This window comes from Arachis ipaensis, chromosome B3, assembly GCF_059453495.1.
Source record: "Arachis ipaensis isolate K30076 ecotype BB chromosome B3, ASM5945349v1, whole genome shotgun sequence".
NCBI classification, from domain to species: Eukaryota; Viridiplantae; Streptophyta; class Magnoliopsida; order Fabales; family Fabaceae; genus Arachis; species Arachis ipaensis.
This window is the reverse complement of record NC_142438.1, coordinates 138,567,108-138,628,055: the sequence shown is the minus strand read 5'-3', so window position 1 is coordinate 138,628,055 and position 60,948 is coordinate 138,567,108. Positions and strand designations below refer to the sequence as shown.

At 33.1% G+C, this 60,948-nt stretch overlaps 5 protein-coding genes across 8 annotated transcripts; 3 read left to right on the top strand and 2 right to left on the bottom strand.

Annotated features, from left to right (window-relative positions):
- The first annotated feature begins 1,183 nt into the window (after window positions 1–1,183).
- On the top strand, window positions 1,184–10,062 carry LOC107631936 (paired amphipathic helix protein Sin3-like 4). The gene is made up of 26 exons (XM_016335529.3): window positions 1,184–1,399; window positions 1,524–1,580; window positions 1,707–1,791; window positions 1,912–1,987; window positions 2,309–2,464; window positions 2,610–2,796; window positions 3,037–3,135; window positions 3,283–3,447; window positions 3,530–3,857; window positions 4,001–4,137; window positions 4,293–4,368; window positions 4,460–4,489; window positions 4,620–4,891; window positions 4,997–5,151; window positions 5,314–5,441; window positions 5,524–5,778; window positions 5,873–6,553; window positions 6,779–6,849; window positions 7,451–8,080; window positions 8,202–8,302; window positions 8,395–8,533; window positions 8,619–8,771; window positions 8,896–9,059; window positions 9,150–9,255; window positions 9,364–9,543; window positions 9,672–10,062. Exons 4-25 carry the CDS (start codon window positions 1,914–1,916, stop codon window positions 9,517–9,519), a joined length of 4,263 nt encoding a protein of 1,420 aa, XP_016191015.1. The 5' UTR covers window positions 1,184–1,399; window positions 1,524–1,580; window positions 1,707–1,791; window positions 1,912–1,913; the 3' UTR covers window positions 9,520–9,543; window positions 9,672–10,062.
- A 12,554-nt stretch (window positions 10,063–22,616) lies between these two features.
- LOC107631937 (pyruvate dehydrogenase E1 component subunit alpha, mitochondrial) lies at window positions 22,617–27,125 on the top strand. Its single transcript, XM_016335532.3, has 8 exons — window positions 22,617–23,731; window positions 23,833–23,912; window positions 24,732–24,809; window positions 25,454–25,549; window positions 25,668–25,739; window positions 26,286–26,339; window positions 26,472–26,537; window positions 26,713–27,125. Exons 1-8 carry the CDS (start codon window positions 23,041–23,043, stop codon window positions 26,755–26,757), a joined length of 1,182 nt encoding a protein of 393 aa, XP_016191018.1. The 5' UTR covers window positions 22,617–23,040; the 3' UTR covers window positions 26,758–27,125.
- Window positions 27,126–37,291: 10,166 nt separating this feature from the next.
- Window positions 37,292–42,528, top strand: LOC107631938 (uncharacterized). Of its 4 annotated transcripts, none has more exons than XM_016335534.3 (10): window positions 37,292–37,431; window positions 37,842–37,938; window positions 38,165–38,217; window positions 38,461–39,129; window positions 39,214–39,741; window positions 39,842–39,906; window positions 40,596–40,692; window positions 40,806–40,877; window positions 41,139–41,225; window positions 42,143–42,528. In XM_016335534.3, exons 4-10 carry the CDS (start codon window positions 38,461–38,463, stop codon window positions 42,170–42,172), a joined length of 1,548 nt encoding a protein of 515 aa, XP_016191020.1. In that variant the 5' UTR covers window positions 37,292–37,431; window positions 37,842–37,938; window positions 38,165–38,217; the 3' UTR covers window positions 42,173–42,528. The 4 variants fall into 4 exon arrangements, with proteins under 4 accessions (XP_016191020.1, XP_016191019.1, XP_088364558.1 ...); XM_016335533.3 differs by having other exon boundaries at window positions 37,292–37,755; XM_088508432.1 differs by having other exon boundaries at window positions 37,373–37,477.
- A 598-nt stretch (window positions 42,529–43,126) lies between these two features.
- Window positions 43,127–45,823, bottom strand: LOC107631939 (formin-like protein 8). The gene is made up of 2 exons (XM_016335538.3): window positions 44,699–45,823; window positions 43,127–44,623 (listed from the first exon to the last, which is right to left on the bottom strand). Exons 1-2 carry the CDS (start codon window positions 45,622–45,624, stop codon window positions 43,474–43,476), a joined length of 2,076 nt encoding a protein of 691 aa, XP_016191024.1. The 5' UTR covers window positions 45,625–45,823; the 3' UTR covers window positions 43,127–43,473.
- An 8,052-nt stretch (window positions 45,824–53,875) lies between these two features.
- LOC107634800 (proteasome assembly chaperone-like protein) lies at window positions 53,876–55,748 on the bottom strand. Its single transcript, XM_021117446.2, has 7 exons — window positions 55,641–55,748; window positions 55,476–55,523; window positions 55,349–55,395; window positions 54,574–54,637; window positions 54,445–54,488; window positions 54,200–54,257; window positions 53,876–54,106 (listed from the first exon to the last, which is right to left on the bottom strand). Exons 1-7 carry the CDS (start codon window positions 55,713–55,715, stop codon window positions 54,056–54,058), a joined length of 387 nt encoding a protein of 128 aa, XP_020973105.2. The 5' UTR covers window positions 55,716–55,748; the 3' UTR covers window positions 53,876–54,055.
- Between the last annotated feature and the right edge of the window lie 5,200 nt (window positions 55,749–60,948).

Genomic DNA, 60,948 nt, shown 5'->3' with positions numbered 1-60,948 from the left:
AATGCTTTGGAACAAATGTCTCGTAATAGAAGTGAATCACTATTCACGTATAATTAAGTTTGATTCAAACAATGTTATTTGTAGCAAAAAAGAAAAAAAAATAATTTAAGTTTAACCACTCAGTTAAGACTATTCACTATTGTAAAAATTTATATACAATATTACAATTATTTAAATTGTCAAATAATTGAATAGTTTAAATAATTTGATTAAATTATAATATAATTATTTTTAAATATCAATTTTATATAAAAACAGTGTAATTTTCATTTTAAGGCAACTCATCAGTCATCATCTTGAATCTCACGAGAATTTGATCCTCAATTTTTAAGTAAAACAATGGGTGCTAAAGTGACCTAATTTTTTTTTTTCCTATAAACGTATTCAAGTATTTATTTATTTATTTATTTTAAAAAAGCAACTAACGCAGCACAATCTAGCGGAGAAGAAAAACTCGGAATTGGTCCGAACCCTAATTTCTTAAAAAGTGTTAAAACCAATCCCCAATTCGAATCAAGCACTCCTCACAATGTTTCCTGCTAATTGACTAATGTGCCCTTTATTATCCTAACCATCATGTAAACTTGAATCCCATGATGCCACTCACATGTATCTAATTCTGATTTTGATTAGCCCTAATATCAATTTACCAAAAACATTAATTAAATTTGAATGCTAAACAAGGCAAGTTAGGGTTATTTTTGACATTATTTAACATTAATTAATTATCGCAACAATTAATAAATGCTAAATAAGATAAATTATAACTATTTTTAGCTGATTTTCTTTAATTACCAAACATTTCCAAATTTAAAAATGATAAGAATCAGTTAATTTTTTTACAATACGGATTTATATAATATAAAGATATAAAGATATAAAGATATATTATATAAATTTGAAGCATAAAAGATATATTGAAGTAGTAGTAGAAGATACATATAAATTTGAAATTTAAAAGATATAGATGTAGAAATTAATCTTTATGAAAAAGATTAGATAGAGTGAAAAACATTTACGATCAAATTTTCTTAATTCCTTGGTCCAATTACTTTTGTATGTCCTTTGCATTATTTTTTTCATCATAATATAATATATGTGCTAATATATAATTTTAATTTTAATTATAATTATTATATTATTTTTATTTTTATTTATACCCATGATATAAATACACATACACATATCACATTGTGAACTCTCTAATCTCAACCTTCACCCTCTCTAGTTTTTGTACATTTTTTTTCCTCTCTATTCCTTCTTCCTGTTCCTTTTTTCCTGCCAGAGAGAAAAAGAATTAGACAAGAGAAGAAAGAAAATTCAATTTTTTGTTTTTTGTAGCTTCGAAAGTGATAACTTTGCTGCAACAGTGGTGTGTTTCTCTTTGGTACAATCAAAGGTTCTGATTGTGTTAAAATAATCACAGATGAAAAAACTGTTACACAAAGCTTCAATTTTTTTTTCTTCGTTTTTGTTTTGTTTTGTTTTGTTTTTCACATATCTATCTGTTTTTCTTTGTGCAGAGAAAAGACTTTGTTGTGGAAGGGTACTCTGCAGTTCGTGCACTTCACAATCACTCTGTAATTTTTTTTTTTCGTTTTCATTTTTTTCTTTTTTATTTTATTTTATTATGTGCTGCAAATTCTTACCACGTTGCTTTACATTGAAGTAATGCAAATTATGCTTTTTGATTGTGTTTTTGTTAGGATTTGTTTGGCTCTTTGTTGTGGGTGGTGATCTGTTTGCAATTCGGGTCTGGAATTGTTGCTCGTGGTTTGATGACTCTTTGAGGTTAGATCTGCTTCTTGGTTGTTACTTTTGTGTTCAAATGTGCAAGTCCGGTTTCTGGGGATTCTTCTATTGTGTTCTAAGTTTCAAAGCGTGGGTTTGTTTCTTCTGATTTTTGTTTAGGGATGAAGAGGTCCAGAGAGGATGTTTACATGAGTTCTCAGCTCAAACGACCTATGGTATCTTCTAGAGGAGAACCGTAAGTTCAATTTGCTTTTTGGCTTGTCTTGTTTCATGGCTTTCTTTTTTTTTCTTTTTTATTTTGGTGTGATGGGGTACATTTTTGCTTGATGATGCAGTTGAATCTTAATTGTTTTTGTTACAGAACTATTTAGTCTCTTCTGGAGGTTCAATTTTATTGCTTTTACTTTTAAGTCCCTTATGTTGATGTTTTGACTTAGTGTGATAAGATCAGATGTTTCTTTTACTAAAATGTGCTTGAATAGGGTTGATAATGTGCCGAAATCTTCTTGTTGATTTCTCAAATTGTCTAACTAAAGTTTTTTTTTTTGGACTGAAGCTCCGGGCAACCCCAGGTTACGATTGGTAATGCTGGTCAGAAACTGACCACAGATGATGCCTTACAATACCTGAAGGCCGTGAAGGATATGTTTCATGATAAGAAGGAAAAGTATGATGACTTTTTAGAAGTAATGAAAGATTTCAAGGCCCAAAGGTTTGATCATTTTGGACCTCATTATTACATCTTGCAGTTCCTCCAAGCTTTTCTTTTATGGACGTGGAAATATTCTGTATTATTAGGAGTAGAGATATTGGTTCTATTAGCAAAATTGATTTGTCTATCTTTTGTTCATACGTAGAATTGATACAGCGGGTGTCATAGCAAGAGTGAAGGAGCTATTTAAAGGGCATAGAAATCTAATTTTAGGGTTTAATACCTTCTTGCCTAAGGGATATGAAATTACACTTCCGTTGGAGGATGAACAACCTCAGCAGAAGAAGCCTGTTGAATTTGTTGAAGCTATAAATTTTGTGGGCAAGATCAAGGTTAGTTTTTGTTGAATTTGACTGTAAGGCTTTCAAGTTGCATTTCTGCACAAGAAACCCAAAAACAAAAAAAGGAGTTTTGGCCAACGATAAATTTCAGGCTGCCAATCATATTGTGGGCAATTGATATTGGTATTGTTAAACAATCAATTGTTGCATCTTGCTTAAAGCTCTTATACTTTTTTCAAATTCAACACAAAATGGACAGTTTTTAACTGTGATTGAATTTTTTTCATGCAGAGTCGGTTTCAAGGCGATGACCGTGTGTATAAGTCGTTTCTTGATATATTGAATATGTACAGAAAGGAAACCAAGACTATCTCTGAGGTTTACTTAGAGGTTTGTGTTGTATATGTCCGGTGTTGCCATCAGGCAAATTTGTATTGGCCTCTATTTCTCTCTCTTTTTTGTGGTTTGTTTTCTTGGAGTATTGATAGGTTATGAATTTAGATACTAATTTTAATCATATATCGGGTATTTACATAGGTTGCTGCACTTTTCCGTGACCATGAAGATCTTCTTGAGGAGTTTACTCATTTTCTTCCTGATAATTCAGTATCAGCTTCAACTCATTATACTTCTGCCCGAAATTCTATACTTCGTGATAAGAGCTCTGCAATGCCAACTATTAGACCAGTGCATGTTGAAAAGGTAATCTTTCAGCTTTAATTGTGTGTCCCTTTGATTTTTAGTTAATTATTAAGCAGCTAATATTTCCCTTTCTCTATGACAGAAAGAAAGGACCATGGCTTCTCATGGTGAATGTGATCTCAGCGTTGAGCATCCTGATCAAGAACTCGATAAAAGTTTGGTGAGGGCTGATAAGGACCAGAAAAGGCGTGCTGAAAAGGAAAAGGACCGTCGAGAAGAGAGAGATAGGAGAGAAAGGGAAAGGGATGATAGAGATTATGATGTTGATTGTAATAGAGACAGTTTATCCCACAAGCGAAAATCTGGTCGTAGGACTGATGACTCTGGTGCTGAACCATTCCATGATGAAGATGAAAATTTTGACCTGCGCCCTATGTCATCTACTTGTGAAGATAAAAGCTCTTTGAAAAGTGAGTTTGTTAATACTTTGATCACGGATGTATGTTCTAACATTTTCAGAATTTCTTTTACCCTGCCAAACATATGCTTTGAACTTCTTATATGAATGTTTTAAATGTTTGAAGTTATAGACTCCAATTTCTTATCATCACAGGTATGTGTAGTCAAGTCGTTGCTTTCCTTGAAAAAGTCAAGGAGAAATTACGAACTCCTGAGGTTTACCAAGAATTTTTGAAGTGTCTACATATATACAGCAGGGAAATAATTACCCGACAAGAATTGCAGTCATTGGTATGGTTGATAGAGTTATATATATTGATTTTCTTAGCTACATTACTTGTTTTGTTGCCATATCCTGTCAATAGTTATTACTTATTAGTGAATCTGGTGTGAAGAAAGCTGAGGCTAGGATTATCTTGATCTGATGTCACTATTTGTTCTTCCAGGTGGGTGATTTGCTGGGGAAATTTCCAGATCTTATGGAGGGATTTAATGAATTTTTGGCACAATGCGAGAAGAATGGTAATATTCAACCTATTATTTTTTCTTTTTCCTTGAATTCATTTTTTTATTTTAAATTCTTTCTTCTCATTAATCAAGTTCTGTCGTGCAGAAGGATTTCTTGCTGGCGTCATGAACAAAAGTACGTAACATGGTTATCTCCTTTCTGCTATCTTATAATAGATGCACCCCATTTTTTTTTTATTATTATTATTCAAATAACAATTTTAGCTTCACCTTGTGGCTAAACTGTCTGATTGTTGTATATCCAGAGTCCTTGCGGAATGAAGGACATGGATTGAAAGCATTGAAGGTAGAGGAGAGGGATAGAGATCGAGACCGTGATAAGGTTGAAGGGGTGAAAGAAAGGGATAGAGAGTGCCGAGAAAGGGACAAATCCACTGCAGCTGCAAATAAAGATGTTTTCGTTCCTAAGATGTCTCCATATGCCACCAAGGATAAGTATTTGGCAAAACCTATAAATGAGCTAGACCTTTCTAATTGTGAACAATGCACTCCCAGTTACCGTCTTCTTCCAAAAAATGTATACTTGCTTTACCTATCTCGTCATTATTTTTCATGTCCTAATGGAATCTCTGTGATGCTCCTGCTGATTGTGTTCTTTATGTGTTACTTTTTGCTCCCACAGTACCCAATACAAATACCTAGCCAGAGAACAGAACTTGGTGCAGAAGTATTGAATGACCACTGGGTGTCTGTCACTTCAGGAAGTGAAGATTATTCCTTTAAACACATGCGAAAAAATCAGTTTGAAGATATTCTGTTTAGATGTGAAGATGACAGGTTAGAGCTTATCATTGATTTCTGTTTCCCCTTTGGAAACTAATTCTTTTAGTCATTTAATGCTGCAGCTATTTATTGTGCTTTTGACATAATTGGATTGATTCATGTATGCAATTTCTCTATTATCAATTGTTGCTGATTTTTTTAAACTTATGCTGGCAGGTATGAACTTGATATGCTGATCGAGTCTGTAAATGTAGCAATCAAGCGAGTTGAAGAGCTCTTGGAAAAGATTAATACTAATATTATAAAGGGAGACAGTCCAATTCGAATTGAGGAACACTTCACAGGTTTGATCAATGGAATATCTTAAGGTATGAGCTAATTCTTGTTGTTTTTCCTATTCTAATATGATTTCTTTTGTTCTTTTAGCTTTAAATCTTAGATTGATTGAACGATTATATGGTGACCATGGGCTTGATGCAATGGATTGGCTAAGAAAGGATGCATCTCGCTTTTTGCCTGTCATATTAAACCGCTTGAGGCAGAAACATGTAGAATGCGTAAGGATGAGTGTTGCTTGTAAACCAGAGTGGGCTAAAGTACATGCTGCGAATCATCATAAATCACTTGATCACCGTAGCTTCTACTTTAAGCAGCAGGATAAGAAAAGCTTGAGTAATAAAGGTAATAAATGGGTTGTTTCACACTTAAAGAACATGCTATTGTTAAGTTACTTTTCTGCACTTCTGATTCCTTGCTATTGCTGTACATTCTACAGCCTTACTGACAGAAATAAAAGAAATTAGTGAGAAGAAATGGAAAGATGATGTTCTTCTTGCAATTGCTGCTGGAAATAGACGGCCTCTTCTTCCAAACTTGGAATTTGAGTATCCTGATCCAGAGATCCATGAAGATTTGTATCAGCTAATAAAATACTCCTGTGGAGAACTTTGTACAACTGAACAGATGGATGAAGTTTTAAAGATTTGGACTACTTTTTTAGAGCCCATGCTTGGTGTTCCTTCTCGACCCCAGAGTTGTGAAGATACAGATGATATTGTTAAGGCTAAGAGCAATTCTTCTAGAAGTGGCACTTCAAATGATTCTAATGGTAATGATAGTCATGGTTTTGGTGCGACTCCTAATAATTTAAACACTAACGAAAACAGGGATGAGAGTATTCCATTAGCACAGTCAAATTCTTTTAAAGAATGGTTAGCAAATGGGGATAGTGGAGTTAAAGAGAGTAGTCATCTTGATTCAGACCGCACTTCATACAAGATTGAAACTTTGGGCAGTAATACACAGCAGGGTAAAATACATATGATTGCATCCATCCCTGATGAAGTATCAAGAATCAATAAACAAGACCATCCGATTGAAAAGTTGGCGAGTGCTAATATCTCAGTGGCCTCTGGAATGGAGCAAAATGGAAGAACTAACATAGATAACACATCAGGTTTGTTACATGAATCAAGAACGAGGACACTGCAGTTCTATCTTAAATACTTTGTTGCATATTGGCATTAATAGGCATATTAATTTAGTGCTTATTACATCTCTTATTGTCACATAATCATAATCATTTTTAGTCCTATCTCATTCCCATAGTTTGTACATTTACTATACCATTCATTTATTACTCTAATATCAATGGAATTCTGAGATATTTTCCCCCTTAAAGGACTTACTTCACCTCCATCTGGTCCTGGTAATGTTTCTGGCGAGGGAGGGCTTGGTTTACCTCCATCAAAGGTATGGCTTAAGTCTTTCAACTTATTTCAGTTAATTTTCAAGTTAAGACGGTAACATGCAAATGATGCAATGGAATGAAAAATATATAGTGTGAATTATGTTAGAGGACAATGGATGCTTTTTGGAAAGAGATTTTGTTTCATCTTTTACAGGCATTCTCCTGATTGTTGATTGACACCTTCATGTGAAACAAACTTTCAAATAATGTTAACTATCAGAGATCTGGAGCCTCATATTGCTTGATGTTACTTTTTTCCCCTTGCATTAGTAAAGATGATTTCCTGAAAAGACTATCAAAAGCACTATATGATTTTTGCATTTGGGTTTAGAGGTCCATCTCACTTGCACATTTCTGTAAATTTGAACTGTCATTTCATGATGCCAAGATACATGTTGAGCCTAAGTGCTAGCAGTATGTATAGAAAGTATTCATTTGATGGTTAAATTTTAGTGTGCCTGTCTCATTTAATAGTTGTTCCTAAACTTAGAAATAGATGAATAAATGTGTGGGCTTAATGTGCAACCCGAATAAACTTTTATACTGCACATTATTGCCAAAGTGACCAGATATTTTGTTTTTTGTCTTTTTATCATGACTTAGCTCGCTGATTCTACAAAACCTGTTACATCTTCAAATGGGGCTATTACTGAAGGCACCAAAGTTCACCGACCCAAAGATGAATCAGTTGGACACTTCAAAAGTGATAGAGAAGAGGGAGAATTATCTCCCAATGGAGACTTTGAAGAGGACAACTTTGCAGTTTATGGAGAAGCTGGTTTGGAGGGAGTGATTGAAGGGAAGGATAGTAGTACAAGCCGACAATACCAAAGTAGACATGGAGAAGAAGTTTGTGGTGAAGCCGGAGGAAGAAATGACCTTGATGATGAAGGTGAGGAAAGTCCTCATAGGTCGTCAGAGGACAGTGACCATGCTTTGGAAAATGGTGATGTTTCTGGTAGTGAGTCTGCTGATGGTGACGACTTTACAAGAGAAGAAAAAGAGTGTGGGGATCAAGAACACAATAACAAGGCTGAGAGTGAAGGTGAAGCTGAAGAAACGGCTGATGGCAATGATGTTGAGGGAGATAGTTCCTTGTTACCAATTTCAGAACACTTTCTTCTCACGGCAAAGCCTCTGGCAAAATATGTCATGCCAGTGTTGCACGAAAAAGAACATTATAGAGTCTTTTATGGAAATGATTCCTTTTATGTGCTGTTTAGATTACATCAGGTACAACATTATCTACTAGTATTTACATATTTATATGCATGACCATGGTTACTAATGTCCTGGAGGTTTTGTAGTTTATTATGCATTCTTATACTGCCTTGCCATTTTTCCAATTTTACAGAAATTGTATGAGAGGATTCGGTCGGCAAAGGTTAACTCGTCCTCTGATGAAAGGAAATGGGGGACTACAAATGATACTAGCTCTACTGAACAATATGGCAGGTGATATGCCTGTGAAATCATAATCTTTACATTCTGTTACAAATAGCATGATGCATATTTGTGCTAAACTGAGAGTGTGCTTCGTGCTACAGGTTCTTGAATTCTCTTTATGACTTCCTGGACGGTTCTTCTGATAATACGAAGTTTGAGGATGACTGTCGAGCTATTGTTGGAACTCAGTCATATGTTTTGTTCACAATAGACAAGCTAATATATAAACTTGTTAAACATGTAACAGCCTTGAAATCCTCCTTTTCTCTATCTTATCTGAGCTATTTCAGTTCTTTTGGATTCTGAATTTCTTCTTTCATTACAGCTTCAAGCCGTTGCAGATGATGAGATGGATAACAAGCTTCTTCAATTATATGCACATGAGAAATCAAGAAAACCTGGAAGATTTTTTGATACAGTCTATCATGACAATGCTCGCATTCTTCTTCACGATGACAATATATATCGAGTTGAATGTGTAAAAGTTCTTATCTTTCTGCTCCTCTTGGATCAGCTTTTGATTGTTTAACTTAGGATTGAGATATTTGAATATAAGGTTTTGCATGTTCTAAACCTTAGTTCCTTTTCATTGTCAACTGCAGTCACCTGCACCTACTCGTTTGTCTATTCAACTGATGGACTACGGTCGTGATAAGCCCGAAGTGACTGCTGTGTCAATTGACCCAAAATTTTCAGCATATCTGCACAATGACTTCCTAGCTGTTGTCCCTGACCAAAATAAGAAGTCTGGAATTTTCTTGAATAGGTATTTCACTAATCAGTATAATGCTGGTTCCATTTCATGCCTATGCTTAGGTAAATATTTGTAATTATTTTGTTTTAATATTTTTCGCAGGAATAAACGCAAATATGTCGTTGGCGATGAATTTACCAGCCAGGCCATGGATGGAGTCGACGTTTTCAATGGCTTGGAGTGCAAGATAGCTTGCAGTTCGTCTAAGGTAGTTTGTAGGTCAGCGATGCATATATTTCGAGTTTCAAGTCGTTTTCAGTTACGTTTTCTGAATTCCATTCTCTGTCTTCTCCTTGAATACGTTGCGCGATGTTAGGTTTCATATGTTTTAGATACCGAAGACTTTTTAATACGAACAAGAAGCAGAAGGAGAACCTTGCATCATAACAATTCATTCCATGAAAAGGCCAAGCCTTCAGAGAAATGTTCAAGCAGAGCTCAACGGTATCACCAGTTGTTTACAATCATATGAGGGTAGCCATTTGAGCTGAATATGGTAATTTGATCATACTCCTTTTGCTGCTATATGTTCCGTTTTGGACTTGAACTGTTCTAATCAGATCTTAACCGCCACGCCAACCATTCAAGTACATCTAACACTCATCGTTTTGTTTCCTTTTTAAGCATTTTTGGTCGTGCATCATCGGCAAAGGCGCCGGACGGGACCGAAATGACAGATCTCCCTCCAAGAGCAAAGGATGTATACTTTGTGATATTTAATTTCGTTGCAATGCTCACAGCAACCAAATAAGACTTTGCAGAGAAAGAAAAGGGAGGGATGAATGAAGCAGTGAGAGTTGTTGTATACTGTAACATTGGTGGTTGATGATTCACGATCATGTAAATATAGAGTTCTAATTTGTGATGTATCTAGGAGCCATTTTCTTTCCATTCATCCATATTTTTGTTATCTTGATAATAAAATTTTAGATAGTACTACCTTTTTCTTTCTTGTTTGAAGTTATTGATGTTTTTATGAAGTATTTGGTGGCTGCAACTGGCCTCCACATTCAAATTCGCAGTGCATGAACAAGAAGGTTAATATACCCCTTAACCCCATATTTCCTTTTCCGTATATATAACTTATCAAAAATATTTTGTTTAGTTGTGTTTGTATAACAAGAAGGTGCGGTTGACAAATATTCTATTTTGCTCACAATAACGTTGACAGCTGTTGTTGGGGCCCGAGTGGGTGACGCCAGTTGCAGTGGGTTTAGGTTGTTTAATTTGATTCTTTGCTTCTTTTGTTGTCTTTTATTACATAAATTATTTGGTTTAAATTAACACAATTTATGATAGTTAATTTTGTAATTATTTTTGCTATTAGAATTATCTTTGTTGTTTATAATTTTACTATTAATATTAACTTAATTATTTTAGACTTTAATTGAACACTATTGTATTTATATTTTATACAAATAAAATATAGATGTGAGTAAAAAATAAATATAAGGTCATAATATGAATTATAATTTTGAATCTCATGGTTTAAATCGAGTTGATCTGAACTAGTCATTGAATCAGTTGCTCGTCCTAGTTCTATCTGAACAATATCTTGTGCTCAATAATTAGAGAGTTCCTAAACTATTATAAAAATAACTTTTATTAGGATTTTTTATTATAATAAATTAAACAAAAGTAATAATTATAGAAATAAATAATTTAAAAAATTATTATCAAAATTCGTTTTTCTCTCTAGTAAACGAGATAAGACAGGTAGATGCGACATGTGTATATTTCGTTTATAGTTTATACTATAAACAAGATATATGTATTTGTAAATATAAAAATATATTTTTTGAAAATAATAAAAAATTATTAATAATATCAATAATTTAAACTTTTAGCATGTAATTAGTATTTAAAAATGTTGGTAGAAGAGATTAAAATTGATATGTTTGATCAATTAGTATTAAAAAAGAGTGCATAAAAAATTTTAGATTAAATTATAGATCAAATTAGATTGATTTAAATTTGAAAAAAAACTCGTAGTTCAAGTTTCATGACGAGAATAATTGTGCCCACTTCTACAAATTCAAAGATGGGAAGCCTGAAGTTGGCACATAATAAATAAAACAGAAAAAAAATGAGAAGAGAATTGAAATGCGTTCCGCTTTTTTAACAGGGTTCTATGGTCGGTCCGCGACACCTGGATGCCGAGGCGTCCTTAGGGTGATCTCGTAGTTCCTACGGGGTGGAGACGATGGGTCGGTCCATGGATTTTCTTTCCTTTTGCCGCATTTCGTTCAAAGGGTTGAAGGGAGATAGTGCATCAAGCTGTTCGCAAGGGCCAACTTGATCCTCTTCCCCAGGATCCCAGATGAGGAAACCCTAGGAGAGCCGCTGACTCCAACTACCGTCCATGTACGATCCCTACTAGATCTGACCAATTACCCATCCTACCTCCTCTACGTTCTTGACGGTCCATCTTTGTCTCAGTAGAGTCTTTCAGTGGCATGTTTCGGTCCTCTTTCCCATTACTTAGAAAAAGTACTCCCACTCTTTCTCTGTTTTATTTATCTCCATCAACCTCTCCTAATAATTGACAAACAGTTATCTCCACTCTTCCATTCTTTTCTATTTTATTTATCGTGCATCAATGAACGCTTCCCATCTCTCCATCTTTTAGGAGTAGGCACAATTACCATATTTTATTCTTATCATGGAATTTGAACCCGTATAAGTTTTTTATTTTTCAAATTTAAATCAGTTAATCTAAAATTTTTTATGCACTCTTTTTTAGTACTAATTGATCAAACATATCCATTTTAATTTTTTTTTATCAATCCTTTTAATTACTAATTGCATGCTAAAAGTTTGGATTATTGATATTATTAATATTTTTTATTATTTTTAGAAAATATATTTTTATATTTACAAATACACGTATTTCGTTTACCGTATAAACGAGATATATGCAAAATTATCTCCTTTACAGTGTAAACGAGATAAGATAGAAAAAAGAATTTCGATAATAATTTTTTAAATTATTTATTTCGGTAATTATTATATTTATTTAATTTATTAAAATAAAAAAATCCACTATTATTATGTATGGTTGGACCTCGTTCCATATGAATTAATTTTATATAGGAGGAAAGAAACTTTGCTTTTTTTTCATGAGTTTTTGCCAATTATATGTACAGGTACACAATTTAAATTATTTATAAACTATTTTTTTCATGTCATGAAAATTTATATTGATCACTCAAAAGTTATGGTTTTGCATAAAAAAAAAAAAAAAGTCATATGACTTTTGTCTCGTGTAATTTTGCAAAAAGGTTTAAAAGATGTTTGCATAACATGTAAAAATACATTAAGAAATTCTTCATAGTAGAGCAAAGCTTTTTTTTATAATATTAATGAATGTATAAATTTTAAAATTATTATATAGATATGTTAATCATCAAAGTATTCGAATCTGAAAATTTTATTAACTCTAATTTTTTATCATATATTTTCTTTAAGAATTTAACTAACGTATGCTTTAAAAGAACATATTAAGTTACTAATTAAAGAAAATTTATAAAAAATATAGATTTAAGTCTTCAATGTATTTATTAAAGTAAATTAATTAAAAAATTATACTAATAGAGATTTTTTTTAATTACTTATCGAATGAATGCTAAATAATTGTTCTTTTATGATTATTTTAAAACTTAATTTAGTAAATTTTTTATTTTTTATGAGTAGTTTATTAAAGTTGGTTTTTTTAAGTGAAAATTTGTGTGTATTAAAATTAAAATTTTTAACATAATTTCATATATTAATAAATTTTTAGACTTCTCTTTAATTAATTATTGATGATAAATTTTATTCACAATAAATTTCTTTCTCTATTTATGTGTATTAAGATTATTTTAAATTTTAAAACTATTTTATCGAATCGGAAAAGCTCTGCATACAAGCCATTAGGGCTTGTATGCTTTACAAGTTCATTAAGCAATAAAGCAAAAATATGTGCTGCTCCACATACGTTGTATACACGCGCTATATAAGATCCTGCGTATATCTAACTACCAAATTTAAAAGATTTGTTTCCTTCTTCGTTTTTGTTATTTTGAGATTTGGTTGTTCTTCTTCTCGCGCGTCTTCCCTCCTTCTTCTCCATCGTTCTTTTCCTCTCCTTTTGTCACTGGTATGTTCTTCGTTTACGTTACTTTCCTCTCTCTGTGCAACTCGAGCTTCGTTTTCTATTTTGATTTGTTGTTTTCTGAAATCAAAGTTTGAACTCGTTTTGAAGATAATGGATCATTCAACCTCAGATTGTCAGCTGAATCCAGGCGAAGTTGATTATGAATTTGAATCTAATGAAGTTCCTGAGGTTTGATTTACATAGGATTAGTATGAATTTTCTTTCAGTAATTTGTATAGCATTGTGTAGTTGAAAAATTGCTGAACATTGACTGTGAAACTAACACGTTAACATGAATCTGTCGATTCAATGTATTAGTTGTGATTAATTATCTGGAATTTGTAGCAGACGCTCGGGTGTAGATTAATTCCATTTTGGGTGTATTTTTGCTAGAAGTGTGGGTGTATTTACACTTTACTGGTTTTTTGTTATTTTAATTGAGTTGTTGTTGTTCAGGTGTATTATATCAGACATGATTGGGTGTGTTTTTAGTTTTTGACATGGTGTATTCTGCAGCCTGTGTATTTACAGTTTATGGCTTTAAAGGTCATTCTGTAGTTGAGTTGTTGCGGTTCGGGTGTATCATATTAGACATGATTGGGTGTATTTGAATCATATCTATGGGTGTATTCACAGTTCTGACACGGTGTATTGTGTAGCCTCTCTCGGTTGTTGATGACGAGCTTGTTCCGAAGGTTGGAATGACCTTTACCACCCTTGAAGATGCTGGAAAATTTTACAGGAACTACGCCAAGGCTGCAGGTTTCTCTACAAGAGTTCGGTGCACAAATAGGAAGGGAAACGAGATTAAGAATCAACTAATTACATGTAGCAGAGAGGAAAAATGAAAATCTAAAATATCTCCGACCGAGAAGACCAATCCGACAGCCGGTTTAAACTGTCCAGCAAGAATTTATATACACACATTGAAGGATGTCGGTGCTTGGATCATTTCAAAGGTTGTGCTGGATCATTCACACCCCTGCTGTCCAAGTAAAGCAGAGATGCTCAAACAGCACAGGGAACTAAGCATGTCCATTCGTCGTACGATAGAGAATAACGAGGAGGCCGGTATCAGACCAAGCAAAACCTACCAATCATTTGTTGCGGCTGCCGGGGGGTCACCGCGAGTTAAATTTTATCGAAAAGGACGTGAGGAATTACATTACCAGGGAAGTGCGGAATGTTTCCGAACAAGAAGATGCAAAGGAATTCGGGAAATACTTCTTAAGAATGAAAGAGAAGAATCCGAATTTCTTTTTTAAGCTCGAACTCGAGGAGGATCAATCGATTAAGCTGGCTTTTTGGGCCGATGCAAGAAGCAGAGCTGCCTTTGAGTATTTCGGAGACGTCATTTCATTCGACACCACCTACAATACAAACAGGTAACTAACTGCCCCTCTTTATGATGCTAAATTAATTTATTTTTACGAATCCGCAGCAGAGGTTTATATTGGCTGTTTCATTGGGTGTATACGAAGCATTTGTTGGGGTGTACCTAATGATTTTGCATTCTGGACTATGGTAATTTGTTTCAGGTATAATTTGGTCTGTGGTTCTTTTGTCGGGGTGAATCACCACGGTCAGTCAACACTTCTCGGATGCTCTTTGATGAAGAACGAAGAAATTGAATTATTCAAATGGTTATTTCAATGCTGGCTTCGTTGCATGGGAGGAAACGCTCCGAAAGGGTTTCTAACCGATCAGTGCGCATCAATGAAAAGGGCTTTAGAGGCCTGTATGCCAACAACAGTTCACCGTTGGTGTATTTGGCACATCATGAAGAAGATTCCAAGCAAATTAAACGGGTACAAGGGACATGCCGATATTGAACAAGAAATGAGCCAAGTTGTTTGGAACTCTCATAGCAAAGACTCATTCGATAGGAATTGGAATGATTTTCTGCTGAATTTTGGTCTTGCGGACAACAAGTGGCTTTCAGGTAATGTCTTTTTAAAATCTGCAGCAGAGGTGTAAATTGCATGTTCCCTCGGGTATATTTATAGTCTGTGTTTGGGTGTATTATGCAGATCTGTACGAACACCGTCACATATGGGTTCCTATTTATCTGGATCACCACTTTTGGGCAGGGATGAGAAGCACACAAAGGAGCGAGAGCATGCATTCATTTTTTAACAAGTATATCACCCGGAACAGCTCGCTTATTCAGTTCGTCAAACAATACGATAATTGCCTCGGAAGCAGGGAGCAAGCAAAGAGAGAATCAGATGCTGCAGATTTTCATACGGTTATACCGTGTGCAACCAAATCCTCCATTGAAGCTCAGTTTCAAGATGCGTACACTCATGCAAAGTTTAGAGAAGTCCAAGCGCAACTCAGAGGAAAGGCGAATTGCATCACCAGATTAAAGAATTCCGCTCTAGGCTATTCAGTATACGAAGTTGGAGAACAAGTTTCCAGCTCAATATTCAACAAGTTCGTGGTTACTTACGACTCAGTTGCAGCCGAGGTAAAATGCCAATGCTTATTATTCGAGTTGAGAGGGATACTATGCCGTCACGCACTAAGCGTGTTAAGCTTCGAACAAGTAAGCCAAGTGTCACCTAGATATATAGTGAAGGTAAAGAGGCGACACACACACATCAAGAGCAGCCACGACGAGCCACTGATGGAGCCAAGAAGCAAGAGGTTCGACCAATTGGTTTTTCGTTCGCAAAATATTTGCGTATTTGCATCCGAATCGGAGGAGATGACTGCAATTCTGCACCATGCGTACGATAACGTCATGGCCGAGATGGAATCATTAAAAGCCAAAAGGAAGGGGACGTCTTCTTTATCCCACGAAGACGCCAACTTGGAATCCGTTAACGAGCTTCAAAGCCCGCCAAGGATTCGAACAAGAGGACGTCCAAAAAATAGGCTAGGTTCAAAGCTGGACAAACAGATCGCAAATGCCACAAAGAAGAAGAAGATGAAAGTTTTAAGCGAGGTAAAAGTAATGTTCTTTAAATTTGTGGCGATTGAGTTAATTTTTCTCGTTAATAGTTTAGCTAATGTGTGAGTTTTATATTCAGATAAACCTGTTTGATGCTGCATCAGCGGTGCATTCAAATTCCAGCCAATATCAAGAACACGTTATGAATTGTCAGTTCAGGGTACCAGCAGTAGGGGATAACTCTTTGGGTGTATAGTTTTAGAGAATATGGGTGTAAAAGCACTGTTCTTTTGGGTGTTTTTTTGTTCATTGACAATTTACATATAGATACATATAGAACAAAAGCTGTAAAAATTCGCAGGTTATGGGTGTATATTTGATTTGATATTTTTCTTCATATTTTAGTACTTGTAATTCATACATTTTGAATACAGCACAGACAGTTTGGGTGTATATTTTATGCAATCTTGGGTGTATTATTAGGCCTGAGTTGGGTGTAACAGTTTATAATTTGCGTTTATATATGCCTTGATTTTTTTCTTCATATTTTACCACCTGTAATACAGCTTTTGAATACAGCACAGACAGTTTAACAGCACAGATAGTTTAACTATGGAAAAAAATATACATGGAATAGAAGTTGTTGATAAATGACAAATATTTACAGCATTTGTTCAATTTACAAATATTTACGCAGTTTCTATATCAGCAGAATTTATCTGACAAAACGGACTCAATAATACAGAGGATGGCTTCGACAGCCTTATAGCATTACTCTCTCTAATTGCCTGATCTCTCTCTTTATTCATCTCACTGAATAGTATCCGCGAAGCATACTCCACTCTATAGTGGTCCACCTCCTCCTACAATTAAAAAGTATATTATGTTTAAACAGCAATATTAATTCAGTAAAGTAATACAGAGTTATATAGTTCTAAAGACAGTTACCTGTGGCCAATTATCCCATTCATACTTCCCCTTTTTAATGTTTTCCGGCTCAATGAACTCCATCCACTTCATAACGTAGATAGCGCAGTCATAGCTGAAAACGAAGAAAATAAATTACAAATCTCATTTACGAAAGTTTAATGTTCAGAGTCACAAATTTATACCTTGATTTTTGGCCTGATATTTTAACATATGATGATTTAATTTCCTTCTCCTTCTCGCCTTTCCTCAGAGGTTCCCCGCCGGCATATGTTATCAATCTTGAAAATACATATCCCTTAAATACCAAAACAAATCAGTAATACACCCGAATGAATGCACAAGATACACCCAACTGAATGGACAATATACACCCAACACAACTAACGAAATAGACCTAAATATTAAAGTAAAGAAGACAGAGGCAACTTACAGTGAATTTATTAACTTTCTTTCTCTCTCCGCCGGGAGCTTTTTTGTGTAGCGGGTCAAGTATATGACATGTCCGCTTCGTTGTATCTATCAGCCATAACCACCAATGCCCCGAGTAGTAAACAGGTGCAAAAATCTGAAGGATTGCCACATTTCAACAGTGTGTTATTTTATTTGGCATATAAGTAAAGAAGCGTACTAACAAATTTAGCAAATGAAACTTACATATGGATGCGAAGTTAATTTTTTTGCATCTATGAAAGGAATAAAACTCGGGTAGTCTTCCACCCTGAATTCCTTATTCGTTTTCGGTGATATGAATTCCCCGTTTGGGTGATCCGAAAGTACCATGTTCTGCAAGAATTGCGAAACAAGAAATAAAATACACCCAAGTGAATACTTTAAATACACCCAAATGACTACACAACTTACATCCAATTGAACGTAAAAAATACACCCAAATCAATACAGAAAATACACCCGAAGATCGTAGAAGTAACACTTACCACAATATCGGGAGGGAGACAGTATATTTGTTCTTGAAACCTCTTTTCATTTTTCTGGTTGAGGATGAGGCAGATGGCAGATACAATCTAGAAATTTATGCTGAAATCAATTTTACATGAATAAACATTGCAGTTGACTTCGGTGTAAAAACATTAATGTTATTCTAATATTACCCCAGATTCTATATCACTTTTTGCCTGGAGGGATGCAAGGTGCATTCTAATCAAAATGTATTCATCTTGGGCAATTAGAGTGCACATCTGCTCATACTCGTTAGTATTGCCATCTGCGTCTTCCTTCAGTCGCGTCCCCCAGATGTAGCACTTTTGTTTCATATCATCCGTAGTCTGATTTATTCCCCCAGGAGTTTCAAACTTCGCAGAACTTTCCCCCCCAGTCTCCCTTTGAATTTGTGGACTTTTGTTTTTACCCTTCGCCGCACTGCTTGCTATTTTTTGGACCAAATCGTCTAATTGTTCTATCAAATTTGCAGCTTCTGGAGATTTTTCCCTTTCTGTCTCCTGCGTTGACGCTCCCTCCTGGCTTGAATCAGTCAATCCAAGGCTGAATGATGGCACCCCTGGATCTGTTTTAGGAACATAGGATGCTGTCCATGCCATCATCAACAGGGCAGCAGCGTCTTCTGCGACTGGATGACTGCGTCATCATGTATAAGAATAAGAATATACGGATGATAAGCAAAGATTGATTTTAGTCTGATGAACTTACATTTCAGGAGTGCTGCACAGTTCCAAAAAATTAATCATGGCGTAAAAAAAACTAATCAAGAACAATATACACCCAAACTGTTAGCAAATATACACCCAAACTCTAAACAAATATACACCCAATGCTATTTCTTACGTTTCTGTAGTCCCTTCAATCTGTAGCATAGGGGTTGGTTCAAAATCTGTCTCAATGGTTGTTTGGGATGTCGGCACAAAAACCTGAATCGGGACTCTAAACAAGAAGAAAAAAGAAGGGTTAACAACGCCTTTGAAGATAATAAGGTTATAAGGTTGAAATATTCTTGGAAAACTCACATTGCAAGCGCATCCAACGGTGTCTGTTCCCTCACAACCATCATATTCGAATCAGCGGGACTCAACCTAAAATACACCCAAAGAAAGTCAAAAAATACACCCGAACAATTCAAAAAGATGACAGGCTTTGTTTTTTGAGAACTTACATACTTGCAGTTTTTGCTTTTTTTTCCTGCCTTTTTTTTCTTGAATAAAATAATAAAGGGCTTTTTTTCTAAAAAAAATATATATAGAATTAGAAGTAGAAGTTAATAGAAGAACAAAAGTAACGGTTATTTGAAAGAGAAATTACATGCTCTCTGACGGCTGGTTTACACTACTCTGTTCTGTGCGTCCTTGAGAGGAAGGATCATCACTTCCCAAGTTCACAGCCCGTATTCTAAAACAGATTTCATGTAATTCAGACAAAATAAGATACAGGTATAAAATACACTCAAATAAATGCACAAGATACAACCAACCGAATGGACAATATACACCCAACACAATAAACGAAATATCCCAACTTAATAAACAACATACACCCAACTTGATCAACACAATACACCCAAATGGTTCCATAAAATACACCCAAATCATGATAACAAGATTTTATTAAATAAAGCTTCTTACGTTTCAGAGGACACATAGCGACCTTCTGTCGATCGCAGGTCAGCTTGGTTCTCCCTGCGAAACAAGAAACAATTATTAGCAAACAAAACACACCAAAATCTGAAATAGACACCCCACCAAGACATACCCCTCTGCAGCAGATTTATCAACGTTTTCCCTTAGCCATTCTTCTAGTTCGTCACTTAATATTTCATATCTCTCACTACATTCATAAAAGAAGATGTTAACAAAAATAATTACGATGATAGACGGTAATATAGCTTACGAGGTACTGTACCCATCAAAGTATTGATCTTCTTCAGGAGGTGAATCCTCCGCAACAACTTTTTTCTTTTTTGGTTGTGTTCTGGGTGGAAAAAAAGAGTACCAATCAGAAATAAAAAATTAATTTTATCACAGAATATTATCCAAAGAAGTGCTTACTTTTTTGGTGATATTTTTGTCTTTTTCTTTTTCTTTTCCTTCTCCACCGGTGATGATTCTTCGCTCCTATAAGTTAATAAGAGACACTTCAGTTAATACACGAAATCTTTATAATGAAGCCAAAAGAAAGGAGTAATAATTTCAGGACATTACTCATCACTTGATTCAGATTCAGATTCAGAATCAGAATCTGACTCCTCTTGACTCTTCTTTCTTTTTCTGGAGTCCATTCTGGAAGGCAAACAATCATTATTTAGAACATACTAAAAAATACACCCAAATGAATGCACAAGATACACCCAACTGAATATACAATATACACCCAACGTAGCCAACGAAACACACCCAGCTTAGTAAACTACATATACCCAACGTGATCAACAAAATACACCCAACTCGAAAAAGAAATTACACCCAAGTATGGTACTTACTTTTTCTCCTTTTTGCTGCGGTGTTTTCTTCCTGAATCCTCTGAGTCTTCTTGAGTCTCAGACTCAGAGGTAGAAGTGTCACTGTCAGTAGTTGTTTCTGTCTCCGAAGACGAGGTTGAACTCGCCTTCCTTTTTTTTGTTTTTTTTATTTCTTGTTTTTTTTTTTCTTTTTTTTTTTTCATTTTTTCTATTGCTCTTGTCTCCGCCATCTTCACAATCTCCTGAAACATTAGATATTTTAGCTAGCAGCATTCAGGTAAATAAAATACAACCAACATATTATGTTTACTTACCAAAATTTTCTCTCTTTCTGCAGTCATTCTTTCCACCAACTGCTCCTTAGTCCAGTTGGCAATCCAGGACTTTGGTGGTCTTTCAGCCCTCTTCTTGCCTTTGTTTTTTGAAAGATGAAAGTAAATTATCATCAGGGCGAAGAGGCAGCCATCAATTGCCTTCTTTTTCTCCTTGTAGTCTGTGATGCCCTTGACCATGAAGGTCAAAACATGCCCCCCAGTTTCTCTCCGATATGTCGTCCATCTTAAAAATTGGAGCCAAGTGCACAGGCGATATTTTGTTTATCGTCGTTGGCAAAAGGAACGCCATCTGTATATAGAGGATGAATATCCTCTTGAACATCAAGCGTTCCTCTTCGTTGCCAACGCCGATTTCCATCATCTCATCGGTAAGACTTTTGAGGGTCTTACCCTGGAATCTTCTAAAAATTATTTTGTCATCATTAGAAAGTTTCTTATACTCAACTTTCTCAGGAAATAGATCTCCTACAAAAAGGAAAACAACAAAGTATCCAAGTCGGTTCAAATACACCCAATCATCAACTTAAATACACCCAAGCATCAACTTAATATACACCTATAATTTTAAGTTAGTTACCTGTTGCATTGATGCCAAGCGCATCACCTATTATTTTTGGTGTTATTTTGAAAGAACCATATCCTGTTTTCAGTCTGTTCTCCCCAAGTTTGAAGTTGTATGCCAGCTCCCTTAACAGTTGGTGATCCACCCTTAGTGGTGGGATGTGCATCAACCCACCGAATCCGAGATCCCTCACAATCGCCTTCTTCTCCTCACTCATGTTTCTGAATTTATCACTTAGGAGATGTGTGGCACACTTAAGGTCTTTTGTTTGGTTTCTTGCTGTCATTCTCTCTGAAACGAAAAATACACCCAAAGATATCAGTAAGATACTCCCATATATATGAGTCAGATACACCCATTAATAACAGCAAGATACACCCATTAATAACAGTAAGATACACCCATTGATAACAGTGAGATACACCCATAGATATGATTCAGATACATCTATATATATATATATCAGTCAGATATCACTCAAACATGCTTCAATATCAAGCAACATTACAATGTCAAGCAGTATACACCCCCCAATCTACGGAATATACCCCCAAAAATCAGTTACCAGAAGATCTAGAACAACAAGAATAACAGGAGAACTTAGAACAACAACGTAGAAGAACAGTGTAACAAAGAAGCAAGAATAACAGTAAACCCTAGAACAACGACGTAGAAGAAAAGTAAAACCTAGTTCGTAATGAACTTACCTTGAGTATTGTTGCTTTGTTTTCTCTTCAGATTCTTGATGGAGAGTTTGATGGTGTTTTGATGGAGGTTTCGAAGGTTAGCGACGACTTGTATATTTTGAACTTCGATTTTCGCTCGAAAATGGATGCGTTGCCTTATTTTTGAATCGGTTTGAGAAGTGGAAGAAGTGGAAGAAGTGGAAGAGTCTACCATTACTCGTAGGATACGTAACCGTTTGAGTGTTGAGCGCGTGAAGTTAACACTCCATGTAATCTCTCTTCATGCGCGTGAGTTGTATTTGGGCTGGGCCAACTTGTAAACTTGTAAGTTTGTACGTGTAGCAGGCCCATTATCGAATATGATTATTCTTACTTGTATTTATAAAAAATCATTTGTAGTTTAATTTATCAAACAACTAAATACTTTTAAAAACTAGCTTTCATAAATTATTTATAAAAAAATACTAACTTTACTCCAAGTTAAACCCAAAAGTCCAAAACTAAAACTGAGGACACAAATTCAAACTTCGAAGTTCGAACAGACTTGTCATGTGTTGAGATTTCGAGTCTCTTACCATTTTACCGGTGAAAAAGGTACGCTAATGCGAATGTGTTTAAAGTTTAAACTTTAAAGGCGGCGGCGAAAGGAGAAAGGAGAGAGAACAGAGAAGGGATCCCTTTAATTGGTCAAAAAAAATAAATATATTATTCTTCTTTACGACCAATATCAAAGTAAAAAAAAAAAAGAAAAGGAAAAATTAGAATTCGCTAAAACACCATTGGCCCATTCCACATTCCACATTCACTCTTCCATTCGTGTAGCTTGCACTCCCTCCACTCTTTCACGGTTTCACCTAACATTAACAAAACCACGCAGCTGCAGCACCAACCACTTCTCTTCCTTCATTCTCATTCTTCCTAACACCAACACAAACAGAATCAACAACACAGAACGAAAAAAATATATATTATATTTCTTTTATTTTTATAATCTTGAATATTATTCATTTTCTTAACAGATCCAAATGGCTCTCTCGCGTTCCGGATCCAATCTCCTGAAACCGATCTCACCTTTCTTCTCCTGCGCCCCATCGATTCTCAGCCGTTCGATCTCTTCCTCCAATGATTCCATCACCGTGGAGACCTCAATCCCCTTCACCGCTCACAACTGCGAACCTCCGTCGCGCTCCGTCACCACCTCCGCCGCCGAGCTCCGCTCTTTCTTCCGCGACATGGCCCTCATGCGCCGAATGGAGATCGCCGCCGACAGCCTCTACAAGGCTAAGCTCATCCGCGGCTTCTGCCACCTTTACGACGGTCAGGAGGCTGTCGCCGTCGGAATGGAGGCCGCCATCACCAGGAAGGATTGCATCATCACCGCGTACCGCGACCACTGCACCTTCCTCAGCCGCGGTGGAAACCTAGTCGAGGTTTTCGCCGAGCTCATGGGACGCCGCGCCGGAATGTCCAACGGCAAGGGCGGATCCATGCACTTTTACCGCAAGGAAGGCGGATTCTACGGCGGCCACGGCATCGTCGGAGCTCAGGTTCCGCTCGGTTGCGGATTGGCGTTCGCACAGAAGTACTCGAAGGATGAGAATGTGACTTTTGCTATGTATGGTGATGGTGCTGCTAATCAGGGACAGTTGTTTGAGGCTCTTAACATTGCTGCGCTTTGGGATTTGCCTGCAATTTTGGTCTGCGAGAATAATCATTGTGAGTTTTGTATTGCTTATGCCGTTACGTTTCGAAAATTAGAATATCAAGAATATAATTAGGACTTGGTTTCTGTTTTTGTTTCCTGCGTGATGTGACAGATGGAATGGGAACTGCTGAGTGGAGAGCTGCAAAGAGTCCTGCTTATTACAAGCGTGGGGATTATGTTCCCGGATTGAAGGTGAGATTAAGAACTCCTGATTAATGTTACTGCAGTGTTGTCTATCTTAGAATTTTGTTACTTATTATGCATTTGAAATTATTGCTATGTGCCTGTGTAATGTGTGGTTTACATTTTGTTCACCATGAAAAGATAATCGTGTATGTTGTTATTTCTACTAGAAGTATTTTCGTCATCTCTCCAAAGGTAAAACAGACAAGCTCTTTCATTGTGATGATGTATGCAACATTAGCATACTTGGAAAGGATTGTTGTGGAACCAGATCCTGTTTTGATTACGAAGGAAGGAAAGTTAGATAAATGCTTTACGTACTAGTACCTTTGTGTAACTTGTGGTTGGATGAACACAGTCAGAAAGTTTACAGAAGGTTTTCCCCCCTTCTTGTGTTATCTGCTCTGAAAGGATTTAGCCTATTCAGGCAAAGTGTTTCCGAAACCCTAATGATGTACTACGTCGTAGGTTTTGCTTGTATGCTTTTCGCTTAATTGAGTTTGCCATGGATGTGTAAGTTACAGTCTTTGATCGTATAGGCAGAAAGATTAAGTTTTATAAATCAGTGATACTCTTTTATGGTCCACTGCTGCTTTTATTGAATTTCATTTCAAAATAAGAATCTTGAACGAGATTGTGAGGGACCGACACTAACATGGTATACTAGAAGATTTTGTTATTCTTGTGTGGATGCGTGTCTTTGGAGTATGCTTTTGCCTTGATGTCTAAGTATGTAGAACAATGGTTGCTATGTATGATGCTCCTTTTTGGCTGGACATATACATTGTTGTTTTCCTTTACAGTGTTTCTGAAATAAACTTTATACAGGTAGATGGCATGGATGCTTTTGCTGTGAAACAAGCATGCAAATTCGCAAAGGAGCATGCTTTAAAGAATGGACCAATTGTGAGTAATTTACATGCTATTATTTATGCGCCATTTAGTATTTAACAATTGATGCTATATTTATATATAAGTTTCTAGGTCATGTTAGGAATAGGATGGATCAACTGTGATAATCCAGTTATCGTCAGATTAGTTCACGGCCACAAGAATGTTCTCTAGATATTCATTCATGTGCAAATACTTGATAGAGAATGTCAGAGCTGATGGGACCGTGGAATCAGCCAACAAAACTTGATTACTCATCAAACTAGATTAGGCCCTTAGAATTATGTAGATATTATAACATCCTTTATATCTATGGGCAACTGGAAAGAGATCATGATTTGCTATTGTCTAGTATCTGACTTAACCATAAACTGAGCATATCTTTTGCTGAGTGACTTCGATCTTTGTCTATTTTTTAAAATGTACTTTGTGAAGGAAATTGCCTACTAGATAAAGGCTGTCCGAGTCCGATAGCATGACTTTTGTTTTTTCTCTAACCTATCGCACAGTTACATTGGTTGCCTAAGAAAGGATTTATTTATTTTATCTAAATAGATAAATCTTAAAACTGACTGGACTATATTTAGTTTGGCTAGACTTGTCAAAGTTTATTCTCCATAAGATTTTGGTTGATTTCTCTATTTGGTTATTCTATCCAGATTCTTGAAATGGACACATACAGGTATCATGGTCACTCCATGTCTGACCCTGGTAGCACATACCGTACACGTGATGAGATTAGTGGTGTTAGACAGGTATGCCAGTCACTAGCGTCAAATATCCTAACAAATCTCATCAATACAGTGTATCCTAAACAAAATAATTAATATTGACGAGTTTGTTAATTTTTTTTCCTTGCTAATTTGATTACAGGAGCGTGATCCAATTGAGAGAATAAGAAAGTTGTTGCTGTCTCATGAGATTTCTACTGAGACAGAGCTAAAGGTGAGTGAATGAACATTTGATTCATGCCTTCATGGTTGATCATATAATTGTGAAATTTAGATTTAAGTTTGTCTGGGACCAATTTTTTCTTGGTGTTTCATTTCGTCTCTTCTTTAATAGTTAAAATACTCTCAAGTTCTGAATGGATATTATGCGCATCTAGATATGAAAAACTCAATGTCTTAGTTTATATGACTCGGGTTGTCCTTCTCGTGAGTTATCTATTTTGTCTTGCTTATAATACTTATTTAGTGTCGTCGTCTTTGACTTCTGACCTCATAAGTTACTATGTGCATTACTGGAATTCTATTATGTAGTTATCGTTCGACTGAAAAGACTACCAATCATTATTTTTTTCAATGCATTGCATGAAAGTCACCTATTTTGACTATGGCAAAGACTTTGTACTGTATATATATAAGTTCCACACTTTTTCTGTCCATGGATTCTATCAATCTTGCTTATTCCTCTATTGTTTAGATATATATTATTTTGTTGAAACATCAGAATTTATTGATGACGATATTATATGTTTTCTTCTTTCAGGACATCGAGAAGGAGGTCAGAAAAGAAGTTGACAACGCCATTTCAAAAGCAAAGGTTAAAATCATAGCTTAATTATTGATTCTTCTCATAATATTTTTGGTATCGCATGTATTGCATCTCCTGTTGCGGCTGTCTGTAATATGGTTTAAAATCTTAGAATTTCTTGTGTTCATTTATGATTTCCAGGAGAGTGAGATGCCAGATCCATCTGAACTATTTACTAATGTGTACGTTAAAGGTTTTGGTGTTGAGGTAATGACGATTTCATCTAGTCCTGACTCCTTGTTCTAGTTATTAAAAATTTAAAATACATGAAAAAGAGATTCAGATCCTGTTATATTCATGCAATTAATACTCACCACCAATGTTACTTGGTACATGGTGTGCTTGACTCAAATCTTATGGTTGGCAATATTCTGAACTGCAGGCATATGGTGCTGATAGGAAAGAACTTAGAGCTACTCTGCCCTAAAGAATCTTTGTTTCAATATTTTGTTTCCTTGGTTCCGTGCTGATCAAAATTGCAGCGAATAAAAAAAAATCTACCGCAGAGGATTGTTTCTCTGCCTATTGGTTTAGTTTTTCCTAATTGTATATGAAATTGATTCTTGGGTAGCAATGACGGCGGAAATCAATTCATTTTGTCTTATAATTTTGGAGGAGCTGATACCTACCCTTATAATGCATGCATGCAACTAGGTGCCCTGCAAATTTTGGGAGTTCATTGTTCACAACTTACATGAATCTTACATCCACAATTGGTGGCAAGATTTCGCCATTACTTTTTTCCCGTTTTACTAGATTGTTTTGCAATTGAAACCATTTTTTGGGTTTTGAGAATTGTTTGTTTCGATAATTTTCAAACATCATTCATGCTTGTGGTTTCCGTTATGAACTATTGACGCATATGCCTTTAGGGGGAATGTTAGGTGATGGTATTTTTAGCCGAAAAAAATGGGAGAAAAATGAGTTGTTGATTAGTAAGGAGAAATATTGGTCATCTAGAATCATTCAAGAGGATATGTTTGTAATGAAAATCAAAATAGGACATTAGCGTAATTTTGATGTTGAAATGATTTATTAGTGTGTTTTAGCTTAGAATTTACGTATTTTTTGCTTATGCTTCGGTGCTTCCTTACTTTCAATTGAGGAAAAAAATAAAAACAGAAATCAACTGTATAGCTTGGTTAGAAATATATTTTTCCTTTTATTAGATGATTAAACTTTATTCAGTTGTAGTTGGTAAGCATTGTGTGATGTTGCGTGGGGTAGGAGGTTTTCTGGTTTAAATTGATTGATTTGATTTGATAAATTTTGACAAAATAAAATTATAATATATTAAAATCAAATGAATAAAATATAAAAACTTATCTTATTTGTTTATTAAATATTATATAAATAAAAGTCATACAGATTAGATATAAATTAGGGATGGCAAAACAGGTCAAGCCCGTCAGGCCGATCCGCTAAACCCGCTAAAAAAGGCGGGTCGGACTAGGATTTGGAGCCCGCCAAATTAAAAAAATCTGTCAAACTCGCACCGCCAAATTGGCGGGTTTTGGCGGGGCGGGGCGGGCCGGTCCGCCGGGCCGAAAATTTTTATTTTTCTTTTTTTTTTATTAAATAAAAGAGGGATTACTATTATAAAATTAATAATTATAAAATTTTTAAACACTTTTTTTTCATTTTTTTTATTCTTCTTTTAGTTATTAACTTTATTTATTTTATTTTATAATTTCGTATATATGCTCAAATTATGTGACTTATTTTTTAAAATAAAGATGATTTTATTGACAAATATTATTTTGAACAATTTTATTAAAATTAAAAAAAAATTATATTATAATTTGACTATTTTTTATTTGTATTTAATTTTTTAATTATTATTTTTTGGTTAATTTTAATAAATTTTATTTTTCAAAAAAAAAAAGAAGCGGGTTAGCCCGCCAATCCGCCATAAAGCAGGGCGGGCTAGCATTTTGAACCTATTTTAGTTGGCGGGGCGGGTTGGGGCGGCCGGCCCGCTTTGCCACCCCTAATATAAATTAGGTAAGTGTTAGATGAGCGTAATATTTAAAATGTGTTCGATATAGACACGACAACTCAATAAAATATTCATATCTCATAGAAATTAGATAATAAAAAAACCAATAGTAAATAAGAAAAAAAAGTTAAGAATAAATATCCAATCCAATCTTGTGCTTTCTTTCAAAAGACTACTCGAATTTTAACAAATTATATCGTACTTTATAATACCAAAGTTGTTCAAAGAAGGTGAATTTGCATGGATTGATCAAGTGAAGCCAAATTAAAATTCGGGAGGAGCAGCTGAGGAGCAGCTGTTGACATTCTATATTTTATTATTTTATAAATACTATTTAGTAGTCCTTTTCAGCTTTGATCTACACATGATTGATGCCTTTAGAGGTGTTACCGTCATGAGGTTAGTTTGGGTAAACAATTTAATTAAGTTATTTTTAAAAAATAGTTTAAATAATAAATAATTATATTAAAAATAATTTATAAATAAATTATTTTATATTTAAATTTTTAGTTTTAAAAATATTTATTTTATAAAAATATGATAAAAAGTAATAGTATTATAAGAGAAGTTATTTTTTTTAATTTTTCTATAAATTCTTAAATAGCTCTTAAAAAATTACAATTTAATTTTAAAAATTGCACTAAACATTAATACTACTATTTTTTATAAATAAAAAATTTAAAAAAATTACTTTTAAATTTTTTCAAACAAACATGCCAGCTAAATGCATGAACCACATCATCACTTTGATTAAACAAATGATGTAACGGCCACTGGGCAAATTCTTATTCTTACTAATAATGAGTCCCAAGTTAGTAGAGTAACGTAATTGCGCAAGGCAGTAATAATGAAGTACTAAACCATATTGGTATTTTCACTATTTTGTAACCATAATTGAATCACCTTGCTCCGTCACTACCAAGCATAATCATTCTTGTTTTTTGCTTTAGTACTAGTTTTCACTAATTATGTCCCCTTCTTAGCTGCCACTTATTATTAATTTATTATTACTAGTAATTAGTATTAGTATTAGCTAAGAATGGGAGGTTGCTTGGAGATATGGCAAGTGATGCTATTAGGCTATAAGCGCAAGTGGATCTCGTTTGTTGGGTTCACTGCAAAAGCTACAATGCACCAAGCACAATTGTCTTAGTTCTCACCGTTCCTTGTATTCAGGAAAGAGCACTAATGAAGTTGAAGGCCAGTTTTAGGCCTATTATATTTTGGGCCTACTAGCCGTGCTGGGAACTGGGAAGGGTGTCACTCTGACATGCAAAGCCCAACTTGATAACCAAACTTGATAGTGCTGTATAAGGATCGGATCAGATATGTCCAAAAATTTGATCCAATACAAATTTGATATCGTATTTGTGTATTTTTTAGATTGGATCCGATGAACCCTTACATATTGTGTGGGTGAGTGTGTTGTGATACTTAGAATTGGGGGTTGTCCAATCCACTTAACCAAAAAAAAAAAAGAAGCAAGCCTAGAGCATACGTAAAACTAAAACACAAAGATAAGCATATTAAAGAATCAAGTTTTCAGAGAGGGAGAGAAATTTAACAAGTATTCATGCTGAATATCTCACAATAGTTTTTATTTTGAAACTCTGAGTTCTTACAAGATTGGAGGCCTCTATATATAAAAGCTTACAGATAAGTCGAAAATCTGCACAATCTACAAAAATAGAACATGTGGTAGATAAGAAGGAATCTTAACTTCTGCCACATCATTACATAAGGACAAACAACTTTAAACAAACTACTAGGATCTAGACACGTGGAGGATAAGGATAACAATTCCATTATTTAGACACTCATAATTATTTGTTGACTACGGGCCAGAACTTTAGTAATGGACTTATGCTCCAAACTTAGTGACAGGCTCATGCTCCGAAATATCATCTATGTGTTCTATATGTGGAGTAAATATGATCACATATTCTTGATGAAAATAGTAATCACCAAGTCATTCATAAGCAGTTAACGGCTCTTCAATTGGTTCTTCAGTGTCATCATCAATTCCTGCATCCACGTGTATTGGGTTAGATAAAAGTGGATAAACTCTTGCATCTGCTTCTTCCTCATAATTGTAAGCAATCTGAGAAAGTGGTGGATTATCCCATGGGTTTGAGTCTTGAGTGAGTGATTGGATTGGAAAAGAGATGGATCTAATAAGAAAATCAATCTAGAATTGCCTTAACTCTACTTGTATTGTTCTGGTTGTTATCGAGGAACTAGAACCATCTTCTTCTTGGTAAAAAGAAAGTCCTTCAATAATTCCTGAGAACGTATATATATCAGGGTTATTACAAAAAGCAAGATGTTTAGCAAGATTATTGGGACAACTTTTTCATCTGTGGACCACATCTTTGAGTACCCTACTATGTTGCTGTTGCATCTTGTATAGAGAATTTTTTGCTTGTAATGGAACTGTCTCCTTAAGACAAGTAATAGAATTTCTGTTTCTTTTTATGAGGGACATTCCATATTCCATGAGTCTCTAGTGTATTGTAAAGTTTTCCTCGTCATGTTGAAATAGGGGCAAACATGGTCAGAAGTTATTCAAGGAGTGACAATGATAATTGTCTATCACAAAGCAGGTGATACATGGAAAAAGTGAGAACAACTATGGCACAGTCATATTGAGCAGAGAGTGCCCATATGAATTATAACATTTCTTTTGGAATTGGTCCCTTGATGATGGGGATGATGCAGTAGGAAAAATCGACATCAAAATATCGAGGGTTGGATGTTATCTGTGTAACAAGGAGGAGTCTGTGTAACCAGTAAAACAGACATTTTCGAGCCAGAATTTTCACTTCAGTGAGATTTGTTGGCTTGGCTAAGAAAGAAAAGGGATCTTCTGGTCTCTTATAAAAATGATGGTCTTGAGGATAGTTTAGATGAGAAAATATTAGTGTATTGATGGTGTTTATTGTTAAAAGGTGGAGAATTTTTTGTGGAGGTTATTTATTAGGACGAGAGAGATAATCAGGTATTATATTGTGGTTTTCCTTGATATGCTTAGCTGTGAATTTATAGCGAAAAAATTAATCTTTCCATCTCAAGAGTTGTGAATTTGAAAGTGTCTTTTCTTTGGCATCCAACATGATAGAAATGATGTATTGTCCATTTCCACGATAAAGTGGTAAAGACTCAGATGAAAACGGAATTTCTCTATCTTCTTTTTACTGCAAGAATCTTTTTGTATGTGGCATGGTAATGCTTTTCTGATTCTTTGAATTGTCCACTAGCATGTGCACAGTAGTATCTTGTTCCATTGATCTCTTCAAGTAGAACAGCTCCCTAATAATTACCGCTAGCATTAGTTTGTAGAATGCGTTGTCCTTTGTTAGGGATTTTAATTGGAGGGGGGTTTTGAGCTACCTATTTTAAGTACTTGACAGCTTCTGTTTGTTCAGGACCCCAAGGTGGGGTTGCTTTTTTAGTTAACTTGTGTGCCTAGTCACATCTAGAATAAAGTCACAGATATAGTTCACAATGCCCAAGAACTGTTGGACTTGTTTTGTTGACAAGTGGTGATCAGAAAAATTTAACAGTTCTTTTGAAATGTGATCTCCTGGTTAAAAAAATCTATCTCAAAAGGTTATTTCCAAAAATTGAATTTGGTTTTGTCCAATGTAATTTTTTTCAATAATGGTAGCAAATTGGGCCAAGAGAGTTTGATGAGTTGGACCATCTTTTGAGAACAAGAGAACGTCATCTATATAGATTAGGACTGAATGGAGAATGGACTCAATAATTTTGATCATGATTTTTTAGAACAATGATGGAGCTACCTTCAATCCAAATAGCATGACAGTCCATTGGTATTGTGCATCAAGTATACAAAAACCTGTTTTATATCTATCTTTAGGATGAATTACCAAACTGCCAAAATTCAGCTTTAAGATCAAACTTGCTAAAGACCTTGGCATCACTAAGGCGATAGATGATAGCATTAATTCTAGGTAGTGAAAATTTGTCATCTTGTAAGAACGTGTTTAAGGGTTTATAATCAATGAGTAATCTCTTTTTGCCTCGGACTTGTTCTGATCTTTTCTTAGCATAGAAGGCTTGGTATGCCTAATTGGATGTTGAGGGTTCAATCAATCTTTAGTTCAGCAACGCAACACATTCTTCTTTGGCTAATTTTAAATCTTCAGGATTCATTCTTAAATGAGTTGTCTTTGTGGGATTGATATCTTCATTCTTCTTAAAAGGTAGTCGGATATAAAATTCTTTATTCTTCCACAGAAAAAGTGTAAGACCCAAAATTTTCGAAAAATATTATTATTATTAATTTCAATTTATTTGTTTATTAAAGACTTTACTTTTAGAAATTATTTTATTAAAAATAATTAAAATAAGTTTTGAAAATTAAATTAAAAATTTTACTTAATCTCATAATTATTGAATAATTTTCTATATTTAAACTATTAAGCTTAGTAAATATAAAAGAATAGAAATTTTATATGACTTAGCTTAAACAATCGAGATTTTAGAATTTAATGCTTTAATTTTTATAAGCAAAGAAAATTAATTATATTATTTTTAATTTTAAATTAAAATATTTGATTAAAAGTTAATTAACAAATTGATAATCAAATAACATTTTCAAAGTAAGTTTAATAGATTAAATTAGATTTTTAATTAATACTTTATAGCCTAATTTAACTAAAATGACCAAATTTCAATTTACCCAAAAATCCCTAATTTTTATATTTTCCCAAAAACAAATCTTAATTCCCAAATTTAAAACCCTAATCCTAACCCTTTCACCCAAACCCTTCACCGTCACTCCCACTAGGGGTGTTCATGGATCGGATCCGATCTGCATATCCATGGTATTTATCCGAATCCGATCCGCAAGGCTATCGGATCGGATCAGATCCGCACACTAATCGGATCGGATTGTGAATTTTGTGTAGATATTCGCATATCCGATCCGCATATCCGCGTATCCGCAAAAATAAAGAAATAAATAAATAAATATTCTTTTTATATTTTATTTCAACCAATAATTATCATATATGTTGTATTATTTTTAATTTATTATTTAAGAAATGTATGTTTAATATTATTTCAAGAGTAAACTTATTTAAAAGAATAGAAAAAATAAATTTTATTGATATTTTTTTAATAAAAATAAGCTTTTAAAAATATTTTTTGTGTTTTACGGATATATCCGATATCCGATCTGATCCGGTAATAAGCATCGAACCCAAAAAGTATATCTTGTTCAGGAAGATAGCTTCCTAAAACTCTTAGCCATGTTGTCGCTCCTGAGAATATCTGAAATCCAACATTTTCTTTAGAAATGAGATCAATTGTGAAGATCTCTTTGTTTGACGCAATGAATTTTTTGTTGAAGGGGATCCATGCTTCTGGAGGAAGCAAGTCAGGTCTAACAACCGTAGCGCAGGATCCTGTGTCTAATAAAGTAATAGTCTTTATGGGCACATCATATTTTGATGCCTTCATTTTAAGATTGAATCGAGGTCGAGGAGTACCATCAATTTGCCCGAATCCTAGGCTTCCTAGATATCCCAACTCTTTCTCATCTGTTATCCATTGTTGAGGCTTCAAAGCTGTTATGCTTTGGATTGGCCTGTAGGTATCATCATCTTCTTCAGTCCATTCTCTTTCAGAGTCAGAGATATGTAAGACATATTGAGTGTCTTCATCCTTTTTTGATTGTTCTTCAAGAATAGATTCAAGATCTTCATCATCTTGTAAAGAGACAGCATCGTGTAGAGATTGAAGCATTTTTATTTCTCTTTTGTTTTTTTTTTTTGGACAAGTTTTAGCAAAATGCCCAATCTGGCCGCAAAGGAAACATTTGTTGAATTTTTTTATCTTTAAAGTTCTTTCTTCTGAAATAACATTTTTTCCTTCCAAAGTTTCTCCTACTTCCAAAGTGATTTTTGCCAGAAGTTGGTCGTTGAGTCCTCCTGAAGTGGTGTCTTCTTTTTGTTTGGCAGTCACAAGAATCAGCATCCTTGCACTTGATCTTCAAATAGAATTTGTTACAGGTTCCTTACTTCCTTTCAGCTTTTGAGAATTTTTTGTCAGTCGCTTGATCGTCTGTTGTTGTTCACAAAGCTTGTCAAGAGCTGCTAAAGTCAGCTGGTAAATTTTTTCGAGAGTTGTTGTAGGAATTTTCTTTCGGAGGGTAACCATCATTCTCTAAATCTCCGGTTGGAGTTCTTCTGGAAGCGAGGCAATAAATACTTGTTTAAGAAGTGGATTACTCTGTCCTCCAAGAGGATAATACTTACCTGCCATCTTTTTGTAGTGAGCTTCCAGATCCTTTCTGTTGAGAGAGCAACATCTCATCTCAAAGTATTCTTGAGAAATTTTTTTTTGGATGATAGTAATATCTCTTAGAAATTCTTTGTATAATGTTCCCAAGAACTGGGCAGCACTTCCATTAATGAGTTGCATGCGTTCATACTCACTAAAGGTGTTGATCCATTCTCTAAGATTGCCTGTCATTTTGATGACGAATTCAGAGAGAACTTGTTGGATACTTGTGTTTGGAGCTGCCATTCTAGTATCAATCAATGCACCAAAATCATTTAACCTTTATCTATATTTGAGTGGAGGAAGATTGTCAAAAGTAAAATAGTGATTACCTGCTTTTATCTGGATTGGGTCTGATTGTTGAGGTTGTGGCGGTGAATTATTTCTTCTTCTTCTTCTACCTTTGAGACCTCTTCTCTGTCTTGTTCTTCAAGGACAGAGTTGACCATTGCAATAGCAGATAGATCTGCCATATGATCCTCCTTAGTTGAATCATCAAAAGAATTTGATAAATCGAATGTATCAGATGTATCCTCAGTGAATGTATCATCCATTGCTGCGTGTGCACTTAGCATACCTATGGTCCTACCAGGAGTTGGCGATCCTTCTTTAATTTTTTTTTCTTTAGCAGAAGTCTTGCTAGGTTTTTCTCCAGAAGCTTCCCCTCTAAAGAAATCTACTACTGGCCCTGGTGATCTTGGTCTTAGTTCATGAGATCTTTTTTTATTGGAGACCTATGGGTTGAACAATGTGATTTTTCCTTTTTTGATGAAATCTTTAGGCAAGATGATAGTTTGTTTTGAAGATACTATCATAATCAGGCATATCAGGAGGAGGTTGTTGTGGAGGGGTAAAGATGGGAGAATATGTGGGATATGGTGGTGGATATATGGATAATAAGTCTATGGCCAAGGCTTGTGGTTTGGATTGTCTCGCCCTGTCTTCCTCAATTCGTTTGAGTTGTACTTTTATGTGCGTCAACTCTTGATCTTTTTTGTGAAACTTAGGACCAAAGTACTGAGTCTGGATGTACATCTTGAGGTTTTGATCAAGTTGTTGAATTTGTCTAGTTAGGCGTTCTTTCAATTTATTTATTTGGGCTTGTACAGAATACACTTATGTAGACACTTTGTCAGTTTTGTCAACAAGTATTTCTAAGATACGGTCAATTCTTAACAGAACTTTATTTTGGCTGACAACATTTTTAATCAAATTTTAAAACATAAAAGCACATAAAAGATTGAAAATATTTGGTATAGAATGGATGAAGGATAAGAATAATAAAGGTTCATACACCTAAAATGGGTTCTCATTTTAGATACCATTTGAGGTAAGCAATGAGTTGCAATTCTTCTAGAGATAGAGCAGGTGGTGGATGGCGATGTTTATTTAGCTTTAACATGTGAAAGGGGTGTTAGTTGTTAATTGAGTAGCTTAAGAGCATTGGATGCCAAGTAGACAAAGCAACCAAGGGAAAATGTGTATGTATGCAATAATGCATGTTCTAAAATGATTAGGACATAATTTTGGTTGTATGATGAATTGATAATTGATAAAGACTTGAGGTTGAAATCATTTTTTTAGACCTGAGGTTGAAACCATAAGTCAAGTCTACCATAGCAAACTACTTCACCATGCTGGGCTTTGGGCCCATTTATGCACTGGCACAACCGCTGTTTGAAGTAAAATGAGACACGGTTCAATTTCTGCATGGTCAACTCAAATGTGTCTGTGTGTGTCCCATGTAATATTGTAATGTTACTAGGTCCATATTACTATGTTAGTTGAACCAATGATGTTGGGAGGGATCCACACGAGACCAATATTTTTAGTGAAATAAAACGAATAGTTAACTAAAATTACTTCAAATGTAAATTAAATACAAAAAAATATTAATTACCTAACATTTTTTATAAGGTAATAATATTTTCAATGTTTAATATTTGAAAGGTAATTAATTTTTTCTAAATTTTGAGAAATAAAATCATTTCTCCTTTTATTTTCTTTAGCTGTCTACACCAATAAAAATGATTAATTTTGTCAAATCATTGAGACGTTCTTTTCAACATTTTTTTAGGTGATTGAATTTAAGAATTTTATCCAAACTAAAAATACTCAATAATACCTCACACTTATTTACTATAATATAAAAAAAATATGGTGTTAAAATTTTACTTATATTAAAAAATATAATAATAGAATAAAAAATTTAACACATTGTTCACATAAAAATATTTGATAAAAATATCTAAAATGATGTAATATATTATCATGTAAGTAGAAATAATTATTTTTAAAAAAATTGACAGATAACTATAGGTTAAAAAAATTATCAGGTGTATCCAAAAATATTAGTGTTTCAGTTGTTTTAATTATTAATCTTAATTAATATATATTATATATATTTTTTATAATTCAAATCAACAGTTAAAATAACTGAAATATTGATATTTTCGATACACGTGATAACCTTTCTATAGGTTATCCTCCCATAAAAAGGTGAGGCTGAAATAAAAAATAAAAAATTTATGGCAATAGAAGAATATCTTCTTTTATCTTGAGAGGTTGTTAATTAATTAATGCATATAGACCCATCACATGTCTCTTTCACACACACACACTCCCTTTGTCACTGTTCAACTTTTGTTCATGTGGGCCTCCTTATGGTTTTGATCCAATCTCATGAACACCCACCACCACCACCGTCTTGAGGACCCTCTTCACTTGGGACACATGCTTTGGAACTTACCACCATCAACTAGTACACTCTACTCTACTCTCCATAGGTATTAGGTAAAGTAAAATTATTAAAGGAGAGAGGAAATGATTGATGACATTGGTTGTGAACCCCTTCCCTTGTTTGTTTTAATTTGTGCCAGCTAATCTCATTTACCCCATTAAACTTTTTTCCCCCATAAAGTTTGTTTCTTTTTGTGTTCTTTTGAATCTCAATTATGAATTATGTAACTTCTTTGGCTTTTATGATCTTCTATTATTATATTTAGAAGTCTATGTCTATGTCTATCTCTAACTGCTGCATTCAACTAGGGAAGTTATTAGATGTAGTTAATTTTCATTAAGGAAAGTTAATTGTTCTTTGGAAGTGTGATAATACAGGTGGGGGTTGATCTAGAACTCCTGAACTTTTCAGGAACAAAAATAATAATAATAATAATAATAGCATTGGCTTTTTATGATTTTAGGAGCTTCCTCAAAGTACAACAACAATAAGACAAATGATGCTGTTAAGTGAAAGGTGAAGAAGCAGAATAAAAAAGAAAAAAACTGGAAGTTGAAAGGGTGAGAATGAGAATCAGTGCCTCTCTTCACTTTCACTCTCTCTCTCTCTCTCACACACACACCATATGCACATGTTCCTTTACTCATCATTTGCTTCATCTTTGTTTTTCTAGTCTTCTTTTTTGTCCCATTGTGAGCATATCTTTATTTTATTCTTGTTTAAGTTTTCATTCTATCATGTTCTTTCCATTGAGATCCCCAAATGATTTGTTTCCCCCCATTGCAGGAACATGCACTAGTGATAATTTGTTGTGGATGCAGCCATAGTTGAAGATTAAGGTAAGCTGTAAACCCCTTTTGTCCTTTTAAATCAAGATTAATTAAAGATGGATTCTTTCTTTTTCAATTATTGGTATTATTATTATTATTGTTTGATTGATTTGCTAAAACCCTTGCTGTTCCTTTGATTTGGTGTTATAGTGAGTTGTCCTTGTGTTGGACTTTTGGCTGCTTGTAATTATTGCTTAGTCTTTTTTTGATTTGTTCTGGTTTTCTCTCTTTTTGTGTCTGCTCTGTAAGTAGATGGGAGAGACAGCGTCGGCGGCAGCGAATCATGCTTTGCAAGTTTCTGTTTCTTTTGGTAGATTTGATAATGATTCCTTGTCTTGGGAGAGATGGTCTGCATTCTCACCAAACAAGTACTTGGAAGAAGTTGAGAAGTGCGCAACTCCCGGATCGGTTGCCCAGAAGAAGGCTTACTTTGAAGCTCATTACAAGAACATTGCGGCCCGGAAAGCCGAATTGTTGGCCCAAGGGAGGCAACTGGAGAAGGATCCTTTCGGATCGCCACATCGGAATGGCGAAGATCTAAGTTGTGATACTTGTGGGGATGATGCTGGTTTTGATGTGTCCAACAACACCCAAGGTTCCATTGATGAGGTCAAGCAAGAATCTAGTTTAGTTTGTGGAGAAATTAGGACCGAAGTTGATCATTCGGAGGATGATGTTGTGGTTTCAAGAGATCATAAAAGTCCATCAATTGAAGGAGAGAACCAAGAAATGGAAGGCAAATCAGATAGTTTCCAGAAAGATAAGCCTGAAGAAGTGGTCAGTGTGGAGAAAGAAGGAAATTCTAGCATCGAAGCCGAAAATGTGAAGGAAATTTCACACAATGTGGACTATGAGACCGAAGAGGCTTCAGAAGTTGAAGTAAAAGATGTGAAATTAGATTATCCTAAAGTATCTGAAAAGGTATGTTTTAATTCATGTATCCATCAAATTCTTTATTATTTTTGCTTATTTGGTTACCCAGCTTTCCTGTTTTTCGCCATCTAGTTTGGACCGGTTAAGCCTGTGAACAAGGAAAGCAGTGCTGCAAAGTTGAAGCAGAAATCGGCACCGGTTTCATCTAAAGCATCCCAAATCTCCACACCAAGAGGTTCAAGACCCACATCAACTCCATCCCAAATTTCAACAACAAGAAGTTCAAGGCCTTCATCGACTCCATCACAAATTTCAACACCAAGAAGTTCAACTCCGAAGCGTGCTTCAACTCCTACAAAAACACCAGCATCCACTACTTCAGCTAAAAGGGGAAACTCACCATCTTTCTCTGGGAAAAAAGCTACTTCCCTTGGGGAACCAAAAAAAGTTCCTAACAAATCTTTGCACATGTCCCTCAGTTTGGGTCCAAGCAAACCTGATCCAACTCCAGCTCCAGTTCCTAATAGCACAATGAGGAAATCTTTGATAATGGAGAAAATGGGAGACAAGGACATAGTCAAACGGGCATTTAAGACTTTCCAGAATAGTTTCAGCCAGTCAAAATCTTTTGGCGAGGACAATTTTTTGGTGAAAAAACAGGTATTTTAGAAAAGACATTAAGGATAACTGTATATTGTTTATAAGTTATCATGTTTCCATGTAGAAAACTGAAAATGTTTTCCTATTATTTCTCGGGCAGATTTCTTCTATGGGGACAGAGCAAAAGGCTCCAACATCCCTAGCTTTGCGGAAAGAAAATGGAAAGTAAGTTTTTGAATCGGCATTCTTAGTGTTTGTCTATGTTTATTATGTTACCAGTTCATGAGCATCTTTTACTTGTTAAAATGATAAGAGTTGAATAGCCATAAGTACCGGATTAGGGAACTAAATTTATAACCACTAAAGGAGGAGTTCATTTAGTGAATAAAGGTAACTTGAGCAATTATTCATCTAAAGGAATTCATCCTTTTTGTTTGTTTTAGTGAATAAAGGTAACTTGAGCAAGTTGGAATGGAGCCATATGATAGTGCTGTAAAAACCATCTTTGTTTTGTGTTAAGTTGGAACTTCCTGCTAATATGAGTATCAACTTTTATTTCACCCCATCACCTTAACTGCATCTAATTGCTTATGGAGTTTCTTTTTTGTTACACAAAAACAAAGATATAAGCTTGCCATGTTTACAAGTTCCCCTTTTGGAAATCGAATGTGAGAATAAGGAAAATCAAAGCAATAGCCGGGGAATCATTGAAAGTAGGTGAGGGAGGGAATGTTTTTCTATATATAAGGAACTTGATTGACATCATCAGTGCACATTCAGCAAGATTGTCCACTACTGTCCCTTGTTCATTTCTTTCTTAGTGAAATATATACCAATATACCATGAATTATTTTCATGGAAAATATTAGTTTGGTTTCCTATTTGCTGACCTGCTTGAGTTTATTGTTAAATAGGGACACAAAGGTTCAAAGTATGGATAAAAGAAGTGGAAATGCTGTCCGAACTTCCTTGGGCCTAAAGAGCGACATCAAAGCTGAGAAGGGAAAAGAGGTATGGACTGACTCTTGATGCATGTTTCCAGAAAGACAGAAATCTGGTTAGATTTGAAACTACACATCATTCGTACTGACCGAAATGCTCCTTCGTCTTTTGTTCTTAATTAGTCTCCGAGAAAAATAGAGGAAAAACCGAATGCAAAAGAGGTAGAACGAACTCGTCTTCAATTGAAATCGAAGGTACTCTTTCAGTCTTTACTACTTCCCTGCACATGCCATCATCATTAAATTCTTCTGCACATATTTATATTGCATTAGAGATAATTATTTATGTGTTTAATTGTTAAATGTGTATATAAATTGAATCCAGTAGCTAAATTTTACTTAATTATATATAATAGATATGATCCTAAGTTAAGAGCTGCTTATTGTTATTGTCATCTATTTATATGTTTAGCATATATTGCACGTCTTAAAAGCTGTCTTCCTTTATAAACACAGGAGGAAAAGGTAAAACATAATTTCAAAGCCACACCCCAGCCAGCTTTTCACCGGGGTCAAAAGGTTTCAAAAAGTTATCAAGAAAAGGTACGCACTTTTACATTTCTCTCCTTGCCAGTTGCCACATCAACAAGCAGGGTGAAAATTAATTATGGCCAACTTTCTTACATATGAAAGAAACAAGTTTCTTGTCATTTATCTACCAATTTTGCTTTTGTTCTTAATGATTAAACTTGATTTTTAATTGAAGTTAGTCAAAACTTATGTACCACACAACTTATTAATTGTCATCTGGCGATCGTTCGTTGGCTAATGGCTAGTTAGGGAGCACCGGTGGGACCTCGCTGTCTTATTTTGCCTAAACAATTAAGCCCAAGATATTATGATGAAATTTCATGTAGTCCTTATTCATGCAGTCCTTATTCATGCATCATTTTGAGGATTACATTATTTGTGTGAATTATGTGCTAGTTGATCCATTATTCACCAATAATTGCAAATGCAAAATCTAAGGAGCATTGAATTAAGCTTCTAGTTTAATTTTCTTATACATAATCTTTCAAACTTAATATTGTGTTCCATTCTGAGGTGGTTTTCGTTACTTCATTATGTTCCTTTACATGAACTTTGATGCATATATAGGGTAACTTATGCTAAACGCCGTCAAGTTTAGCCCATATTACACTCCATGGGATGTTAGTATAATTTTACCCTAATATTTTTTATTCTTCTATGTGGAATTTTTTGGGTGGTTTTTCTAAATCTAATTGTGCTAAAAACAATCAGAGATCTCCAAAAACATCAATACAGTGCTATACCATTATGCACAAATGGACCAAAATACCCACAAGCAAAAATTATGGAAAAAATAAAACATAGGAAAGGATGAAAAGCTTTACATAGGAGCTATATTCTCATTAATTTATGCACTATTACATCAATTCAACAACTCCTTAAAATTTCTGTGCATAACTGTTAAATTTATCTTGTCTACTTTTATGCAGGGGAATGTAAAGATTGAGAAAGTGCGGTAGCACCTTAAAAGGGTCAGAAAGAAAAAGGAGAAAAAGAAGAAATTAAAATACATCAAAAGGGAGGTTAATTAGATCCATATTCAGAAGAAATGTTTATTGCAACAACTTAATCTGTAAGATTTTAGTTTAGTGTGCAAAAATTGGAGGAGTTATTATCTAGTTTAGTATGCAATTGTAGGAGCTTATGAACAGAACAATGTTTAGTAGGATGAAGGAGTGAAGCATCAAATTATGGATAATAAAGTTTGTTTTACACCCTTCTTAGGCAGTATATGAAAAATAATATTGTATGATATAGTGTCTGTAATTTAAGAAAATATAATATTTCTTATGATTAGTTGCATAATTCTTCTCCATCCATTCTATTAAACCATAAGCAAAGTTGATATGAACCCTATTAATCAAATACTAGATATTTTCCCTATTAAGAGTGTGATTGGTTGTAGGGTCAAACCTACTGTAAAAAACCACCTAAGTATTAGGTAAATTCTTAATTTATGGTTAAAGAAAATCTCTGCTGCTTGGATTTGTAATTTTGTCATATAGTTGTGTAATAATCTTTGCAACTTGCATGTACTTAAGTGCATGTTTTGTTGTCACAGGGAAGTGAATGCCACCTATTGCCAACTAAAAAAATTAATTAAATAAATAAAACTTGGTTAGAAATCATTATCTGTTGGGAGTTTCATTTTATGAATATTGAACTCTCACGCAATATGAGTTTTGTGGGTTAGGGAGTATAGTTATGTCAAATGTTCTAATAATCTTGATTCATTCTTCTCTTGCCTAACAAGATTAAATAACTAAAATAATTATTGAATGACATAATTTCCTGTGGCTCTTTACGTCAACTATATATATTTTAAGTTCTAAGGTTTCTGCAATAGACTCATTCTCTTCTTCTGAGTTGTGTCAAGTCAGTTGTTCATCTTATTATGAATTAAGAGACATTATAAAAAAGCATTCCTTATAATATTTTACAAAAGAATCCAATAATGAGTAGTTAATGATATATACACCAAGAAATTAAATTGCTCAATGGCAATAATAACTAACTCTTCATAATTGACATTTAACACTGGAAAAAAATGGTACCAACCCCATAAACATGGTTTCAATGTAGCATTGAATAGCAAGCATTTTACCCAAATCTCTCTTATGATGCCATCATAATTTGTGTGCTGCCATTAAAGAATTTTGAATGAAACAACAAAACTCCAATCATTCAGAACTGTTTTTAGCCTCCTCAGCACTCAGCAGCATATTTTGAATCAGTTAGACCAATTTGGTAGGATCATGAACTAGCCATAAGAAGCTGCCTTGTGTGTCTTCCTCTTCTGCATATTTCGCGCAATCTCGATGCAAGCTTGATCAACCATCCCCATGAAATCCTTCACAATCACAAACAATTGAAGACTCTGTTCTGCACTCTCTCTTGAAGCTCCTCCTTGATAGTATTCTCTTGTTCTCTTGATAGCCTGCATTACCCTTGCTTGCTCCTCCCTCACAAATTTCAATTCCTCCTTAGAGTTCTGAACAAAATTATCCATCTCTTTGGCAAAATAGCCTCCTTCCCCATTCCCACATTGGGAAACTAGTTCTTGAATTTCGATGATTCGCGTGGAGACGGCAGAGATTGAAGCAACTAATGTGTTGTAGTCTATAACTGCTGCTTTCTTGACATTAGAAAACTCAGAACTAATCCCTCCTATAATTGGTAATCCTAATGTTATGTATTCCCTTTCTCTTTGTTCATCTGAAGCTGCATTCTTCTCATTGATTTCGCGGCTGTTAAGAGCAATGCGCTTGCCTTCGGACCGGACTACTTCTTCCACCACAAAATGAAGCAATGTGGTTTTTCCATCTGTGCTTTTGACATCAGAGAGTTTCCTCAGAGAAGCCAAATCGAAAGCTTGAGCATTACCTCTGGCAGTCCCTGCATTCATGCGATTTCCAGCCTTAAGCACTGCTTCTAGAAGCTTCACAAAGATTCTCTGGCTCCTAAGCTCTTTACACCCCAGTTCAAGAACCTGCAGAGACTCCTTGATTTCTAGAATCTCAGAACTGTAGTTCAACCTGAACAGCATGGCATTCAAGCGCTTAAAGGCCGAAGGAACGGATTTAAGGATGTGAAAGAGGAATGATTCAGCTGAAGCAAGAATTGCAGGGTCTCCTTTGTATTCTATGATAAGAGATTGCTCCTCTTGTGTTGGAGCAATTCTAACAAGCTTCTCAAGGCTATCTGCATTAAGCCCTCTACCATCAATCATTGCATCAATGATTTCGTCTCGCGAGATTGCCAGAGATTTCACAACAATAGCAATGTTCTGTGATTTTCTTGAGTCTAGAAGGAAAATTCTCGTCGACCCTGCCGCCGGATTCTTTCCCTTAGGAGATCTCCGGTTCGCCGCGACATAGCCGAACAGAGCCACCATAAGATCTTGATCAACCCTGAAGCATTACATGGAATGAGGAATCAAAAAAATGTATCTGGAATCTGGATAGAGAGAGATTTTAGATTATTACCTGAATGAACCGCGATCAACATTGTCCCAAACCATGGAGTGATCAGCATTAGTATTCACCTTATCCCAATGCAAAGGCTTCAGCTTCACATTCTCAGTGCCTGATTCCACTGCACCTTTTCCCAAAGAGTTCATCCTCTTGCTGGTGGAGGTAACTACCATTTCAGTAGGAGTAGGTGGTGTTTTCTTTGATGATGATTTTCTTGCTGGAATTGGAGGAGGAGGAGGAGGAGGGATGAATGATTGATTTTGAGAGGGAATTCTTGTCATCTGATATGGCTCATCCACTTCTGGAACTATGTTCATGTGTGAGGTTGAAGATTTTCCTCTGAGAAGAGGGGTTTCTTGAATGGATTTAGATTTCTTGACATTATCTTCTTCTTCTTCTTTGTTTCTGAGAATCTCCTTATGAAGATCCTTCTTGGATCTTTTCCCTTCAAGCTTTCTCCAATAAATCACATCCAAACCATCCTCATCAACAATTAGTCCCTTCACATTCCCTTCGATTTTCTCGAACGCGTTCCCTTGAGGCGCCGCCGCCGGAGCATTGTTATTGGTTGTTACCTCCTCTCTCTTTCTTGCCTTTAAGCACATGTGGACTAAAAAGAAGAGAAAACCACAGACAACTATGGTGGTTGCAGCAGTTGCAGCTACAGCTTTAGCCACCTTACCACTTGATGATGAATTACTACTTCTTCTAGGCGCAGCCACCGGCGGCTGCAGCGAGGTTTGAGGCTCTTTCGGAGCCTCAGGCCTCTGCGCTGCCGCCGGTGGTGGAGCTGAAGTTTCATTAGGATAGAAAGTTTCAATGTTTTGAGGTGAAGTGGTTTGAGAATGGCATTTTGGTAATAAAAAACAAACAGAAAACACAAGAAGGGTCAGTAGAAGAAGAATCCTTGGTTGAAGAAGCATGAAATTCAAAGCCATGAAGAGAGCATAGAAGAGGAAATAATGAAGTTTTGTTTCTGACTACTAAAAACAAATCTAATGATTTTCATTTGCTAACTGCAAGATCTTTGTCTTATGTTATTGGTTTTGTTTGCTGACAGTTTCAAAAGATTTTGAAGCGGTTAGTTTTCTATTGTTTCCATGCAATTCATGGTGCCAACATGATATATCTAATTTCAAGAGTTTGAGTCATTCATTCATTCATTATATTATTATCCATGCAAGTTTCTGTTTCAGGGTTGATTTGGTAATTTCAATATGAACAGAGAGTTGGTGTTGGTTTGAGTCATAATTTGACATGCAAACAAAGCTAGGTGGAAAGTGACTTGTGCTTTACTTAGTCAAACTTCACATTAAGTCACATATTATGAAATTCCCACTTTCATACATATTTATCATAATCATGATTCCAATGAATATCTTAAAGATTTCAATTTTTGTCAATTTAATGTATATTTTATATTTTAATATATATTTAATATAATAAATTTTTAAATATTTATATATAAGTTTACATAAAACATTAATATCTATATATAACATATATTAAAACATAAAATACGTATTAAAATTATATAAAATAACATACATATTTATACATAAATATATTACAATTAATTTGATAAGAGATACTTTTGTGCTCATTACATTGTTGGTTTACAAAATTGTTTTCCACTTGTAATACATACACATTAAATTCTTTTATGCCATTAACTTTTTGTACAGTGTTCCCAATTGAGACTAAGTTTGTTGTGTGCAGCTATTATAAACTAACAACCCCCCTCAAACTATGCATTGTGAAGGTATAAAATAAGAGGGGAAATGGGAACCAACTCCATTAAAGAACCTTTTTTTGAGAGGATTAAGAAATTAGTTGTGAGCTGTGACTTTTGTGTTCCTGAATCTTGATGGGGGCCAACGTTGATTGTTGAGTAAAGTGGCTCACCAAATTGACTTTTTAATATTTAGGGCAATGCTGGCCAAATTAACATATATGGTGCAGTAGTTGAAAAATGTAATTGTGGTTATTAATTGCTCCCTTAATTAATTCATATTCACATAGGTAGTGTTTGTTTTGAGGTACTGGGATAGAGACTGAGACTTAATATCATGTTTGTTAGTTCAGAGATTGGTATTAAAATTTTTGTCTCTGTCTCCAAAATTTTAGTATTTCAGTACCTTCAAAAAATGGGGACATAGGAGACTAAAATTTTTAAAGATGGAAACTGAAACTTTAATAACATTTTATACCTAAAATACCCTCATTTCAATTAATTAATTTCAATTTTATCCTTTGTGCAAATTAAATTAGAGTTTCTTTCTTATTTCAATTTCTGTCTCTCATTTTGCACCAAATAGAATACTGAAATTTATTTCAATATCTGTCTCTTAGTTTCTGTCTCTCAGTCTTTCCGTCTCTGTCTCTCTACCATATGGTTTTCTTTTATTTCCCCCTATTTCTATGATTTCTCTTTTGGCTTTTGATTTTAAAAAGTTTTCCTTGGGTTCTGATTTATCGTTTATTATTGGATCAAAAATTTTTAATTACTAATTAATCCAAGGTTGGTTTCGGTTTGTCACTTAGCACTCTAGGTCACCTTTTGAGATCAAATTATATATAACCTAACTAACAACGGTGAATATTATTAAGTATCATTGTGTATATTGGTTTAAATTTTCTCCGAATTAAAGATTAAAGATACATATTAATATATTATTGCTTGATATGGTAATGACAACCTTTGTGTTTCTTTAATAAATCAAGGGTCATGCATACTTCACCAGAAATGTTTAAAGTCAAAATGTTAAGTAGTCACTAGGCAGTTGTCTTATCATAATTAATTAATTATTGGTTAGATAGATTATATATTTGGATCTTAATTGGTAACATATTATCTAAGAGTATGTTTTTAAAATATCATAAAAAAATATTTTGTTAAAAAAATTTAAAAAATAAAAATTTTCACATTTTTTGATATGTTAAAGATATTAAAAATTTAAACAATTTCTACTATTAGATAGCTAAGGATACAAAATAGCTACTTATAATTCAGTGTTAGTCAAAAATAATTTATAAGAGAAAAAAATTATATATGGAATTTATAATGAAGTTTAAATTAATGCAATTTTTAAGTACTTATCAGTGAAAATATAAGGACCAATATTAATGTGTGAAAAACTTAAATCAACCAAATTTAAAATGATTTACATTCATAGAGTCAAATATATGATATTTGGTACTGTTTCCTTCCATAAATGGTGATATTATGTATATAATTATATTAATTCACTTTTTTATACATTAAATATGAGTAATAATAATAAAATTTAAAAATTAGCTAAAATATTAAATATATTATATTAAAATCACAAGGTCATGTGTTCAATTTTTTACATAAATCAAATAATTTTGCGTAGATTATACATGAATATTTAACAAAACAAATATGCAACACCAACTCTCTTTCATATCTTATTATATATAGTATGGACATATATATTTTCATTATATATACAGTATAAATGACCTCTTCTATATATAAACATATAGAGTAAATAGTTAAATTGGTCCGAAAAATAGCCCGATCTTCAAATGAGTCTCCGTAAAAAAAAGATAATAAAATTTGTCCCCGAAAAATTTAAAATTAGTAACGTTAGTCTTTCCGTCAGTTGGATGATGACATGTCACGTTAAGTGCCACGTGGCATATGATGACGTGGAGGGCTAATGCCACGTGTCACAAGATGATTGGTTGACATGTCAGATCGGTGACACGTGGCATGCCACGTGGCACTTGACATGTAAAAAGTTATTTATAATCAAAATAGTCCTTGAAAGTTCAGACGTAAGTCATATTCATCCCTAAAATTTTAAAAATTAATCAAATTAGTCCTTATATAATTTTTTTTATTTTTTCTTGATAATATTAAATTTAAAATATTTTTTGATACTACTAATTTTAATAGAAATGTAATTAACAATAAAAAAAAATTAGTAATTGTATCTTTTCTTCTTAAAAATTTGTTCAATAAAATTATCTCTCTCCTCTAATTCTTGTCAAAATCTCTCTTATTCTTTTCTATTCTAAAACCTTTTCATTATTACATTTTGTTGGAATATATATATACTCAAAATTGAAATGTAGGTATTTGTTAACCTAAACAAAGTTATATGCTCAAAATCAAAATTTATGTATGTTAATCTAAATGAAAGTAATAACGTAATGAAAAAAAAGATGTATAAATTTTTATTAAATTTGTTTAGGTTAACATACATAAATTTTTATTTTGAGCATATAACTTTATTTAGGGTAATAAATACATACATTTCAATTTTGAGTATATATATATATATATATATATATATATATATATATATATATATATATATATATATATATTTCAGCAAAATGTAATAATGTAAGAAAAAGGTTTTAGAATAGAAAAGAATAAGAGAGATTTTGACAAGAATTAGAGGAGAGAGATAATTTTATTGAACAAATTTGTAAGAAGAAAAGATACAATTACTAATTTTTTTATTGTCAATTACATTTCTATTAAAATTAGTAGTATCAAAAAATATTTTAAATTTAATATTATCAAGAAAAAATAAAAAAATTATATAAGGACTAATTTGATTAATTTTTAAAATTTTAGGGATGAATATGACTTACGTCTGAACTTTTAAGGACTATTTTGATTATAAATAATTTTTTACATGTCAAGTGCCACGTGGCATGCCACGTGTCACCAATCTGACATGTCAACCAATCATCTTGTGACACGTGGCATTAGCCCTCCACGTCATCATCCAACTGACGGAAGGACTAACGTTACCAATTTTAAATTTTTCGGGGACAAATTTTATTATCTTTTTCTTACGGGGACTCGTTTGAAGATTGGGCTATCTTTCGGGACCAATTTGACTATTTACTCTAAACATATATGACAATTAAAAAATATTATATATAATATTACATGCATGACCTTAATTAAGATACTATTGTCTTTGCTGATGTATATAGAACACAAGTATAATCTCATCAAGAGATGCATGCATGTGACGATATTGTTATTTGCTTTTTCTTTTCTTTTCTTTTCTTTTTCTTACAGTATCGTTATATTATAAAGTTCAATTTTAATTATATGAGTAAATAGTCAAATTCGTCCCAAAAAAATTACTCATTTTTTAAATTAGTCACCAAAATTTTTTTTAATTAAATTTATTTTTTTTAAATTTTAAATTACTCGCGTTAATCTTTCTATCATTTTCTTTGTTGACAACATCAAAATTTATTAATATAGTCCGTTAAGTGATATTATAACATACATAAAAATTTTAATTGTCTATTAGTATGATAAATTTATAAAATTATATCATATCAAAACTTAATTGAAGAGAGAGTTTGATGAGACATTAAAATTTCTCAAATTATCATAAATTTATCATATTAGCCAACATTAAGACTACTAAATGTATGTTATGATATTATTTAGCGTGTTCTATTAATAATTTTAACATTATTAATAATAGAAGTAACAAAATAATTAATTTAAAATCTTTAAAATATAAATTTAATTAAAAAAATTCGATGACTAATTTAAAATATAAATAATCTTTAAAAAACTAATTTTACCATTTACTCTTAGTTATATATTGTAATAACTTCATTAATTTGCATATGTTTTCGTTGCAACTTTGAAAGTGTATAGGTGTAACTATGAGACATTGACCAAAATACCCCGGGGTAAAATGAAAAGGTATTTTGACTATTATTTATGCTAGAAAGTTTATGTTGCTAGACATTAACCACTATATCATAATTCATAAACTTTCTAGCAACATGCATACAATTTCAATTTGACTATTATTTATGTACAAAACAAGAAACCTCCTATGACTATTTCCAGCAACGTAAAATGAAAAGGTAAAAGGGGAAATTAATTATATATATAAGAGTATGAGAGTTTTACACCGACGACAAATTAATGTATTCATTTATTTCGACAGGTAAATACAAAATCAAAGTTGTGAAATAGACCAATGTGAGAAGAATGTAAAAAAGTTGGTGATCCACAATGGAGAAACGAGAAAAACCAAAAACCTTAACAAACTATCTCAATGGACGATGCCACAGCTTTGAGGATGCTGAAAAGTCTTCACAATAACAATATATTGGGTCATTGTTAAAAGACTAAAAGAGAAAAGAAAATAACGCTACCAGAATGTTGTACTTGATTACAATATTATTATTATAAAACATTATCACATCTTAAAAAATTGATGCTGGGTTTGTTTGGGGCGGAATTGAATATTATGAAACATTATGTACAAATTTTCAAAGGAGTATAGACTTCGTCTTTTCTTTAAGGATTTTGTATATTTTTTGGTAGATTAAGGAAATTTTATAAGAAAGAAAAAACATTGAATGATTTTAATGTGTTCAATATAATAATAAGTTTTCTTTTTGCTATATGTACTATGTTAACCACCATAGAGAATAGAGATTTTCAATTTTGATCTCTCTCCGGTTTTGGATACCTACAGTTTTTTTTTTTTTTTTTGTGCTTACCTACATAATAATAATAATAATAATAATAATAACAATAATAATAATTATAATAATTGTAAAGGATAATTAAGTGTCTTAATCGCTACTCTTTTTCTTAATCTATTTTCTTTTTAAATAAGTTTGAAAGTGAAAGACTCCTGCCGGCCTTTTTTTTTATTTGTTGTTGTGTTAACTCCATTCATACTTCAAAATCTAAATCATTTGGATTTTGATTCTCCACTTTGAATTTAAGATGTAAAAGTAAATTATTCCAATTTAACTAGGGTGGCTTTTAGGGTAAATCACTCCAATAAATTATTTTATTGCAAATATTACTTACATCACCCAAAATAAAAAAACGTTACGTGCATGTGGTCGTTAGTATTTTTATATAAATCGAATGAGGCCATATGGATTTAGTAGAAAAATTTTTTTTAGGAATTTAGTAGAGAATACAGTGAAACGATTCAAGCTGCTTCGATTTATGCATAAATGCTTAGACCCCTGATAAATTGAATGAATACAATTAGATTTATTATGTTATTATTAACCAAGTAAATTGAAACATCTTAGCATATAGTTGCATTCACATACATAGGTTGTATTACATGAGTCTTGTTTTCTCCTATTCATTCTTTTGGTCTCCTTGAACTTAACATGAGGACATGCTAATGTTTAAGTGTGGAGAGATTGATAAACCACTATTTTATGGTTTATCTTGTGCTAAATTGAGTGGTTTTTATCAATTTTTTACACACTTATTCATACAACTTGCATGGTTTTACAAATCCTTCCCAATTTTGTTCTATGATTGAAAACTTGCTTCCTAATCCTTTAAATTGAGTATTTTTAATTCCTCTTTTATACCATTCGATACCGTGATATGTGCGTTAAGTGTTTTCAGGCTATATAGGGCATGAATGGCTTAGAGAATGGAGATGAAGCTTGCAAAAATGGAAGGAACACAAGAAATAAAGGAGATGACTAGCGAGGATCGACACGCACGTATGGCTCACGCGCAGAAGACCATCGACACGTACGCGTGACGTGCACCACGTGTAGAAATCGCAGAAGACGCTTGGGCGATTTTGGGCTGGTTTTGGACCTGGTTTTCTGCCCAGAAACACAGACTAGAGCCAGGGGACAAGCGGAGACTCAACACACATTCACTTTTACACAATTTTAGTTTTAGTTTTAAATCTTGGAGAGAAAACTACTACTTCCTCTAGGGTTCTTCATATTCATAGATTTCTAGTTTTTATGCTTTTGATTTGGATATTGAGAAGAGTTACTACCTCCGTTTAAAGTCTTTGCCATTACAGTTTGATTTCTTATTTCCTTATTCCTTTACTTTCCATTTAGTTTGTTCAGAGTTACATATGGATATCTTTGATTTTGAAAAAAAATTAATGGAAAGAATTATTTTTACCTTTAATTAATTTTCTGTTATTGCTTTGTTTGAATTACCATGTCTTCTTTTCATTCCCTTTATATATTTATGAAAATGGCATTCATGTCAATGGAGTAGACTTCCAACTTGACTTGGGAGTTGATTAATAGAAGATCATTGAGTTGGAATAAGTGTTAATTGGTAATTGGAAATTGTTGGCTGACTCTCTAGTCACTAACGCTAATCCTTCCATAGGAGAGGATTAGGACTTGTGAATCGGAGTTGGCTCAGTTACTTACTTTCCTTTATTCGGTAAGGGATAACTAAGTAAAAACAACAACCTCTTATCATTACACTTGGGAAAATTCAACAAGGATAGAACTTCCAATTAATCTTCTCCCAGTCAAGGCTTTTTATTTCAAATACATAAAACCTCTTGTTAATTCCCATTGCTTTAATTTAGAATCATTAATTTCTCCATTTCCAACTCTAAAATTTCTCAGAAAATTCCTGACCAATAAATTGCAATCTTTTGTCAACTCGTTGGGAGACGACCTGAAAAATTTACTCCCAGTATTTTATTCTTAAATTGTGACAACCCCTTTTAAATTGATAAGCGAAATTTTCGTCGGTTAAGAACTGTACTTGCAACGCTATTCTTATTAACCAAGTAAATTGAGTGAGACTGCTTCGATTTACATGCACCTGAACCATTAATAAATTGACAATATAATTCGATTTACTATGTATTCACCAAGATATATAAATAGATGTATATTAATTCGATTTACTATGGTGCAAACGTGTATAAAGAGTACAATCAAAAGTATATATAATAATACCCATAATGATTTGTTAGAGAGTACTTTTAATAATAAATTAAAAAAATAATAATTATAAATATTTTTTATAAATTATTAAAAAATCTCATTAAAAATCAAATTACTATATTTTTAATTTATTATTGATTGTACTCTTTATTGTATTTATTATGGATATTATTAAATGTACTATTTATTTACTCAATTTTAATAAATTTCATTAGTTAGATTAAAAATGGGAAAAAATCTACTTTATCCATAATGGTTCAAATTTCGATATAACTCTTCAAATCTTCTGATATTATGATTTTAAATAAATCAATTAATTTTATTATTTAAACTTGTTACAATTTCATGTTTTATGTATTTAATTTGTTTTTTTTATTTCGCATAAAATTTCAATTTTCTTTGCTTATTTTCATCCAATACCACTTCAAAAACGAAAAGTTTATGATGAGACCATCGATATAAAATTCAAAAACTAGTTTCACTCATTTCATGTATAATTAGTCCAAACTTGCAAAACATATTAAATGATCATATACTTCAATCCAACTTACCCATATGTAGCACATTTGTAGCTAAATAAAAAAATAGCAACAAAAAACAAAAACAGATTCATAAATTTGGCATTTCATGAGCAATTTGTTACCATAGGCCATTGTTGATGACAGTTGAAATTATGCCTTTCAATGTTTCCTGCATGACATCAAAATTAGCATTGCTCATTATTTCTTTCTTTTCTTTTTCAATGGACATTTAGTAAAGAAAAGCATATACCATTATATGTACCTTAGAATGGTCTTTAAGACCAAGCGAGAGCACCAGTGACTTAGAGGAGCCAGAGAGACTACAAATTAGGAATAGGATATATGTCAATATAATTTAGCTAAGTTGCACATGCACAAGTATGTCTTAAAAGCATCTCTTTTAATGGATCTTTGTACTCTAAATGTTGAACATTTTTTTTGCTGAAATTACAATACAGAAGTTGTGCAATTTCAACAAGTTTCTCCTAATAAGGGAAGAATAGTTACCTTATCTTCTCAATCAGTTGAGGGGCACACGCAGCCAACATTGGCTGGAGCAAATGAAGTTAGAAAAATATAAGCACAACCATCATTTAGAATATCAAGGTGAACAATAATTGCTACAGGAGTGCCTACCTCATCCCGTTTGCCAAATATAACAGAAACATTGAAAGTTGGATTAATCGACTCACCTTCCTTCCTGGCATTGGAAAATATGTGACAATGCAAAACAAAGAGTGCAAGACAATCCTAATTCCAGTAGGCAAAATAGAAAATGGAATTTTCTAAAGTTGTAGTTCTCACAACAATTTTTCTGTGTGTAGCTGTTTAATTTGAAAGTTTCAATTTCCCCAAAAAGCAAAATTGCATGCACATCTTTAACTTTTAATGAAGTATATTGAAACTTAAAACCAATTTAATGTAATTAAGTTATTCATTATGCCGAGAGTATTTATCTAAGTCATCCCAGCCAAATTGACCTTAAAGACACCATCTTCAGCAAACTCTGTTAGTATAAAAAATCTCAGTCTCTAATTACAAACAAACTTCATTGAAAGAATGACCTATCATATCCTACACAGTCATTACTTTTCGCCAAAAAATATATCACCTTTCTTGTATCTAATTATAGAATACCAGTATCTGCAGTGGAATTCCATAACAACATATTATGCACAAACAGCCAAACCTTAACTTTAGAGGTGGTGTAGTGAATTTCCGTAAACCCACAAAAGGAGACAGTAGTGAAAGAAATAGGGAAGAAAGTAATGAGAACTTCACAGTTTACAACCAAACATATACCATCAATTTATCCAAGGAACACAATAACATGGCTTAATTACTTAAAAAATTTACTAAGATATACTTCATTTCTCAAGCAAAATGTAAACAAAATCAATGGTATAGGTACCTGGCATGCAGTATTGTCCCCATAGTTCCTATTTGAGTGGCTATAACCTGATAAGTGGGTCGAAAGGTTAAGACTGCAGCGATGAAAACATATACACAGAAGAGGCAAATGAGCAAAGTCCACCTACCTGAAAATGATCTTCATAACTCATAACAATAATATGTGTTTTGTTTCCCTGGCAAGCACAAATAAACAAGCTAAAGCAAGTAGAGATAATTGCATCCACCCCGTTTTTAATAAAAATTATTCTTTGTATCAAACAAGTATCAAGCTTTTCCACAAACATGTATACCTTGATTACAACAGAGAAATGATTGTGGCATACAGGAAACTGTGGGAAAGGCAAAGTGCTGAGGTTTAAACTCATTGGCAAAAGTGAAGGTTCTGATTTTGATATGGCACTACTTGCTAAATTAAAAAAATAATAATTATAAATATTTTTTATAAATTATTAAAAAATTTCATTATAAATTATAAATAATTATTTATTAACTAATTTAATCAAAATATATTTTTATCTTTTTAGTAAATAAAATATAAATAATTAATTATTAACTAATCTTAACAACGTATTTTTCATAAATAACATACATATAATTTATATAATTTTTTATTTTTGTGTTTACATTGTAATTATAAAATTTTATAATGTACTTTTTATTTTATAATAATAATATTTCAAAGACAAAGAAAATTAGTTAAAATAGCTCAAATTTATGTTATTTAACATTGATTAATTATCGTTATAATTAATAAATATCAAATAAGATAAATTTGGTCAAATTAAAATTTTTAATTAAAAAAGTTTTTTGGTAAAGTTATAAAATTAAATTTTTAATGATTTGTTGAGTATTTATTAAAATAAAAAATTTAAAATATTTATTAATAACAATCTTAGTATGTATTTTAATATTTTTAAAAGTTAGAACACATAATAACTAAATTCAAAATTAATTGATATTTTACTAAAATTAAATATTAAATAGAATAAGAATATTTTTATATGAAAATCAATTTATAACTTGGATATTATCGTGGTCAATGAATTTAATGCTAACTGATCAACAAAATATAATATTTTTAACAAATATTTTACTAATTTTAAATATTAAAGAGTAAATTCTAAATTTTAAATTTTAAAATATAAATTTTAATAATATAAAAATAAGTTATTAACTCAATATTAACTAATATTGATAAAAGGGTTAACTCTTAGTATTTTTTTTAAGGATGTTAACAGATTATCAAAATTATAAATAATTATTTATAATTTATAATGAGATTTTTTAATAATTTTTAAAAAATATTTATAATTATTAATTTTTAAATTTATTATTGAATGTATTTTTTATTGTGTTCATTATAAGTATTATTAAATACGTTTTTTAAAAAGTACTTCTTGTATACGTTTGCGGTAAATGAAATTGCATTGTGTCAATTTATTAATTTTTTTCAACTGCATATAAATAGAAGCAGTCTCAATAAATTTACTTGGTTAATAATAGCATACAATAAATTAAATTGTACTCATTCAATTTACTAAGAATCTAAATATTTATGCATAAATCGAAGTAGCTTGAATCGTTTTACCATATTTCTTATTAAATCGGGTTCATTCGATTTATTATTAAAATTTGTAATTCAATAAAGTCTAATTTGATCTATATAAAAATACAAACAAAAATATGTACCTAATGTTCTTGGCTTTTAAGTGATATAAGTAATATTTACAATGCTTTAATTTATTTGAGTGATTTACCTTGACTTTTATGCATAGGTACATACAATGAGAACTTCTAGAATTTTTTGGACTAGTAAATTAATTAAAAGAAAAAACTATAAAACACAATCTTTAAAACTATCATTATGGCATAGCTTCGGATGCTGATATGGAACAAAACTTAGGATAACATACAAATCAAAGCAACTATTAAATTGAACAAAAAAAAAAAATTAAAAATAAAATAAATAGTTGAAATTAAATACAAAAAAATTATTCTATATTTTATTTTATTTTTTTATTTAATTTTTTGGTACAAAAAAATAATCACTTAACTTAACTTGTTCAACTATAATTTAAAAATTGAATAAAAAAAAATATTCAATTTTTTATTTAATTTTTTTGATACAACAAAAAAAACTCAATTTTACTTATCTATATCATAATTTTATCACAAAACTCAAAAATAATTTTTCACTTTCTAATTTTTGTTTCACAATTAAAATAATTTATGAAATATTTATACTCCTAATATTAAATTAAAATAAAAATTCTAAATTTATTAACATAAAACTTAATTTAATAATTAAATAAATAAAATAAAAATATATAAAATTAAATAAAATATTTTAATACTTAAAAATATAAACTAATAATTACAAAATAATACTTACACTCTTCATGTGAAGCCCGTATCACATGCTTATTTCGCTTTTTCTTATGAAAGTACGTCCCCTGATTATTGAGTAAGGGCTTGTTTGAATGAATTTTTAAAAAAAATCTTTTTTTCAGTTTTTTTTAAAAGATTTTATAGAAAAGTAAAAGTAATTTTATGTTTGGTATCTTATGCAATAAGATATTTTTATCTATTAATTATGTTTGGATATAACAATGTAAAAATATTTTTTTATTTTTTTATATCAACGAATTATAGCTCAAATGACATATTTTCTCTATATTCAATTAAGAGGTTGTGGGTTCGAATCTCTTATCTTTAGTAAAAAAAATATTTTTTTTAAAAAAAAAAATTTTTTTTTAAAAAAAATATAAATTATAACTTCTCAAAAAAAATTATTTTTTTATTTTTTTAGTACTTTTACTTTTATTATTAGAAATTTATCAAACACGGTAAAATTATAAAAAATAATAGCGTCCAAATCTTAAAAAAATGGCTCAACTTTTTCCTTAATTTATATGTTTATTTGATTAGATGCCTCTGAACTCTGAAGGATAAATAGTAGCTGGCCATGCAGATTACAGAATGATTACGATGAAATTTAACATCTTCGATTAGACAAACTAAATCATAATGATATTAATCATTCCCGTTCGGCCGTTCTTATCATAAAATTTAAACTTAGCCCCATTGGGTAACAAGAAATGTTTCTATAAATGAAAACGACAAATGAAATTTAAAAAAAAAAAACCTTGGTTTCGCAATGATAACAACACCACATTTAATGGCCCCGAAAGTGTTGTAGTGGAAGAATCAAACAAATAATTCAGATTTCACGTATCATAATAGTTTTGACAAAACATAAATACGTATCATAATTTTGCCAACCATGAGCAACATAATTCAAATAAAAACAATACCACCAATAAGACAATTTAAAGTGCACTGGATTATGGGACCAGCCAGCATATAAAACAATAATGGGCGTTAGAAAGGTTCGCTAAATTTGGGTTTAATGGGCCCCAATAAGGCCCTCCAAATACGTCATTTCTAAATCAATAGGCCCAACCCACATAACCCCAAGTAGAGTTTGACAACCTAGTTCTATGCTCTTCCCACTATTTAATTTAGGCAAAGTCTTCGGTATAGACACCAAGATAGTATCTATATGTGTAGATAATGGGTGGCAGGCTGTGGCGATGACATGTGGTATATGGAGGGGACAAGGTGATCAGGCCTTAACAGGAGTTGCAGGAAAAGCTGATGGGAGCACGTGAGGGAAGGTCTTTGGTTAGATGGGGTAATTAGGTGTTAAAACTAGTAATCAGTTTTTGCTGATTAGGGGCCCAAGCCTTGTGGCCCGTTTTTGTTGTTGGACCAAAATATTTTGATGCTTTTTTTTAATCTGTTAACAAAAAAGAAGGACCCAGGTAAACCCCAAACCTCCCTCGTGACCCAACCCCCTCCCCTTGTTCCCTGAAACAATCATTGATACACGTACAGGAGAAAGCAGATTCAAAGAAACCCTCACGGTCTTGACCTCCGCCTAGCCCTGCATGGTCGCCGACTGACAAAGGTCCTCGGCGCCGACGCCGTCCAAGGTCCCAGCACCGCAGCTTCTTCCTCCATCCTCGCCGCCTAACCCAGATCCTCCATCGTCACCGCCTGACCCAGTAACTCGGCAGGTCCTCGCCGGGTCTTCATCTTTGCTGGCTTCTAGGCACGGACCCAGGTTAGTGGCTTATCGTCCTCATCTTCACTGAGGGTGTGGTCTTCTTCTTGAATTTTTGTTTCTTTTTTTCTTCAAGTCATCTTCGGTCTTGCCTTGCATTTTTGTTCTGAAGTTCGGTTCTTGGATTCTTCTTCTTCGATCTTGGGTTGGGTGTTGGTTTGAAGTTTGATTCCGTCTGTTATGTGCAAAATTAAATTAGTACTGTGGAAATTTATATGTATGGTTGCTAAGGGTGAAAACTCATTCTCTGTTAGGCGGAGTTTACACCGTATGGTTGCTAATGGCAGAAGCTTACTCTTATGCTAATGGTGGAAATTTGTATATTGTTGAATGCTATAAGCAGAATTTGAATGTCTCCGAAGTACTTGGATTATTGGATTTGAATGTCTCTGATTCATTGAGTATTGATTTGTGTTTTTGATATGAAATTTGTGATAAAAGATAAGTGACTTCTCGTGATTATGAAATTTGTGTTTTCCCTCAAGTTAATTTTGGTTAATGTGATTTAATTGGTGTTTAGGGCAGGAACCGAAGAGGTTTTTTTAATTGGATTTGGAAGGTGAAGTTTGGTTGACTTTTGGTTTAATTTGGTAACAGTGTTTATGATTGGGTTTATCTGGTTTTCATTCTTTTTGAAGTTGGTAATAGTGTGATTTCCCTTTGCTGTTTTGTAGTGTTTGTTGCCGAATGATGTCCGTTCTCTCTTGCCTCTGTTTAGTAATCTGTATTGAAATTATGTACATTTTCAATGCATATTTGTACATTTTCGTTGATATTATACCTTGTGAATAAGTATCCGGTTAAATTGCGGTTAAAATTTTTGTCTAGTTGATGATTTGTGTACCGATTTCCTTTACTTGAATTTGTAAAGTTGACTGTGTGTTATATCGGTTTGCTGCTGCCCTTTTAAGTTGCAAAATTCTTTAGGGTTTTGCAATTTCAATTGGCGGATTAGCTATGTAGGTGTTGTGGTTCTCTGTTTGTTAAATTGTTGTTGTGTAGAGGTTAAGGTTGTTGTGTAGAGGTTAAGGCTGTGTATGAATATAGATCTGTTTGGATTTAGATCTGTACCATATAATGACCATTTGGTTATTGTTTTCCTTGTCTTGAATTTGTTAAGTTGATAGTTTCTTAATTTGTGTCGGAAGAGCATTTCACTTGCAGGATATTGTTGTATGAGGTCGGCGAATCGGTTTCATTAAAGTCTGTAGCTACATCCGAGTTGGAAATTTCGACTTTCCATATCAATTTTCAAGTTGCCAAGAGGAGAGAACACGATGACATGTTCGATGAAATGTACTATTTAATTTTACTTGAGTTAAAAAATTATAAAAAATTAAATAAAAAAAGTGTTTTAAATAGTAATTATAAATGTTTGACTATTTTTTTTATTTTTTATCTATATATCAGCAGGTGAACTCGTTTAATTGTCAACTTGTGGTTGGACTAGAGACTCAGTAGTCTAATAACCT

Excerpts from the sequence above, each read along its gene's own strand:
- LOC107631936 (XM_016335529.3), top strand. The coding sequence starts at position 1,914 with ATGAAGAGGTCCAGAGAGGATGTTTACATGAGTTCTCAGCTCAAACGA. Across the intron at positions 2,465-2,609 it reads AAAGATTTCAAGGCCCAAAG|AATTGATACAGCGGGTGTCA; the intron begins GTTTGATCATTT and ends GTTCATACGTAG. Across the intron at positions 5,442-5,523 it reads AATTGAGGAACACTTCACAG|CTTTAAATCTTAGATTGATT; the intron begins GTTTGATCAATG and ends TTGTTCTTTTAG.
- LOC107631937 (XM_016335532.3), top strand. The coding sequence starts at position 23,041 with ATGGCTCTCTCGCGTTCCGGATCCAATCTCCTGAAACCGATCTCACCT. Across the intron at positions 23,732-23,832 it reads GGTCTGCGAGAATAATCATT|ATGGAATGGGAACTGCTGAG; the intron begins GTGAGTTTTGTA and ends GTGATGTGACAG. Across the intron at positions 25,550-25,667 it reads AGATTAGTGGTGTTAGACAG|GAGCGTGATCCAATTGAGAG; the intron begins GTATGCCAGTCA and ends ATTTGATTACAG.
- LOC107631938 (XM_016335534.3), top strand. The coding sequence starts at position 38,461 with ATGGGAGAGACAGCGTCGGCGGCAGCGAATCATGCTTTGCAAGTTTCT. Across the intron at positions 39,130-39,213 it reads ATCCTAAAGTATCTGAAAAG|TTTGGACCGGTTAAGCCTGT; the intron begins GTATGTTTTAAT and ends TTCGCCATCTAG. Across the intron at positions 39,907-40,595 it reads TTGCGGAAAGAAAATGGAAA|GGACACAAAGGTTCAAAGTA; the intron begins GTAAGTTTTTGA and ends ATTGTTAAATAG.
- LOC107631939 (XM_016335538.3), bottom strand. The coding sequence starts at position 45,624 with ATGGCTTTGAATTTCATGCTTCTTCAACCAAGGATTCTTCTTCTACTG. Across the intron at positions 44,624-44,698 it reads GTTGATCGCGGTTCATTCAG|GGTTGATCAAGATCTTATGG; the intron begins GTAATAATCTAA and ends GTAATGCTTCAG.
- LOC107634800 (XM_021117446.2), bottom strand. The coding sequence starts at position 55,715 with ATGAGTTTAAACCTCAGCACTTTGCCTTTCCCACAGTTTCCTGTATGC. Across the intron at positions 54,638-55,348 it reads GGGACAATACTGCATGCCAG|GAAGGAAGGTGAGTCGATTA; the intron begins GTACCTATACCA and ends TTCCAATGCCAG. Across the intron at positions 54,258-54,444 it reads CAACTGATTGAGAAGATAAG|TCTCTCTGGCTCCTCTAAGT; the intron begins GTAACTATTCTT and ends CCTAATTTGTAG.